General features: G+C 44.0%; 1 protein-coding gene across 2 annotated transcripts; it reads right to left on the bottom strand.

The window, feature by feature from the left end:
- Positions 1-7,522: 7,522 nt before the first annotated feature.
- On the bottom strand, positions 7,523-51,276 carry LOC137305759 (probable ATP-dependent RNA helicase DDX17). 2 transcript variants are annotated; one of them, XM_067974708.1, is made up of 13 exons: positions 51,125-51,273; positions 48,982-49,150; positions 46,169-46,265; positions 44,754-44,887; positions 37,988-38,053; positions 36,408-36,549; positions 29,508-29,668; positions 29,103-29,275; positions 28,870-28,980; positions 28,333-28,394; positions 23,772-23,831; positions 15,172-15,405; positions 7,523-11,788 (listed from the first exon to the last, which is right to left on the bottom strand). In XM_067974708.1, the coding sequence occupies exons 1-13, from the start codon at positions 51,169-51,171 to the stop codon at positions 11,139-11,141; spliced, it is 2,106 nt and encodes a 701-aa protein (XP_067830809.1). In that variant the 5' UTR covers positions 51,172-51,273; the 3' UTR covers positions 7,523-11,138. The 2 variants fall into 2 exon arrangements, with proteins under 2 accessions (XP_067830809.1, XP_067830810.1); XM_067974709.1 differs by lacking the exons at positions 7,523-11,788; positions 15,172-15,405 and adding an exon at positions 19,481-23,593 and having other exon boundaries at positions 51,125-51,276.
- Positions 51,277-57,423: the final 6,147 nt, after the last annotated feature.

The raw sequence follows: 57,423 nt of genomic DNA on the forward strand, positions 1-57,423 counted from the left end.
AGGCAGAGAGTCAGCACCCACCACACCAGCCCGCAATGTGTTTCAGAGGCTCACTACTCTGGGAAACAAAGAACCGCCCAACATCCAGTCTACTCATCCTCTTACATAGTTTAAACTCATGTCTCCTGGACCTCCCCAACCTGTTACACTCCAATAATCTATCAATAGGGACACTATTCAACCCTTTAATTATTTTATAGACGTCTATCAGGTCACCTCAAAGTCTACGCTGCTCTGAAGTAAATAGACCAAGGTCCTTGAACCTATCTGAGTAGCTGAGGTTCTTTAAGCTAGGAGTTATTCTTGTAGCTCTCCTCTGGACCTTTTCCAAGGCCATTATGTCACCCACCATGTGGGAGGACCAACACTGGGCTCAGTACTCCAGATGCGGTCTGACCAGCGAACTGTATATCGTCAAAATGGCATCTTTTGATTTATACTGAATGGTTCAATTAATACAACCCAATACCTTGTTAGCTTCAGCTACTTTCTCTACATTGAACGTTTAGTGATCTGTGCATAATAATACTAAGACCTTTCTCTCTCTCTCAACCTCTTTCAGTATTGTTCCCTGCAAATGATATGTGTATCCTGTGTTGGCCCTACCGACATGACACTACATTTATCTAAATTAAACACCTTTTGTCAATGTGTGGCCCACTCCCCCAGCACATCTGAATGTTTTCGGATTTAATTGCATGCCTCTACTGTCTTAACCCTTGCACAGATTTTGGTGCCATCTGCGTACTTACTCACCACGCTCCCAACACCACTGTCCAGGTCATTAATAAAAAACCATGAAGAGTACAGGCCCAGGATCGATCCCCGGGGGACACCACTAGTAACATGTCTCCAAGCCTAACCACGTTCGTTAACTACATGTTGATGGGGATGGGAGTGTCACCGAGTGCCGGTGTCCCAGTGTCAATGTCTCAGTCCCGACAGTGGTGTCTCGGTCTCTCAGTATCAGTGTCCTGGTGTCAATGTCCCAGTGTCAGTGTTGGTGTACCGGTGCCGGCTTCATGATGCTGACGCCCCGGTGCTGGTGTCACAGAGCCATTGTTGGTGTGTCTGTGCCAGTGAATGTCAGTGTCCCAGTGTCGGTGAGTGTCCTGTGTGCAACTCGAGAGAAAGATAACTTAATCTGGTATCAGGCGAGCCTATTTACTCCACTTCTTTGAAGTAACAGAAAGGGTAGACAAGGGTAATGTAGTAGATGTAATATATTTGAACAGGGGTACGGTAGCATAGTGGTTATGTTGCTGGACTAGTAATCTAGAGGCCTGGACTAATAATCCGGAGTCATGAGTTCAAATCCTGCCATAGCAGCTTGGGAATTTAAATTCAATATATTAAATAAAATCTGGGATTAAAATATTAGTATCAGTAATGGTGGCCGTGAAATTACTGGATTGTCGTAAAAACCCATCTGGTTCACTAATGCCCTTTAGGGAAGGAAACCTGCCGTCCTTACCTGGTCTGGCCTATATGTGACTCCAGACCCAAAGCAATGTGGTTGATTCTGAAATGGCCTAGCAAACCACTCAGTTGTAAAATCTCGCAAAAAAAAGTCTTAAGAATAAAACCAGATGGATCAGTAGGCACCAGACATGACAAAGGCAAACCAAGCCCAGTCGACCTGGCAGAGTCCTCCTCTCTAACATCTGGGGACTTGTGCCAAAATTGGGAGAGCTGTCCCTCAGATTAGTCAAGCAATAGCCATACCCACAGAATCATACCTTTCAGCTAACGTCCCAGACTCTTCCATCACCATCCCTGGGTATGTCCTGTCCCACCGGCAGGACAGACCAACCAGAGGTGGCAGTACAGTGATATACAGTCAGGAGGGAGTGGCCCTGGGAGTCCTCAACATTGACTCTGGACCTCATGGCATCAGGTCAAACATGGGCAAGGAAACCTCCTGCTGATTACCACCTACCGCCCTCCCTCAGCTGATGAATCAGTCCTCCTCCATGTTGAGCACCACTTGGATGAAGCACTGAGGGTAGCAAGGGCACAGAATGTACTCTGGGTGGGGGACTTCAATGTCCATCACCAAGAGTGGCTCGGTAGCACCACTACTGACCGAGCTGGCCGAGTCCTGAAGGACATAGCTGGCAGGCTGGGCCTGCGACAGGTGGTGAGCGAACCAACATGAGGGAAGAAACTACTTGACCTCGTCCTCACCAATGTACTTGTCGCAAATGCATCTGTCCATGACAGTATTGGTAGGAGTGACCACCGCACAGTCCTCGTGGAGACGAAGTCCCGTCTTCGCACTGAGGACACCATCCAACGTGTTGTGCGGCACTAACACAGTGCTACTTAGGATAGATTCAGAACAGATCTAGCAGCTCAAAACTGGGCATCCATGATGCGCTGTGGGCCATCAGCAGCAGCAGAATTGTATTCCAGCACAATCTGTAACCTCATGGCCCGGCATATTCCTCACTCTACCATTACCAACAAGCCAGGGGATCAACCCTGGTTCAATGAGGAGTGTAGAAGAGCATGCCAGGAGCAGCACCAGGCTGTACCTAAAAATGAGGTGCCAACCTGGTGAAGCTACAACTCAGGACATGCGTAATAAACAGCGGAAGCAACATGCTATAGACAGAGCTAAGCGATTCCACAACCAATGGATCAGATCAAAGCTCTGCAGTCCTGCCACATCCAGTCGTGAATGGTGGTGGACAATTAAACAACAAATGGGAGGAGGAGGCTCTGCAAACATCCCCATCCCGGAGTCCAGCACGTAAGTGCAAAAGAGAAGGCTGAAGTTTCAGCCAGAAGTGCCGAGTGGATGATCCATCTCGGCCTCCTCCCAATATCCCCAACATCACAGAAGTCAGTCTTCAGCCAATTTAATTCACTCCATGTGATATCATGAAACGGCTGAGTTCACTGGATACAGCAAAGGCTATGGGCCCCGACAACATCCCGGCTGTAGTGCTGAAGACTTTTGCTCCAGAACTAGCTGCGCCTCTAGCCAAGCTGTTCCAGTACAGCTACAACACTGGCATCAACCCGACAATGTGGAAAATTGCCCAGGTATGTCCTGTCCACAAAAGGCAGGACAAATCCAATCAGCAAAGCGATGGAAGGTGTCGTCGACAGTGCCATCAAGTGGCACTTACTCACCAATAACCTGCTCACCGATACTCAGTTTGGGTTCCGCCAGGACCACTCGGCTCCTTGCGGAATTACAGCCTTGGTCCAAACATGGACAAAAGAGCTGAATTCCAGAGGTGAGGTGAGAGTGACGGCCCTTGACGTCAAGGCAGGATTTGAGTGAGTGTGGCACCAAGGAGCCCTAGTAAAATTGAAGTCAAAGGGAATCAAGGGGAAAACTCTCCAGCAGCTGGAGCCATACCTAACACAAAGGAAGATGGTAGTGGTTGTTGGAGGCCTATCATCACAGCCCCAGGGCATTGCTGCAGGAGTTCCTCGGGTCAGTGTCCTAGGCCCAACCATCTTCAGCTGCTTCATCAAGACCTTCCCTCCATCATAAGGTCAGAAATGGGGATGTTCACTGATGATTGCAGTGTTCAGTTCCATTCGCATCTCCTCAAATAATGAAGCAGTCTGAGCCTGCATGCAGCAAGACCTGGACAACATCCAGGCTTGGGCTCATAAGTGGCAAGTAACATTCGTGCCAGACAAGTGCCAGGCAATGACCATCTCCAACAAGAGAGAGTCTAACCACCTCCCCATGACATTCAATGGCATTACCATCACCAAAACCCCCACCATCAACATCCTGGGGGGGTCACCATTGACCAGAAACTTAACCGGACCAGCCATATAAATACTGTGGCTACAAGAGCAGGTCAGAGGCTGGGTATTCTGCGGCGAGTGACTCACCTCCTGACTCCCCAAAGCCTTTCCATCATCTACAAGACACAAGTCAGGAGTGTGATGGAATACTCTCCACTTGCCTGGATGAGTGCAGCTCCAACAACACTCAAGAAGCTCGACACCATCCAGGACAAAGCAGCTGGCTTGATTGGCACCCCATCCACCATCCTAAACATTCATTCCCTTCTCCACCGGCACACAGTGGCTGCAGTGTGTACCATCCACAGGATGCACTGCAGCAACTTGCCAAGGCTTCTTCAACAGCACATCCCAAACCCGCGACCTCTACCATCTAGGACAAGAGCAGCAGGTACATGGGAACACCACCACCTGCACGTTCCCCTCCAAGTCACACACCATCCCGACTTGGAAATGTATCGCCGTTCCTTCATCGTCGCTGAGTCAAAATCCTGTAACTCCCTTCTTAACAGCACTGTGGGAGAACCTTCACCACACGGACTGCAGCGGTTCAAGAAGGCGGCTCACCACCACCTTCTCAAGGGCAATAAATGCCGGCCTCGCCAGTGACGCCCACATCCCATGAACGAATAAAAAAAATTTGGATTGTCAAAAGGCCTTCGATAAGATACCGCGTAGTAAACACTCATGACTATGGTCAGAGCATGTGGAGTCAGGGGACGAGTAGCAGAATGGATAGCAAGCTGGCTGCAAAACAGAAAACAGAGAGTAGGGGTTAAATGTCGTTACTCAGACTGGCAAAAGGTGGGCAGTGGTGTTCACGAGGATCGGTGCTGGCACCACTGTTGTTCACTATTTACATAAATGATTTGGACTCGGGAATCGAAGTACAATTTCAAAATTTGAGGATGACACCAAATTGGGGGATATAGTTAATACTGAGGAGGACCGCGACAAAATACAGGAAGACTAATAAACTTGCAGAATGGGTGCGTAATTGGCAAATGAATTTCAATATAGATAAGTGTGAGGTTTATTTTGGTAGGAAGAATAAGGGGGCCACATACTATTTGGATAATAAAGTCTAAATGGGGTAGAGGAGCAGAAAGATCTAGGGGTACAGATACACAAATCACAAAGTAGCAAGGCAAATTAATAAGGCCATAAAAAAAAGCAAAGCACTGGGGTTCATTTCTAGAGGGATAGAATTGAAAAGCAGAGAAGTTATGTTAAACTTGTATAGAACCTTGGTTAGACCACACTTGGAGTACTGTGAACAATTCTGGACTCCATGTTATAAAAAGGATATAGAGGCACTGGAGAAGGTGCAAAAAAGATTTACAAGGATGACACCAGAGGTCATAGGTTATAACTATAAGCAAATATTGAACAGGCTGAGGCTCTTTTCTCGAGAAAAAAAGACTGAGGGGTGACCTGTTAGAGGTCTTTAAGATTATGAAAGGATTTGATAGGGTAGATGTAGAGAAGATGTTTTCACTTGTGGCAGAGACCAGAACTAGGGGCCATAAATATAAGATAGTCACTAATAAATCCAATAGGGAATTCAGGAGAAACTTCTTTACCCAGAGAATGGTTAGAACATGGAACTCACTACCACAAGTAGTTGAGGTGAATAGCATAAGATACATTTAAGGGGAAGCTGGATAAACATATGGGAGACAGGAATAGGATATGCTTTTAGGGTTAGATGAAATAGGGATGGAGGAGGCACATGTGCAGCATAAACACCAGCATAGACCTGATGGGCTGAATTAGGCTGTTTATGTGCAATGCTATGTAATTTAATGAGATGTAATGGTGTCAGTTCATAGGAGGTGTGGGCCAAGTACGAAGGTGTCAGGTGAAGCCCTTTTAAAATTGTCCACTGGTTTCCTGGTCCTTGGTATTCCTTGGAATGAAACCGCTCATTCTGTGGTCATTGACCCCGAAAATGCCACAATTTCCATTTCCTGGGTGTCGTCTAGGTCACTAAAAGCCACAGGTAAAATAAACTTGCATTTATATAGCACCTTTCACGAGCTCAGGACGTCTCAAAGCACTTTACAGCAAATCAAGTACTTTTGAAATGTCATGATGTGGAGATGCCGGTGATGGACTGGGGTGGACAAATGTCAGGTGAAGTGAAGAGTTACATAAAGGCACAGCATATATAGTCAGAGAACAATGCCTGGTGATTACAGATAACCTTTCTAACTGCCCTTTATCACACCTCGGCAGAGATAATCACAGCAATCAAACGAGTCAATGGTGTTAAAACAGGTTCAACCATTGACTCCTTGGATTGCTGTGATTATCTCTCTGCGAGGTGTATAAAGGGCAGTTAGAAAGATTATCTGTAATCACCAGGTATTGTTCTCTGACATGCTGTGCCTTTATGTAACTCTTCACTTCACCTGACAAAGGAGTAAAGCTCCAAAAGCTTGTGATTTCAAATAAAGCTGTTGGACTATAACCTGGTGTTGTGCGACTCCTTACTTTTGAAATGTCGTCACTGTTGTAATGTAGCAGCCAATTTATGCATAGCAAGCTCCCAAAAACAGCAATAAGATAATGGCCTGATCATGTGTTTTGGTGATAATGGTTGAGGGATAAATATTGTCCAGGACACCAGGGAGAACTCCCAGCTCTTCTTCGAAATAGTGCCATGGGATCTTTTACATCCACCTGAAGACTCCCTCAGTACTGCATGAGGAATAAGGAGTTGCTCATCCAAAACTCTGCTGCCCATGTCCTATCCCACACCAGGTCCCTCTCACTGTTCGCCTTGTTGGCTCCTGATTGTCCAAAGCCTCCGGTTTAAAATTCTCACCCTCGTGTTTAAGTCCCTTCGTGGTCTCGCCCTTCCCAATCTCTAACCTCAAGCCATACAATCCTCAACGAACTCTCAGTTCCTGAGTTTGGCCTTTTGTGCATTCCCACCTTTGCCAGCCGTGCCTTCAACAATGTATGTCCTACACTCTGGAATTTCCTCCATAAACCTCTCTGCCTCCCCTCCTTAAAACCCACTTCAGTGACCAAGCCCTTCTAACATTTCCTTCTATGGTTGTGTCCATTTTTGTCTGATCAGGACTGTGAAGCTTCTTGGGATGCTTTTCTACATTAAAGGCACTATATAAATACAAATTATTGTTCTACCTGTAAAGCTCCAAACATTGCAAAAAAAAAGGGGTCCCAGAGATCCCAGAGGTTTGCTGCCCCCCCCCCACAAAGATTTTTGATGTTGATTTGTACCAATCACCCAGAGTGCCCAAGAATTGGGCAGGACTGACTGCCAGTTGTGCACTGATCTGAAACAATTCAACTTGAGCCCTCTCATAGGTTGAAGTCATCAATCCCAACTGTGCCAAATGGAAGTTTTAAATCAGTTACACTTAAAGTTGCTGAACAGCTGTAGTGGTATACAAGATGCTGCAAAATATGCTCCAAACATTGAAGATGTGCCGTATGGTGGAAAGGGACGGGGGAACTCTCATGCCTTCATATGCAAGAATGAGAGGCAATAAAAACAATTGTGACCTGACCTTCAGGCACAATTTGCCTAAAGAGTCACTGCCACTCATGACTCCTTCTCCTCCTACGGGATGACAGCAATTCCTTTAGGCTTAGCTTTACAATTCTTAAACGCAATCGTCTGCTGATCTAGTTTCCCACCTAGCTTGAGTTAAGGACAGCCTACAGGTGGGGACTATTGACAGAGGTCACTACAGGAAAAAGCAGCCATTCCTTTGGTAAATATCTCTTTATTACTGGAATTGCAAAATACAAGAAAACCAGTACAGTATCAAAATAGCACATTAATAAGACTGACACTGGGTACCAACTTCACAAGGTGAAACCTTTCACATAAAGGAAGAATTACAAGACTTGCCTAGATTGCTGTGATGCTTCACCAGCTGCAGGAGACAAAGTTTAAGAGCAGTCATAGGTTGGGACTCAATAAACCCTACATTTAGACGTTTTAGACAGGCTAACAGTACGTAATGAGTTTCACTAGCTCAGAGCAAATTGTCAATAACATGGAGGCTATTTTGTAGCACTGTTGAGTCCTGCAATTATGGAAAAAAAACACTTCAGAATACCTAAAGCTTTTGAATATAGAAAAATGTGAAAGCCACAAAGTTGTCCAATGGTCGTCACTACCCCTCGAATCTGCTTGCTCTGTCGCCCAGCTGTTTCTTTTCGACTGTCTCTGGGTGTAATGTCATCAATTCATATATCCCATTAGGCACAATTACACAGCCATCCAATAACTGAAAAAATTACCACTGAGGATGGGAGCTTTGGGTGTCAGGTAATCTCAACGGATGCAATGTCAGATTTCAACAGCTCTGCAACCAGGCTGCACACAATTACATCCATAATGTTGCATTAAATGATCTGGATGAGGCCGAACTCAAAAGATACTGGTGTTATGAAAAGGGTTCTGCCTTTAGCTTGGTTGGAAAAGATAACAGTAATTGACATCCAGGAGGTGAAGGAGGGAAAAAACAAGTTTGACGAGATCACACAAGTTCACTGTGCGTGCGACCCCACAATTGCTTCAAAGGACCGGCAATTAACGAGCGGGAATCATTTTACCCTCATGTTGACAACCTGCTCTGGGAGGAAAGACTATAGCCAAGCTGCCCGAAAACATGCCTTTAAAATGCTGCTGACATCATGACTGCTCCACTTTTCATACACATTGGCAGGCTGTGCAACATTCAAAGTAGGGATGCTGGCAATAAAATTACTTACAAATTACCCTCACTGCCCCTCCCTCTGCTTCATTATTCCCCAAAACAAAAATTTCAACACGGAGCTGCCTCTTTAATGCAAGTAATAAAGATTGCTGCTCCACCAGCCAGTGCTAAGAGTAAAGTTTACAAAGCTGAAGCGCCTGCATGTTCCACAGTTTGTCAATGTGTTGGTAACCTGCTGATGCCACCAGTAGGCAAAAGGCACATTTCAGGAACTAAATTTCATCTTCCCTGTCAGGACAGTCACACTGGCAAATATTCTAACAGCAATCTGTATCAACACGTTTACAACATGCATCGCAATATCGAAACAAAACAAAACAGATTCACAGTAAGCAAAGGGCAGAGTTCAAGTCTTATTAACAGGAATGACTTCACTGATCAATGCAGAGCAATGCACGCACTTAAGAGACGGTAAAAGTCATTCAATTTACATGAAAACAGCTTGGCTACAGAACATAGCATTACAGCTGATGGTAACTGGAACGAATTCCCCTTTTCAGGTCAAAAATTTAGGTTGGTCTCGTCTTTCTATTAAAACTTCAAAACTTGTGTATCTCATTAATTGTGTGTTTTAAGATGATAGGAAGTTTGGACCTACGAGGGAAACCTAGGAAAGCAGTCTTGGAGCTTTGCCACACAATCTGAAAGCTGTTACAATCCTACTTCTAACAGAACCTCCAAAAGACGGTGGTTTAAAAATTTAAAATTAGCCGCAATATATTCCATACAATGCCTCAAAAAAAATGGACTTTTTTGTTAAATATGAGTTCATCTATGAAACACCTACCTTTAACGATACATCCAGCACTCAAATGTTTGAAAAAAAACTACCAGTAGCACGAATGCCTAGCAATACAAAAAAACTGGCCAATCATTAAATAAGAGGGAAAATGGTCAAATTAACCTGAACATCAATATAACAGGAACAACCCACTGCTACTATGTATGGAAACTGTGGCCTGAAGTATCAGATTGCTCCCAACAATGCTGCAACTTCTTGTCACCTGTTGGTTAGTCTATTAGCACCTGGTGAAGTATTGCTCTCCACTTTGATCTCTAGCAATATTCCTCTTGGGTAATGGAGGGAGAGAGAGTAACAAGCTGGTGACCATAAGAGAATAGTTGAGTAACAGCTCCAATACTTGTTTGTCAACAATTTAAAACCATCAGAAATCAATTTTATTTTAGAATATACTTCAACAGAACCTGAGTTAAACACTGACATGAGTCAGGCCTCATTGCTTGCACCATGGGACATTACTGCAACATGACTGTTCATTTCTTAAAGGCAATTGGGGATAACCCAAGCACCCTTGTGCTAATTTAGACAGATTGAGTTGGGAGGTGGGGAAGGGGGAGAGAGTCCATTCACTGTCGCTTTTTTGGAATCTCTTTTGACTAGTTTTACTGAGAAGCTGTTCCAGTTCTCCATTCTATGGGTTGTCCCAAATGTGTGTCAATTTAATTAGACCGTACTTTTCATGAAACCACAAAAATTATCCAATAACATGGGAGCCAAAACGTGGCTCTATGTTTGAGTGCGGACAGAATCTGCATTATCCAGCCTGGAATTCACAGGCATCACCATTACTCACCTCAACTAATCCAAGCTGAGAACCATCTCATAACTTCGGGGTCAGCACCCAATTAATCACAGACTTCATCTTTTGACCCCCCCACCCCCACCAATAATGTTTGGGATTACTCAGAGGCAGACCAATCTGACAGCCAAGCAGGCACTAGTGCTGAAGCCTGTGCTCAGTATTCAGTGTAAAGTTACAAATATAGACTCCAAAGGCTTTTGTGAATTTTAGTCTCTCACAGGTCTCCAAGAGCAGCTATTATACACGCGTTGAGCTTAAACACAATTAAAAAGTTCCCTCTGTAAGAGACCCAAAATAAAAGTAAAAGTGGCATCAAGTAGAAAAGATTTTTGATGGTTTGTATAGTTGTTTCAAAAATTGAAAATTATTTGACTCAACTTTTTTCTCTAGTCACATCATAACCAGTTATCTAATTTCCATTGGAAACTGCTGCAATCACGGGGAGTGAAAGGGCCAAGTCTGAATTTCTGGGTTCAGGTTACAGCTGAATTATGGGACTAGTAGACTTCCTGATAAAATTACACTACAAGAACATAGACACAAAACCTACCTTTTTAAAAGATACACTCGATAATGGAACAAACTGGTTTTAAAAATATTCTGGAGAGTGGTTGAACCAAGGGCACTAGAGGAGCTCAAACACTCAACAGAAAATAGCCAGCGACCAAGGTTCAAGCACTGCTCCAATGATCTGCCACCATTTCACTGAGTGATCAATAGGTTGGCTCTGTGCCATGATTGTACAGACCTACATCAGTAAGATTTACGGTAGGCTTCAGTAAAGTTTTGACAGATCAGCCCGCGTTCGTCACGTGGATCGGAGCCAGAAAGTTTGCTTCTTGCCTCGCACACTATTGTAGTAATAAAGTCAAGGTGGATGCAATTGTATAATTTACTTATCCTTTTTAAACTTTACTCTTCAGTAGAAAATGGAGTTGTTGCCTAGATCTTTATAAACGGGGAAATAAAGTGTAAATTTTACAAAAAAGTGAAATTATTTTCGGTTTGCTCCCTGTGAAGGGGGAGGAGGTGGGGGAGGAGGTGCGTACTGATAGCCCCCCTGGGACATGTAACCCAACAATGAGCTGCTCTGTTGATACGTTTGAGACATCAGTGGCTGTGGCTGTTGCCCCATCCCGTTCTGCCTGTACTGTGCTGAGGACTGTGGGGGCCGCCCTGCACTGCCAGAGGAGGAACCACTATAGTTATTTGAGCCGTAAGCGACACCTTGGGCACCACTGCTGTACACGGAGCCTCCGTAACTGCTCCCCGCAGTCTGACTTTGGTAACTACCCGGTTTTCCAAACCCAGTTTGAGATGCAGCCCCGTATGCGCTTTGGTTAGTGCTCCCGTACAGCCCACTTTGGGTAAAGTTTGGGTATTGGATTGATTGCTGCCCATACAAGGGGCTCCCATAACTGTTAGACTGTGGAGATCGGAAACTCTGCTTACTCAATGGACCTGCACTATCTCGGGAATCTCTCTGCCCCCCGAACCTGCCCCCACCATCTCCCCTGTCTCTGCGGTCCCCATCAAGGTCTCTAAAACCAGCACGGTCTCCGGCACGGCTACGGCCTCTGTCTCGATCGTCTCTGTACATGGTGTTGGGGTTGGAACCACTGGGCCGGTAACGGGATCGGCCTCCTAGTGGGGCAAAAAACAAGTTTAGTGAAGGACACCGGAATTAAATCGTAGTGCCGCACAACACACTCACATGGGTTACATCACCCTTACACATCACTGTAATTATTGATAAAGTGTCAGAAACATAGAATCATAGAATGGTTACAGCACAGGAGGCCATTCGGCCCATCAAACCTGATGCTCTTTGTAAGACCAATCCAGCTAGACCCATTATCCTGCTCGTCCCCGTAGACCTGTAAATTTTTTCCCTTCAAGTATTTATCCAATTCCTTTTTGAAAGCCACGATTAAATCTGCTTCCACCACCCTTTCAGGCAGCGCATTCCAGATCATAACTACTTGCTGCATAAAAAAGTTATACCTCATGTCGCCTTTGGTTCTTTTGCCAATCACCTTAAATCCGTGTCCTCTGGTTCTCGACCCTTCCACCAATGGGAACAGTTTCTCTTTCTTTACTTTATCTAAACCTTTCATGATTCTCAACGCTTCTATTAAATCTCCTCTTAACCTTCCCTGCACTAAAGAGAACAACCCCAGCATCTCCAGTCTATCCACGTAAATGAAGTACCTCATCCCTGGAACTATTCTAGTAAATCTTTTCTGCACCCTCTCTAAGGCCTTAAGATCCTTCCTAAGGTGCAGTGCCCAGAATTGGACACAATACTCCTGTTGTGGCTGAACCAGCATTGAAGGCTCTGAACCATAAAAGTTTACAGCACAGGAAGTTATTCTGTACATCCTATCTGTGCTCTTTGCTAGAGCAATACAAAACTAATTCCACTGCCGTGCTCTTGCTCCAAAGTCCTGTACCAACCCAAAACTAATCCCACTGCCCCACTCTCACCTCACGGCCCTGTACCAACCCAAAACTAATCCCACTGCCCCACTCTCACCTCACGGCCCTGTACCAACCCAAAACTAATCCCACTGCCCCACTCTCACCTCACGGCCCTGTACCAACCCAAAACTAATCCCACTGCCCCACTCTCACCTCACGGCCCTGTACCAACCCAAAACTAATCCCACTGCCCCACTCTCACCTCACGGCCCTGTATCAATCCAAAACTAATCCCACTGCCCCACTCTCACCTCACGGCCCTGTATCAATCCAAAACTGTCCCTACTTCTAAAACCCAAAAATGGCGTTGGGCCTTTTTTATAGATTCATCTACCTGCACTCGCACTTTCAGGGAATTAAGTATTTGAACCCCATAGTCTCTCTCTCTCTCTCTCTCTCCATCCACACATCAGCATCTTTCCATTGAATGTATATTCCTAATTGCACTCCCCCCCAAAATGTATTACCTCACTTAGAATCATCAAATTATACAGCAAAGGAGGCCATTCGGCCCACTGTGCCTGTGCCAGCTCTTTGAAAGAGCTATCCAATTAGTCCCACTCCCCTGCTCTTTCTTCCTTTTCAAGTATGTATTCAATTCCCTTTTGAAAGTTATTATTGAATCTGTTTCCATCACTCTTTCAGGCAGTGTATTCCAGATCATAAAAACTCGCTACACAAATTTTTTTCTCATCTCCCCTCTGGTTCTTTTGCAAATTACCGTAAATCAGTGTCCTTTGGTTACCGACCCTCCTGCCAGTGGAAGCAGTTTCTCCCTATCAAAACCCCTCATAATTTTGAACATCTTAACTAAATCTCCCCATTACCTTCTCTGCTCTACAGAACAATCCCAGCTTCTCTAACCTCTCCACATAACTGATGTCCTTCATATCTGGTACCATTCTAATAAATCTCCTCTGCACCCTCTCCAAGGCCTTGACATACTTCCTAAAGTGTGATGCCCAGAATTGGACACAATACTCTAGCTGATTTATAAAGGTTTAGCATAACTTCCTTGCCTGCCATCTGTCTGCCCATTCCACTAAACTGCTCACATCTGCCTGAAGTCTTTGACAGCAGTCTTTGTTTGTTTCTCCAAACCCCCTTCATTTGTTTTGTTGTCAAATCATTTATGTACCACGAACGCAAGTGGACCCAGCAACGACCCTGGAGTATATCACTTCCAACCATTCGCCAATCCAACCAACACCCATTTACCCTAACCCTTTGTTTTGTGCCCATCAACAAACTTTCTACCTATGTCACTACATTTCCTCTTATACCATATGTCTAAGTTTTTCTAACAAGCCTCTTGCGACACTTTCTGAAAATCTACATACACATCGACTGCATTCCCTTTATCAATCCAATCAATCAGTCGCTTCATCCAAAAACTTTCAATTTGTCAAACATGACTTGCTTTTAGCCAATGTAAGCCATGCATTTCTGAATCTAATTTTTTCTCCATGCTAGATTGTAAGAGTTTGCTCACAACTGATGTTTAGACCATAGAGGTCTACAGTTAAGCAGCTTATCCTTTCATTCCCCCCTTCAACAAATGTGTTGCATCAGCTACTCTCCAGTCCCACAGCACATTTTGCATATTTGATAATTGAGAAATTGTGGCCAGTCTCTCTCCTCTCTGATTCCTTTCAATAAACTACGATTAAGGTCCAGTTTCAGTTTAGTTTTAATCTATTCATCCACATAATTCCCTTTTTGCCATATAGGAATACGTTAATTTTGTTTTCTATTCAAATGATATGTGACAATTTCCCACTGCTGATCAGTTTACCTACTTACTGACTTTTTTGTCCAGTTAATTTGGGCCAGATCCCTTACCTCACTTAACACCTTTATGAAAGAGGATAAAGTCCTGGGGCCCACACACGGGGGCAATGGAGGAAAGTGGCCCACACACAGGGGCACTGGGGGAAGTGGCCAACAAAATTGCTCATGATGTTTAGAGAATTATTAGAATTTGGAATTTTACCGAGCATTGGAGAGAAGGGAACATAACTTTCAAAAAAGGACACAAGGACGGTGCTGGGCAGTGAGCCTGACGTCTGTCATGCTGGAGGCTCTCCTGAAAAAGGGTATAGAGGAGTAGTGAAATCAGGACAAGTCAGCACAGCTTCATGGGAGAGGAGATCATGTTTGATGAACCTGTTAGGAGGCATCAGAGCTGGTGGATAAAGGGAACTGCCAAGGATATTTTTTTTTCATAGACTTCAGCAAGGCTGTTGCTTTAGTGCCATGCAGGAGGTTGGTCCATAAGGCAGAAGAGAATGGAATAGTTGGGCAGTTATTAAAACCTGATTATTGATGATTCTAAAATGGAGTTACCAATAAATTTTCTAAGTATATACATATTTGCTCTCGCTCTACACATGCCTCAGCAGTGACACACCTGTAAGGGGCGGAGTTACTGATCTCAGCCTCACATGGAGAGGTGCACTAGTGTCTCAGGGATAATCTATGAACAAGGTTTGGTCCAATGAAGTTGCCCATCAATAGAATAGCAAATAAATAAAGAATTCAGTTACCTCTTCCACCTCCTCTCCCATGATCAACAAGTTGTAGGAGTTTTGGGTTAATGGCCTGGTTGGCCTCCTCCAGCACTTTGATCAGCTCCCTAGCCTGTTTCACGTTGCCTGGTGTGAAGAAGGTGTAGGCTGTGCCTTTATTAGTGCTGCGTGCTGTACGGCCAATGCGATGCACGTAGTCCTCGGAGGAATTGGGGTAGTCGTAATTGATGACAAATTTGATGTCTTCCACGTCTGTAAAAGCAGAATTGCAGTGTGGTGTGGAGAGGTGGGGAATGTGCCAAATTGAAGCAGCACAAACAGCACACCACAACAGCCAGGCAGAAAGAGAATAGTTAGAACAAGATTCCAGTACAGGCACCATTACAGTCCATGCTACTGTACTGCAGCGGATCCTCATCACATGCAGAGTGTTTAAACCCACACCATGCTTTGAAGCAACAACTTCACATACCAAGCAGAACACTCTGAACACAAACGTATAAAACAGCTTTACTGAACCAACTTCAGTGTTCATAGCTCTCTCAGAAGAGCAGACTCACTACTCTACAAATTGGAAAAACACCTGGAATTCCCTAACTACTTTGTCCCAGAACAGAGACCATTTGCCTCAGTTTGGTAAGCACTGCTCTCCTTTGGTTAAGTTATGGGTTTAGAGGCTATGGATTTGGACAAGTCAGACATCCCTATTTCTGACCAATTAAAATACTTTCAGCACCATCACTATCTTTACCTCAGTAAGGAGACCGCAGATAATTCTGGCTGAACTAGGAAAGGCCCTAACAGGTTAGCAACAAATTAGGATATGGTTCTACATCAACAGAAACTGCTATCTTTTGAACATTTAAAAATGGAGAATATCTGTTCATTCCCTTCAGGTCGTGATCACTACACAATTTCTATTTTAAAGTTTCAAGCAGCAGTTCTAACAAAACCGTTAAAAAGCAGCTTCACAAATCTCTAGTCACAGCAGTGACTGATCCTTTAAGACAGACGGGAGCAGGTCAGTTCCACAACAACAGATGGAACACAGCCACCACTACACCTACCTCAACCTGCTTCTGATGTTGGGGTGAAGGCTGTTATGATTTTACCACTTTGCATCCCACTCTCCTATATGAAGTGCCCTCTAGGCACAAGAGGGCAAACCAATAAAATGACAGAACTTGTATGGCAGGATGCATCTCATAGCTGATACTTGCTGGAACTGATTGCCTTAGATTTCAGCTGTGATCATGAGATTGCCCTGCTCAACACAGCATTACCTCGATTCCCTCAAATCTCCATTTTGAATCTGACAGGTCACAGGCTTCAGAACAAAATCCTAACCTGCCATTAACAACCACCACCTCCAACCAAAACAATCCCAACTTTAAAAATTGACTATAACCTAACACCTTGCAGGAAGAATGCATGGACAAGACAGGGTTTCTTCACTCTGCCTAGGTCAAATGCACTCAGATTTTAACCTTGAAAAACCAAATTGCTGGGCAGAAAATGGATTAGACAAACTTGCACACTTACTGTATTACCCCACACCAGCTTATTACTGTCTAAGAAGTTTTTTTTAAAAAAAAGATTAAAGGAGCACTCCTTAAGATAAGGTCTCCCTGTCATTTAGCAATAAAGAACAAAGTAAGCAAAATCCAAATGTCACATCACGTACGGCACATAGAACCCCCACCCCCACCATATTGAGTACAGTATGTTTACCCTGCTACCATGAACACAGTAATCAGGGAGGGCAAGGTTTCAACCAATGTTTGTTTGAACACTCACAATGAAGCTCGAGTTACTACTACTCTGAATAAACTCAAACAAGAACATATCAATCTTCATAAAGGGCCCCAAGTAGAGTTAGATAGGCAGAAAATAACAGGTGGTATTTAGCTCTTAATGTAGCAGATCTGTGAAGGAATGCTCCTTTAAGTCTCCAATTCCTAATGTTGCAGTAATATGAATCGTTGCAAACAGTTGTTCATTATGCTCTTCAGGGCTAGAAATTACCATAGAATTACTGGTCTATGATCACTACATACCATTCTGGTACCCAGGGATGCTGGCACAAAGCCAACTACCTGACCAGAACTGGAACTTTTGAATCTGGATTCAGTCTCAGATTCTATTGGGATATTCTGAATACAGTAGCCACATGTAAGAAATCCAATATCCAATCTTCTCACACAAATGTAATTCTTTGTCCAGGTTATAAAACTGTTAATATAAAGATCAGCAAGGATCATAATGAATGTTTTTGAATGAGTAATACTAGAGATGGCAAGGTTCTCAAGATCTCAATAAACTGGGACATTATTTCAATTGTAAATGTTTTTCTAATGCAATATAAACCTTGGACTCTCAAAGTGGGCAGGTACCATGTCCAGAAAACTGGCTATGTGCAATTGCTGATTACTACAAGCTCCTGTTGCAGACCAGAAAGGTTGTGACTGGATATGTGACATGATAGAACCACCCCTTGCGCAGGCCATTATACTGTCCGCCCCTTGCGCAGGCCATTATACTGTGCGCCCCTTGCTCAGGCCATTATACTGTGCGCCCCTTGCTCAGGCCATTATACTGTGCGCCCCTTGCTCAGGCCATTATACTGTCCGCCCCTTGCTCAGGCCATTATACTGTCCGCCCCTTGCTCAGGCCATTATACTGTCCGCCCCTTGCTCAGGCCATTATACTGTCCGCCCCTTGCTCAGGCCATTATACTGTCCGCCCCTTGCTCAGGCCATTATACTGTGCGCCCCTTGCTCAGGCCATTATACTGTCCGCCCCTTGCTCAGGCCATTATACTGTCCGCCCCTTGCTCAGGCCATTATACTGTCCGCCCCTTGCTCAGGCCATTATACTGTCCGCCCCTTGCTCAGGCCATTATACTGTGCGCCCCTTGCTCAGGCCATTATACTGTCCGCCCCTTGCTCAGGCCATTATACTGTCCGCCCCTTGCTCAGGCCATTATACTGTCCGCCCCTTGCTCAGGCCATTATACTGTCCGCCCCTTGCTCAGGCCATTATACTGTCCGCCCCTTGCTCAGGCCATTATACTGTCCGCCCCTTGCTCAGGCCATTATACTGTGCGCCCCTTGCTCAGGCCATTATACTGTGCGCCCCTTGCTCAGGCCATTATACTGTGCGCCCCTTGCTCAGGCCATTATACTGTGCGCCCCTTGCTCAGGCCATTATACTGTGCGCCCCTTGCTCAGGCCATTATACTGTGCGCCCCTTGCTCAGGCCATTATACTGTGCGCCCCTTGCTCAGGCCATTATACTGTGCGCCCCTTGCTCAGGCCATTATACTGTGCGCCCCTTGCTCAGGCCATTATACTGTGCGCCCCTTGCTCAGGCCATTATACTGTGCGCCCCTTGCTCAGGCCATTATACTGTGCGCCCCTTGCTCAGGCCATTATACTGTGCGCCCCTTGCTCAGGCCATTATACTGTGCGCCCCTTGCTCAGGCCATTATACTGTCCGCCCCTTGCTCAGGCCATTATACTGTCCGCCCCTTGCTCAGGCCATTATACTGTCCGCCCCTTGCTCAGGCCATTATATTGTCCGCCCCTTGCTCAGGCCATTATACTGTCCGCCCCTTGCTCAGGCCTTTATACTGTCCGCCCCTTGCTCAGGCCATTAGATTGTCCGCCCCTTGCTCAGATCATTAGATTGTCCACCCCTTGCTCAGATCATTAGATTGTCCACCCCTTGCTCAGATCATTAGATTGTCCAAGCCTTGATCAGGCCACTACATTGGCCATCGCTAGAATCCATTCTGGTACCTGTGGATGTGGGCACAAGGCTGATTAGCTGAGCATATCTAGGACTGAGTTACGTTTGGCTCTGGAAAGAGCGAAGTATTTTTCAGTCTACAATGTCTTTGATTTGATGATGAAGCCTTCTGAAGGGAGACCAGCCTGAGGATTTGTTATGAGAATATCCGATTGCTACAATACTCTTTATTGCACCCATGGAGTCTCAATGGTTAGAAAGGGTAATAGAAAATCAAACTATAAACCCTTACATGTACCAGTAACTGCATGATAACTTTTAACCTTACCGATAATTCCACATCTAAGACATAATTTAAACTGTCATTTCAACTTTTTAAAAAAAAATCTGCATTTTAAAAGATGATGATATCCAGAATAAAATACAGATTTCCTCCCTCCTGTATTGAGTAGTATTTACCAGTCCGATGCACACTCCCTCCATCGTACTGCCGCAGCCAATCCCGTTTCTCTGGTTCTGGCGGTCTCCTTTCGACCTCCGCCCTGCGACACGGGACCAGTGGAGCTGGGAGAGCATGCATCGAGCATTCCCTTGTAGCGAGAAGTCCCACACGCTGGGATGGATGGCTGAACACTTCTCTGTAGCCCGACTTTCATGTAGCACCAGAGGACCGCAGTTTGTCATTAAACAAGGTCCTCCAACCCACTCTCCAGAAACAAGACAACTCCCAGCCCATGCTGCATCTACTGCCCAGACTCTCTTTTAAACATTTCAAATTATTTTTCTTTAGAATTTACTGACAAACTATTTTTGAAGTCTGTTTCTCATTACAAGAATGGGCTCAAGTTTCACTGTGCTTTCTCTTCACCTTTCTTATTTGAAATTGGATTGTTACTATACTGAACTACTCACCCCAATAGACAGTCAGAGGTAAACAAGAGATAAACAGATATGAAAAGTGAACATGAAAAATGAAAAACAAATTCTCATATTACAGCACATATCATCAAATAGAGATGGACACAGACAAACAGGTAATGTACACCAGAGATATACATCTCAAGTAGCCAGGTTTGACCTGCATCCCATTCTAAAGGACAAACCCATTTATTACTGCAGTGAAGCTAAAAGCTTACACCATCGCCTTGTGACCTACTATGCAAAGTTGATGCTGACAAGACTGCACACATCCTCTTCAGATGTTACAAACTCGCAGGTTACACTGCAGCTGCCTGGGTCTCGGAGAGCTGCACCAAGGAGGCTGCATTACATCACTCACTTTTGGCTTCAGGTAACCACAAACCAGCATTTTTCATAGTTAAAATTTGTTTCTGTAGGCTTGGAGCACCAAGATCTACAAAAACAGGCAACATAAAGCAACTCCCTTAGCAATCTTGAAGGCAAGTTCACTGGCATCCCTTTAATGACCAAACACCAGTGAGCTGCCTGTAACTATACACCAGCTACACTGCAGATCAAACAGAAAAGAGAAAAAAAAACTGAGTGACCCTGCACAACAGGGCCTGGATAATTGCTGGTGCTCCGCTGCCAGCTCTTTGGCAGTAACCTAGCTTTGACATGATCCTAGCAGGCTATCAGCTCCTGTGATATACAGGGAGCTCTGCTGGTTGACTCCTTGTGTTCTGCAGATTACTAATATTCAATAATCTATGGGGAGCAGATTTTTTTTTTCAGCAGCCTATTATCTTGGTAAACAAAAAGCTATCAGATTGTGGCATGATAGTGCCATGATAGTGTCAGTATAAGAATTGTTGCAGGTTTGTAAAGCAGTGCAAGAGGCTTGTGCACTGTCTATATCAGTCAGATGGCACACTTCCTACTGGTAGGCCCAAGAGACACCTCGGATATTGAAGCTGTGGAGATCTACTGTGGAGTATCTCCTGCAATTCTTTCCCAGCTGGCAATACAAAGGACAGGAGAAGTTATGTTAAGGAATAGGGACAGGAAAACAAAGCGTGTAGCATAAAAACTCGGAGTTTCTTCAAATACCATAAAATATTATTTTGATTAAGTTTTAATATGACCCTACAATTATCTCAGTGTTCAGCACAGACAGCAGATTTTAAACTCAGAGCCCATTATTAACGGCAGACTGGGAAAAATATTAAGATATGCAGCTGTCTGTGGGGATTTAATCAAAACGTGCGGTAGCCATTTTGGTTCTCTTAGTACTAGAGCTTTCCTACAGAGAAAGTTTTCTATACACCATGAAATTTCCAGCACCTAACATGCACCTTCAGGATGGCCCCTGCACAATACTGCCCGCTGCCTTTCCACAGTTCTCCTATGTCTCAGAACAAATTTTTCCCAGCCTGATAGAATCAATAGGTAACAAGAAACAGACTGTGACCTACGTGAAATAGTTTTCAGTTTTGTATCAAATTCTAACAATGTCTAGGCAAGATGCAGAAAGCAGCGATCTAATCGTTCCTACCTCAAAACCTTTTTGCAACCCGCTTTTCGGGCAGCGAAACCTCAGACAGGCCCAAGTTGTAACCGGACAAGCCCCGACATGACGTCCTGTGAAGGTGAGGGAGATACTTGGCATGCTTGGCAGTAGGGGTTTCACAATAGTTGAGAGTAAACTGTTTGCACCACGTTACTCCACTTCTCATCAGAAACCATTCCCCGGGGATTGCAATAGAGCCACAAATCCACCACAATATTCCAGACGGATCAGTTGGCTACACTTGTTGCTGACCAGCGGGGATCAAGTAGTTTCTTTTGCAGTCCGTACTAAGAATGAGCAAACTGTTCCAACTGGAGTTTCCCCATTAAGGGACATTTATTTTGTAATAGTGACACTTGACTATACTTCTAACCCCTCATGTAAAGAGACCGAGAACATACGCAGCATTAATTCCTATTTAACTGCCAGTGCCCGTTAAAGGGGAGGTTACTTCGGAACAGTCTGTCCATCTCAGTCTGAAACAGTGGGCCAGTAACGGTCAGTCCATGCATGGTCTTCCCATCTACATCAGCGGCTAGAAAGATTTGTTTCTAGCTCCGAGACACTTAACAGTTTGATTGCAGAACTGGCCTGCTGTGTAAATGCAGTGCTCGGTGTGAAACCCCTAATCAGCAGACATTTCCACACGCCCCTTAGTTTCAGCAGTAAACCAATTATCGAGTGAGTCAGATTTGGATAATACAAAGGGAAATGTCAGATTTCAACAGGGAATTTTGGTTCTGCTTTCAATTTTCTGATCTTGGAATTGGCTTTTGTGCTGGTTTTCAATGAACAGGGTTTCAGATAAAGCCACTTTTGTCAGTAAAATACTGAAATTATACTGAATTCCAGCTGAGTTAGAAAACTGAAGAGACGGATTGCTAAACTGGCTCTTTTAGACCAGGCTAGGGATACATGGGATTAAATTGTATCCATCCCAAAGAAAACAAATCTATTCCTAACCTGTTTCAAGCCCACCAGCCATCGGAGTGCCCACAAGCTTGCCTCGTTCTACATTCAACGCCAGTTTACATTATTCTCTTTCAAATGCGAGCTCTTTAAGCAGAAGTGCTTCTATGGAAGTCAGTAAGGGGTACTTCTATATGTGTACAATTATGTAGCACATTAGTAGTTTCTACTGCCTCTTGTTGCCAAACTAATGCAGTATCAGACTGCCAGGAATACAGGTGCAGTACCCGTACAACACAACTACCATTCTTATTGATACTGGTGTAAAATGGTACCCCAGAAGTTAAGGCTCCCCTGCTCCTGCACCAGTAACATGCAACTGTGGGGTCCAAACCTCTAACAGGTACCCCCATGCAATCTTTCACATACATTACACCGAACGATTGCTTCTGTGTGGATCATAATGATTAGTGAAACCCCATCAAAAACTCTAGTGTAATTGAGGGCAGCAGCTGATGTTTCTGTAATTGAAATCCAATTTCAAAGAGTGAATAAATAAAGCAATCCAACAGATTAAGTGTTCCATTTCTAGAAGGAATTCTGGATTCATGCAACAGATTTTACACCAGCTATTAGACAGCCTCGTGGTTAAGTGTATTAAATCTAGTGACCTCCCAGAAGTACACTGTACACTCAATACATAGTTCCATTATTGGAATATCTCTTAGCCAGCAAGGGGCAACATTTGAAATTTATTCAAAAATCTTAACTAAATGAAAGTTCATGCTGTGCACACAGCCATAATTTCAGCTGGACCCCATTGTACACCATCTCACTCAGATGGGGAAAATTACCTGGAACCCTAACAGTATCCTGGTCAATAGGTGAACTAAGGCAGTATAGAGACTGATTGCCTCATTGCTAGGCTATGCTGGTTTTGATGGGCATTTCTAAAGCCCCCTAAAGTATTCTCTCCGATAAGATGGCTTGGAGCAGGGCTTGAACCCCACACGGCCAAGACAAGCTGGATATTCAGTCAGTTGGGAAAAACATTATCTGAAGACCCTATTTATTTAACGAACCAGTCCGCTGCAGAGGTTGAACCCGACACTGCCAGGGCGAGCTGGATAACGGCAGACGGGGTAAACATTATCCGAAGACCCCAAATTTTGGACAGCCAGCCCAGTGCATAGGGGTTAAGACCCCACACGGTAAGGCTAAGCTTGGTTTATGTAGGTGGCGGTAGATGGATATCTCCTCTCCCTCTTGGTGCTCGTTTTGTCATGCCTAGGCCTTGCCGCAGGCCTGTACCTTAATACAAAAACAAAGAGACATTTTAAAAAACAAAAATAAGTCACTTATTTAAAAAACTCAAGATGGTGGGGAAATCACGCTTCGTCACTTTAACTATAAGCTCTCCTCTTTCAATTTATGAAATTTCAGAGCTTGCTCTGCAAAATATTTTCCTGCAAACAAGTCGAGTACAAACCTAGACCGCGAGAAGCAACGTCAGTTGCAATAAGGATGGGAGCCTTTCCCGATCGGAATTCTGTAGAAAGAGGAGAAAAGCAATTCATTAAAAAAAAACATGGAACCAGACTGCTTTCTCTTCCCATCCCCTCAATATACAGGGCACCTCAACTCAATTCATTTAATGCATAAATTATTTATGAGGGATTGAAAGAAAAGCCAAACATATCATTAAACAGGTTCCCAAATGTAACTCAAACAATGATGCAGATTTTCCATCAGCATACGACTGAATATTTGGTGGGAAACTCTAGCCCCAAAAAGGATAAGCTGTGAACTGAGACAAGGAGTTGAATCAATTGAAACAATGTGAGAACGTCATAGATTAGCTCTGGTACACTCAAAAGGAAAATGCAGATAGCTCCAGTGAGATGGGCAACAGGAATATGTGGATGGCGTAGTAATATAGTATGTGTGCTGAAAGGAACCAAGCAGATTGGACACATCCGGTCAGTAAGCTCAGCTAACTGGTTAATATATCCAAAACAACACATTGCTGGCATGACAACCACAAATGATGAATGAGGTTTGATGGAATGGTGCTTATAGCTATTGTATAAAACGTTAATGAAAAAAAGTTAGCCAACATGAATATTAAATAAGAGGTAAGAGCACAGCTAAAGGAGTATAAGAGATAAGAGCACAACCGAAAGACAGGTTGCAAATAACAGAGAGATCCAAACATTTTTAGTTACGTGTTTTGAAAGATCAGATAGGTCCTTAAAGGGTAAGTCCGCAGGTTAGAGAGGAAAAGGAAATGGTATTGTGTTAAATATTCTTCAAATCGGGTTTCACAAATGAGGACGGGCACATTCCAGGCAGTCATTCGCTCTGGCTCAGGACTCAACACAAGGAGACATCAGTAAAGGAGGGGTTATGAATAAAATGTGTTGATTGTCTACAAGATGCCAGGTCCAGATGAGATCCTAGAATCCCAAAACATGGGAGGAAGTAGGCGAGGCTCGAGTAAATACCGGAGAATATCGAGATCATCAACAATGGAGTGAGAGAGAAAGCCTGCAATTAGAAACCAGTTAGCCAGTGTCTGTAGTGAGGAAAATGCTGCAGAGCATTATAAAGGATGCCATCAACACTCACCTAAAAGGACACAGAGGCCACTAGCAGGAGACAGCACAAATTTAGAAACAGTACGTCATGCATGCTTCATTAACCTGCCAAAGTTCGTTGAGAAGGTACCTGAACTAGTAGATGGAGGCTAATTAGTGAATAGAATTAACTTGGATTTACAAAAGCTCAGGAATTAGTAAATAGCAGGATTGGAAACTGGCCTGCACCAGGAAGCAGGTGGATATTAATAAGAAAAATTGCAGACAGGGGCAACAAACAAGAGTATGCAATGAAAGGGTCACCCTCAAAGGTGGAAGGGAAGGATCAAGGAGTGATTATTAATCGATCATTGATAGTATCAGTTCATGTGAAGCAGTCACCAACCAGCTAATTAAATACTAGGATCCATCTTTAAGGGCACCCAAGTGCAGAGAGGGCTTTCTAACTTTGTATGAATCCCTGGTGAAAAGGCATATGGAATATTGCGTTCAGGTGCGGTCCTCCCACGTTTAAAAAGAAAAATATTGATGTACTGGAGAGGGCCCAGATGTTGAGGACAATTCCAGGACATGGAAATCTAAGTTAGAATCATAGAAAGTTTATAGCAAGGAAGGAGACCATTCGGCCCACTGAGTCCGTGCCAGCTCTATGCAAGAGCAATCCAGCTAGTCCCACTCTCCTGCCCTATCCCCATAGCCCTGCAAATTTTTTACTTTCAAGTACTTATCCTGTTTCTTGTTGAAGGCCATGATTGAATCTACCTCTACCACCCCCTCGAGCAGTGCATTCCAGATCCTAACCACTCGCTGTGTTAACAAGTTTTTCCTCATGTCACCTTTGGTTCTTTTGCCAATCACTTAAATCTATGACCAATGGTTCTTGATCCTTCTGCCAATGGGAACAATTTCTCTCTATCTACTCTGTCTAGACCCTTCATAATTTTGAATCCCTCTATCAAATCTCCTCGCAACCGTCTCTGTTCCAAGGAGAACAACCCCAGCTTCCCCAGTCTATCCATGTAACTAAAGTCTCTCATCTCTGGAATCATTCTAGTAAATCTCTTCTGCACCCTCTCTAAGGCCTTCACATCTTCACTAAAGTGCGGTGCCCAGAACTGGACACAATACCAGAGTTTTATAAAAGTTCATCATGACTTACTTGCTTTTATACTCTATGCCTCTATTTATAAAGCCGAGGAGCCTGTATGCTTTTTTAACCACTTTCTCAACCTGCCCTGCCATCTTCAACGATTTGTGCACATATACCCACAGATCTCTCTGTTCCTGTGCCCTTTAGCTTATATTGCCTCTCCTCATTCTTCCTACCGAAACATATTACCTCGCATTTTTCTGCGTTAAATTTCATCTGCCATGTGTCCGCCCATTCCACCAGCCTGTCTATATCCTCTTGAAGTCTATCACTATCCTCCTCACTGTTGACTATACTTCCAAGTTTTGTGTCATCTGCAAATTTTGAAATTGTGCCCTGTGCACCCAAGTCCAAGTCATTAATATATATCAAGAAAATGGTCCTAGTACCGATCCCTGGGGAACACCACTGTACACCTCCCCTCAAGTCCAAAAAACAACCGTTCACCTTTAACAAATCCATGCTGGCTTTCCCTAATCAATCCACACTTGTCCAAGTGACTGCTAATTCCGTCCTGGATTATCATTTCTAAAAGTTTCCCCACCACCGAGGTTAAACTGACTGGCCTATTGTTGCTGGGTTTATCCTAACACTCTTTTTTGAACAAGGGTGTAACATTCACAATTCTCCAGTCCTCTGGCACCACCCCTGTATCTAAGGATGTTTGGAAGATTATGGCCAGTACCTCCGCAAATTCCACCCTTACTTCCCTCAGCAACCTAGGATGCATCCCATCCAGACTGGGTGACTTATCTACTTTAAGTACAGCCAGCCTTTCTCGTACCTCCTCTTTATCAATTTTAAGCCCATCCAGTATCTCAACTACATCTTCCTTTGCTGAGCATTTTCTTCCTTGGTAAAGACAGATGCCAAGTGCTCATTTAATACCTCGGCCATCCCTCTGCCTCCAAGAGTGGATCTCCTTTTTGGTCCCTAATCTGCCCCACCCCCCCTTACTACCCTTTTATTGTTTACGTGCCTATAGAAGCCTTTTGGATTCCCTTTTATGTTGGCCGCCAGTCTATTCTCATACTCTATCTTTGTCCCCTTTATTTCCTTTTTCACTTCCCCTCTGAACTTTCTATATTCAGCCTGGTTCTCACTTGTGTTATCAACCTGACATCTGTCATATGCCCCTTTTTTCTGCTTCATCTTATTTTCTATCTCTTTTGTCATCCAGGGAGCTCTGGCTTTAGTTGCCCAACCTTTCTCCCTCGTGGGAATGTGCCTAGACTGTACACGAATTATCTCCTCTTTAAAGGCTGCCCTCTGTTCAATTACAGTTTTGCCTGCCGATCTTTGATTCCAATTTATCCAGGCCAGGTCTGTTCTCATCCCACTGAAATTGGCCCTCCAATTAAGTATTTTTACTTTAGATGGTCTGTGTCCTTTTCCATAGCTATTCTAAACCTTACGACACCGTTCCCTAAATGTTCCCCCACTAACAAATCCAATGCCTTCTTTCTCGTTGGGCTAGAAATGTATTGATCAAGAAAGTTCTCCTGAACATACTCCAAAAATTCCTCCCCCTCTTTGCCCCTTATATTACTGTATAGCTATAGTTAAAAGAAAGAGATTCACAGAATTCATTGTTTTAATTGGAGAAAGCTTTAAGGGAAAACATGAGCCAGGTCTTCAAAATGCAGTGAGACAGGGATGATGCAGATGCACGCAGGCTATTTGAGCAAATCTGGCCCCTTTAGTTCTGTGAAGTTAAACCTGTGAGTGAGTCTAGAGGGTCATGAAGTAGAATTACAATCACAACCAGGCTGTCAATTAACTTCTTCAAAAACTATCTGGGAGCAGGACTGGATTGAAATATCCCATGGAACACAGCAGTTCCTGTGCTGCTGGGATTGAGGGAAGGAATCTTGCCTGTGAATGGCAGAAAACCAGGATTTTATGAGGTTGCTGAATGCACTTTAAGTTCTGCTTGGTACCTTTTGGGGACCAGAGAATATTTACACAGGACCTCAGGAGATTAAATAGGAATTGAGTCCACAATAGGGTAGACCTATATGGTCCATGGAAGGAATGGGCTTGCTGTTCCTCCATGCTTTTTGTTCTTACAATAGTCATTATGAAGACCCCTTTGGTCTCCAGGTACTGGCCAGTGAATTAGGCTGGATTCTGGAGGGTGGGATGAACTACAACAAATTTGAAAGCCACAATAAGTTCAAGTATTGTAGTTCATTTAATGATTAAACATAACTCAGTAATACTCAAATGGACACTAACTACATTTTGTTAACCACATATATCTTGCCACTAGGCACCAACATAGGAAAGATACCCATTCTTACCATTTAGGACCCAGTCTCTCTCCGGCTGACTTTTATCTCCATGAATGCACATTGCTGGCCAGCTGCAGGAATGAAGAAAAACATTGACGTTCACAGCCATTGTGTTGTGCTCTAAATAACACGCTGAAGTACCAAACCCTCCAAATGTAGAACACGAGATCACCACCCCCACCAGAGGGAGAGGTTAACAAGGACTGCTGCCCCACCACCAGTCCATGTCTCCTTCAGAAAACAGACCTGCATTTGTCCTGATGGTCTCCCTGGCACAAGTGCCATTCCTAGTCTGGAGAGCATGAGGGTCGGCTGCTCATGGGCCTCTGTTACCAGTCACCAGAAAGTGCACAAACATCCCTCCCTCCCTCCCTGTGGCGTACTTGTGTTATGGTGCATAGCTGAGATCAGTAACTGAGTAGGAAATTACTTGAATTCATGCTCTCGTACTCTGGGGAACCAACATGCCAAGAAATTGAGTTTCTATTTGACATTTATAAAGTGCTTCCTCCCAGACTGTAAGGGCTGGAGTACAACAATGCCTACCCGTCTCTCCTCATCCTGCGGGTCAGATCGTCACAACGACGTTTGGTCTCTACAAAGATGATGGTCTTATTTTCTTTCTCTGCCATAATTTCCTCCATCAGGTGGAGCAGTCTGCAATTAAACAGATACAATACAGACATCAATCAGTGTCAGAGTTCCTGGGTCTCACACAGCGAGCCCAAGTACCTGGGTGAAGTTACAAATCACTTCATTATAGCAAGTGTGGCACTCACTTCAGGTCCTTCTCAGTCTCCTGACACACGTCAACGATTTGGAGGATATTGTGGTTGGCGCTCAGCTCCAGGGCTCCAACATTAATCTGGATGTAATCTCGCAGGAAGTCCTCTGCTAGCTGCCGCACCTCTTTTGGCCAAGTGGCACTCCACATCAGAGTCTGTCTGTCCGGCTGAAAGAAAGAGGCAAAGCTTTAGGGTTTCTACCATGGATCCACTGTACAAAGTGCCATTTCCAATTATCTTGGTATCCCAGTCTATGAACACTGTTGATATTACATTCCACTGTGCCAGAATGAGGAGCGTTTAGGCTCAAGTACCTGAACTGGCAGCTGTTTTAACAACAGCACATTGCTTTAGAGACACAATCATTTCAACGATGCTTTTAATTTCCACCATTCTTACCCGGATCTGCTCCACGATTTTCCGGATCTGAGGCTCAAAGCCCATATCCAGCATGCGGTCAGCCTCATCCAGCACCAGGTAAGTACAGCGACGAAGATTAGTCTTCCCAGCTTCCAGAAAGTCAATTAGACGGCCTGGAGTTGCAATGCAGACTTCCACTCCTAAAACATGGTACAAGGTTACAATACAGCATAGAAAGTACAGGACCAGAATAAACCACTGATTTATCAGCCAGTCCCAATGTTAAAAACAATACCATTCTTGTTTTCTCTACCCAGTCTGCCATTTTTGTTCACTCCTATTTTATCAAATCCTGCATACTCTCTAAATTATATACTTCTCTTTTAATTGAGCACAATTGGTGTAGTATTGTGACCACGTACAGGTGTTAAGTGGGGTACTCAGGGGTCAGTGTCCAATGGGGAAGGCACTGAATGGGGTGCCCAGGAGTCAGTGTCTGACAGGGGAGAGGGAGAAATGTGTTGAGTGGAGTGCCCAGGGGTCAGTGTCTGACTTTGGGTGGGAGGGTGAAAAAGAGAGTGGATTGCCCATATTTGGGCCCATATGATTTCATATCTACATAAACAACTTGGATACAGAAACAAATTGCAAGCTGATTAAATTTGCAGGTGACATTAAAATGGGGAAAGTTGTAGGTACAGAGAATGGAGTTAATATTTACAGAAGGCTATCTAACTTTCATGCAGTTGAGTAAACAAATGCTGAATAGAATCTTATAAATACTTATAAGTGTAAAGTATTCCATGCTGGGTAAACATGTGGCACGGGTTTACAGTGAAGTGATTAAAATGAGCACAGGGAGACTGCAAATGGACCTTGCAGTAACATTAGCCTCATTTCTACACAAAAAGGGTGGTAGAAGTTTGGAACTCTCTTCCGCAAACGGCAATCGATACTAGCTCAATTGCTAAATTTAAATCTGAGATAGCTAGCTTTTTGGCAATCAAAGGTATTAAGGGATATAGAATCATAGAAGTTACAACATGGAACCAGGCCCTTCGGCCCAACATGTCCATGTCGCCCAGTTTATACCACTAAGCTAGTCCCAATTGCCTGCACTTGGCCCATATCCCTCTATACCCATCTTACCCATGTAACTGTCCAAATGCTTTTTAAAAGACAAAATTGTACCCGCCTCTACTACTGCCTCTGGCAGCTCGTTCCAGACACTCACCACCCTTTGAGTGAAAAAATTGCCCCTCTGGACCCTTTTGCATCTCTCCCCTCTCACCTTAAATCTATGCCCCCTCGTTATAGACTCCCCTACCTTTGGGAAAAGATTTTGACTATCTACCTTATCTATGCCCCTCATTATTTTATAGACTTCTATAAGATCACCCCTAAACCTCCTACTCTCCAGGGAAAAAAGTCCCAGTCTATCCAACCTCTCCCTATAAGTCAAACCATCAAGTCCCGGTAGCATCCTAGTAAATCTTTTCTGCACTCTTTCTAGTTTAAGAATATCCTTTCTATAATAGGGTGACCAGAACTGTACACAGTATTCCAAGTGTGGCCTCACCAATGCCCTGGACATCCCCACTCCTGCATTCAATGTTCTGACCAATGAAACCAAGCATGCCGAATGCCTTTTTCACCACCCTATCCACCTGTGACTCCACTTTCAAGGAGCTATGAACCTGTACTCCTAGATCTCTTTGTTCTATAACTCTCCCCAACGCCCTACCATTAACGGAGTAGGTCCTGGCCCGATTCGATCTACCAAAATGCATCACCTCACATTTATCTAAATTAAACTCCATCTGCCATTCATCGGCCCACTGGCCCAATTTATCAAGATCCCGTTGCAATCCTAGATAACCTTCTTCACTGTCCACAATGCCACCAATCTTGGTGTCATCTGCAAACTTACTAACCATGCCTCCTAAATTCTCATCCAAATCATTAATATAAATAACAAATAACAGCGGACCCAGCACCGATCCCTGAGGCACACCGCTGGACACAGGCATCCAGTTTGAAAAACAACCCTCGACAACCACCCTCTGTCTTCTGTCGTCAAGCCAATTTTGTATCCAATTGGCTACCTCACCTTGGATCCCATGAGATTTAACCTTATGTAACAACCTACCATGCGGTACCTTGTCAAAGGCTTTGCTGAAGTCCATGTAGACCACGTCTACTGCACAGCCCTCATCTATCTTCTTGGTCACCCCTTCAAAAAACTCAATCAAATTCGTGAGACATCATTTTCCTCTCACAAAACCATGCTGACTGTTCCTAATCAGTCCCTGCCTCTCCAAATGCCTGTAGATCCTGTCCCTCAGAATACCCTCTAACAACTTACCCACTACAGATGTCAGGCTCACCGGTCTGTAGTTCCCAGGCTTTTCCCTGCCGCCCTTCTTAAACAAAGGCACAACATTTGCTACCCTCCAATCTTCAGGCACCTCACCTGTAGCGGTGGATGATTCAAATATCTCTGCTAGGGGACCCGCAATTTCCTCCCTAACCTCCCATAACGTCCTGGGATACATTTCATCAGGTCCCGGAGATTTATCTACCTTGATGCGCGTTAAGACTTCCAGCACCTCCCTCTCTGTAATATGTACACTCCTCAAGACATCACTATTTATTTCCCCAAGTTCCCTAACATCCATGCCTTTCTCAACCGTAAATACCGATGTGAAATATTCATTCAGGATCTCACCCATCTCTTGTGGTTCCGCACATAGATGACCTTGTTGATCCTTAAGAGGCCCTACTCTCTCCCTAGTTACTCTTTTGCCCTTTATGTATTTGTAGAAGCTCTTTGGATTCTCCTTTGCCTTATCTGCCAAAGCAATCTCATGTCCCCTTTTTGCCCTCCTGATTTCTCTCTTAACTCTACTCCGGCAATCTCTATACTCTTCAAGGGATCCACTTGATCCCAGCTGTCTATGCATGTCATTTGCCTCCTTCTTCTTTCTGACTAAGGCCTCAATCTCCCGAGTCATCCAAGGTTCCCTACTTCTACCAGCCTTGCCCTTCACTTTATAAGGAATGTGCTTACCCTGAACCCTGGTTAACACACTTTTGAAAGCCTCCCACTTACCAGACGTCCCTTTGCCTGCCAACAGAGTCTCCAAATCAACTTCTGAAAGTTCCTGTCTAATACCATCAAAATTGGCCTTTCCCCAATTTAGAATTTTAACTTTTGGGCCAGACCTATCCTTCTCCATAGCTATCTTAAAACTAATGGAATTATGATCACTGGTCCCGAAGTGATCCCTCACTAACACTTCGGTCACCTGCCCTTCCTTATTTCCCAAGAGGTCGTCAAGTTTTGCCCCCCTCTCTAGTCGGGCCATCCACATACTGAATGAGAAATTCCTCCTGAATACACAACAAATTTCTCTCCATCCAAGCCCCTAATGCTATGGCTGTCCCAGTCAATGTTGGGAAAGTTAAAGTCCCCTACTATTACCACCCTATTTTTCTTGCAGCTGTCTGTAATCTCCTTACATATTTGCTCCTCAATTTCCCGTTGACTATTTGGGGGTCTGTAGTACAATCCTATCAAAGTGATCTCTCCCTTCTTATTTTTCAGTTCTACCCATATCGACTCAGCGGGCGAACCCTCGGATATATCCCCTCTCACTACTGCCGTGATGTTCTCCCTAATCAAGAACGCAACTCCCCCTCCTCTCTTACCTCCTGCTCTATCTTTCCTATAGCATCTGTACCCTGGAACATTGAGTTGCCAGTCCTGGCCCTCCCTTAGCCATGTTTCAGTAATAGCTATAACATCCCAGTCCCATGTACCCATCCATGCCCTGAGTTCATCTGCCTTGCCCATCAGACTTCTTGCATTGAAATAAATGCAGTTTAATCTAGACTTCCCTTGGTCTTTGCCCTGCTTTCTCAGACCATCTGTCCGGTCATGTTCTGTACACTCTCCCTTACTGCCTTTTGTTTCTGTCACTTTATTTCCCACTGACTTCCTGCATCGGTTCCCATCCCCCTGCCATATTAGTTTAAAACCTCCCCATATTAGTTTAAAACCTCCCCATGGGCCAAAGGCGGGTATATGGAGTTAGATCACAGACCAGCCATGATCTTATCAAATGGCGGAGCAGGCACTGAATGGCCTACTCCTGTTCCTATGTTCCTATGTACACAAATCTTTGAAGGTGGCAGGACAAGTTGAGAAGAATGTTAAAAAGGCATATGGGGACCTGGGCTTTATTAATAGAGGCATAGAGTACAAAAGCAAGGAAGTTATGCTAAACCTTTATAAAACACTGGTTCGGGCTCAGCTGGAGTATTGTGTTCAATTCTGGGAACCACACTTTAGGAAAGATGTCAAGACCTTGGAGAGGGTGCAGAAGAGATTTACTAGAATGGTACCAGGGATGAAGGACTTCAGTTATAAGGAGAGACTGGAGAAGCTGGGGTTGTTCTCCTTAGAACAGAGAAGGTTAAGAGGAGATTTTATAGAGGTGTTCAAAATCATAAACTGTTTTGACAAAGGAGAAACTGTTTCCAGTGGCAGAAGGGTCAGTAACCAGAGGACACAGATTTAAGGTGATCGGCAAAAGAGCCAGAGGCGACATGAGGAAACATTTTTTTTTAAACGCAGCGAGTTGTAATGTTCTGGAATGCACTGCCTGCAAGGATGGTGGAAGCAGATTCAGTGGTAACTTTCAAAAGGGAATTGGATAAATACTTTAAGGGAAAAAATTTACAGAGCTAAGAGGAAAGAGCAGGGGAATGGGACTAATTGTGCAGCTCTTTCAAAGAGCCGGCACAGGCACACTGGGCCAAATGGCTTCCGTCTGTGCTGTATCTGCTATGCTACTGTGATTACTGCCAATGTTATGAAGCATTAAAAAAGCAAAAAATATAATGTGATACATAGCCTGGACAGTAGAGTACCTGTCGGAGACATTAAAATGCACTGGGCAGCTCACAATGGAATACTGTGTACGATTCTGGTCATAAGGCTTCAGGAGCGACATACTTATATTGGAAGATACAGGAAAAAGCAACAAGGATGATCCCAAATGTAAAGGGGATGAGCTATGAGGAAAAATTCTAGAAGCTTGAAGTCTGCAAGAGCAGAGACACGCTTAAGGAAAGCCTCCTCGAGACATATAAAGTAATAAATGGTGTGAAGAGATACAGGTAACCCCAAAATATTTCTTCAAGATAAGTCAGGCTGGTAGAAAAAAAAAGGACTTAACATTTAAATTTAACTATTATAAAAGTACCATACGGTACAGCATAGGTGATCATTTGGCCCATCGCGCCTGTGCTGGCTCTTTGAAAGAGCTATTCAATTAGTTCCGCTCCCCTGCTCTTTCCCATAGCCATGTAAAGTTTTTCAAGTATTTATCCAATTCTGCATTGAAAGTTACTATTGAATCTGTTTCCACCATCCTTTCAGGCAGTGCATTCCAGATCATAACAACTCGCTGTGTAAAAAAATGTTTCCTCATGTCGCCTCTGGCTCTTTTACTGATCATCTTAAATCTGTCCCCTCTGGTTACCAACCTTTCTGCCACTAGAAACAGTTTCTCCTCATTTACTCTATCAAAACCGTTCATGATTTTGAACACCTATCAAATCTCCCCTTAACCTTCTCTGTTCTAAGGAGAACAACCCCAGCTTCTCCACATAACTGAAGTCCCTCATCCCTGGTACCATTCTAGTAAATCTCTTCGACACCCTCTCACAGGCCTTGACATCCTTCCTGAAGTGTGGTGCCCAGAATTGAACACAATTCTCCAGCTACGGCCAAACCAGTGTTTTTATAAAGGTTTAGCATAACTTCCTTGCTTTTGTACTCCATGCCTTTATTAATAAAACGCAGAACCCCATATGCTTTTTTAACAGCCTTCTCAACTTTTCCTGCCACCTTCAAAGATCTGTGTACATACACCTTCAGGTCTGTGTTTCTGCACCCCCTTTAAAATTGTACCATTTAGTTTATATTGCCTCTCATACCAAAATGTATCACTTCACACTTCTCTGCATTAAATTTCATCTGCCATGTGTCTGCCCATTTCAGCAGTCTGTTTATGTCCTCCTGAAGTCTGTTACTATCCTCCACATTGTTACTACATTTCCAAGTTTTGTGTCATCTGCAAGCTTTGAAATTATGCCCTGTATAGCCAGGTCATTAATATATATCAAAAAGATCAGTGGTCCTAATACCGAACCACTGTATACTTCCCTCCAGTCTGAAAAGCACAAAGGGCAATAAATGTGTAGAATAACCGACCAGGTAAAATGTCAAAGTCAGTTAGAGTTCAAAATGCAATTGGGGTAGCACTGGGCGAGGGGAGGCACTGGAACCCAGGGAGGTTCGTTTTGGGCCAGCAATACTCTCAATACATCGCTGGCCTGTACAGGTGGGCTGCTAATGACCAGAATGCAGAGGCACCAGGCAATACGGTATTCCTGATGCCTCCAATGGCATAATTGGCGCACTGTTCACCTTACAGGTTGCAGGCTATTGTACCGTGATGTGTCCTCACCTGGCATTCACACATGTTGCATTGCAGCTGGGGTGTAACAATCAGGAACAGGCACTCTCTCCAATTTTCCCTTCCATAACTCGGACGCCGAACAGATTACAACACTTCTACTGCCATCCCAGCTGAACTCAACAAACAGTGCAGATCTGGGATGGAACCTGGGATCTTCCTTGTCTGTACGGCTCAGCTACTCACTGCGTATATCCACTAAGCCAAGAGAGAATCCTGGAAATTTTCTAGCTCCAAAAATACATATTTTCTGCAAAGCTATCATTTCGCACAAAGCTGAATTAGTAAAATTTGAAAAAGCATGAGCAGCCATGCAGTCTCCTTTGCAAAATCAACATATCGGGGAGGCTTCAATATCTATACAGATGGATTCTGTCACAGTCCCGCATACCTCTCTCCAAGTCCCGGATCTGAGGGCCTTTAGGTGCACCTCCATAAATACAGGTGCTCTTTATCCGTGAAGATTTTCCATAATCTTCTGCAACCAGCTGCACCTGCTGTGCCAGCTCTCGTGTCGGTGCTAGTACCAAGCACTGAGGAAGGAGAAATCCAGCAATCAGAACATGAAAACAGAAAGGCTTAAACCAGGATCATTTAACTGGATTTCAAGTGTAAATGAAAATCTCTTAAAAACTACACGTGAAGCCCCCCATTACCCCTTTATAGTGTTGTGTCCTTTTTCCATGCCACGTGTCATTCCCTGACTAAGACGATTAACAGGCTTCCCATCACTCTGCAACCAGCTATTAGGAGGTATGCAGGACTGATGTGAGAAGCACCTACAGTGCTCCTCTCCTCTTCAATGACACAGATGAGATCCAATCACAAAACTAATCCTACCCCCCATAGTCCTGGATCTTCCTCTGCTTCAAATAGTTATCTAATTTTCACTCAAAAGATTCAAACGTCTGTGCTTCAAATACTTCCTGTGGCAAAGCATTCCCGGCTCCAACAACCTGCAGCATTAGTTCTCTTGGTGACAATTTTAAACCGGTGACCCCCTTGTCAGACTCCCCACCCAGAAGAAAGAGTCTTTTTATATTTTCAAAACTCTTCATAATTTTAAAAATAGCTATTAATTCTCCCCTTAAACTTCTCTCCCCACTATCTATATTCCTCATGATTTTCGTTCATATTGTTTCAGTTTAGTTTTAATCTATTTATTCACGTAACTCTATTCTTTGATACAGCCCTTTCTTAAGAACGAGACAAAGCACATCCTCAAGTGCTACCATTGTCGTTGCTCATTTCAGCCAGATCCCCTAGCAGATGTAGGTGCTTGCCCAGGCAGCAACATACAGACTCATTAAAATCTTTATCTACAATGACTACTCATTCAACTTACAATCTCTTGCACCAATTTCAAAGCTTAATTTCTTTCCTGTCACATACAAAGATTAGGAAATCCACTAAGACTATATCAAAAGATTTCCATTTATATAGCACCTTACAAGGCACAAACATTTTAAGGTGCTTCACGAGAATTTCTTTGAAATTAAGTGGCTGTTATGTAGACGAATGTGACAGCCATTTTGAGTTAAACAAGATCCCATGAAAAGCCATCAGAATGACCAGTAAACCTGCTTTCAGTGGTGTTGGTTGAAGGAGGAATGTCAGGCTGCACAGCAGGAGAACGCTCTGTCAAAGGATCTTTAATGTCCACCTGAACAGGTAGGTGGGGGTCTCGGATTAATATCTCGTTGAAAGGACCACACCTCCAACGTGCAGCAGCCCGAGGACTGTACTGGAATGTCAACCTGGATTATACACTCAAGTGCTGGAGTGGGGCTTGAACCCACAATCTGCTGATTCAGATAGGGGTGCTACCATTTAACCCAAGCCAAGATATGGTTCCTTACAGTCTTGCAATAAATAACCACCATCCAAACTATAAAATGTTGCCATGAGAAACAACCGATGAACTTAAATAACTCCAAAGTGTACTTTAAAGATTTAAAGTAGAGCACTTACAATGGGGCCATCGCCACGCTCCAGGAATGGCTGGTGGTTGATGTGCACAATGGCTGGCAGTAAGTACTGGAAAACAAACACTCCGTTACAAATCTTTCCACCATCCAATCATTCTATACATTTACTCATTGAACCGTTATAAATTCTCACAATCTAACTATATAGTTGAATAATAAAATTCCTGATACCATACTTTCCCAAGTCACTACTGTGCACCAAAACTCGAGTTCAGGGATCCTCAAGCATGGAGTGTACAGATTAGAAAAAATGAAACCCACATTCAAACCAGGCCACATTATATCATATATCTAGCAGTGCTGCCAGCACTACCTATAATTTTATTAAAAACACATTGCACGCTAAGTTTGTAATATATATTGACACTTTTAGCATCTAGAAAAATGAATCCTACATTGCAACTTCGACCGAGTGTGGCACCAAGGAGCCCTAGTAAAACTGAAGTCAACTCTCCCATGCCTGGAGTCATGCGTGACACAAAAGAAGGTGGTTGTAGTTGGAGGCAAATCATCTCAGTCTCAGGACATTGCTGCAGGAGTTCCCCAGGGCAAGATCCGAGGCTCAACCATCTTCAGCTGCTTCATCAATGACCTTTCCTCCATCATAAAGGTCAGAAGTGGGGCAGTTTGCTGACGATTGCAGTGTTCAGCAATTCCTCAGATAACGAAGCAGTCCGTGCCCACATGCAGCAAGACCTGGATCACATCCAGGCTTGGGCTGATAAGTGGCAAGTAACATTCATGCCACACAAGTGCCAGGCAATGACCAGCTCCAGCAAGAGAGGGCCTAACCACCTTCCCATAACATTCAATGGCATTACCATCGCCAAATCCCACATCATCAACATCCTGGGAGTCGCCATTGAACAGAAACTCAACTGCACCACTCACACTAATGCCGTGGCTACTAGGGGTCAGAGGCTGGGTATTCTGCAGTGGGTGGCTCACCTCCCGACTCCACCATCTTAGGCACAAGTCAAGCTTCTTTGGAAGCACCTCCTAATCCCATGACCTCCACCACCTGGAAGGACAAGGGCAGCAGATGCATGGGAACACCATCACCTCCAAATTCCCCTCCAAGTCACATGCCATCCTGATTTGAACATTTATCACCGTTCCTTTGTCGTCATTGGGTCAAAATTCTGGAACTTCCTACCCAACAGCATTGTGGGAGCACCTTCACCACACGGACTGCAGCGGTTCAAGAAGAACAGATCGAAGACCTTGCATTTACATAGCACCTTTCATGACCTCAGGGCGTCCCAAAGCACTTTACAGCCAATGAAGTACTTTTTGAAGTGTAGTCACTGTTGTAATGTAGGAAACGTGGCAGACAATTTGTACACAGCAAGATCCCACAAACAGCAATATGATAATGACCAGATAATCTGTTTTAGTGATGTTGGTTGAGGGATAAGTATCGGCCAGGACACTGGGGAGAACTCCTCCGTTCTTCTTCGAAATTGTGCAACGGGATCTTTTACATCCACCTGAGGGGGCAGAAGGGCTTTGGTTTAACTTCTCATCTGAAAGATAGCACTTCCGACAGTGCAGCTCTCCCTCAGTGCTGCACTGAAGTATCAGCCTAGATTTTTTGCTCAAGTCTCTGGAATGGGTCTTGACCCCACAACTTTCTGATTCAGAGGTGAGTACACTACCAACTGAACCACGGTTAACACCGTGGGCCTTCTCAACTAACAAACAGCCAGCCTTGCTAGCGGCACCCACATCCCGATAATTAATTTTTATAAAACGAGGTAGACAGGAAGAGGGAATAATGATTACAAGTTCCAGATGAAACTATGAACTCACCTAGGTGGGAACTTAGGACAAGGTCTGAGAACAGCCACATTAAATCAGAAACATTACAGCTAATCAATCATGAGAGCCTGGGTTTACTACCGTGTTTAGCAACAACCTGGTGGGAGGGGGGGGAATAAGGGGAAAGAGAGGACCCACCATAAGACAGATACTTTACATCGTGCCATCCCCCCATTCATCATTCTTCAATGACTGTTTGTGGGATTCACTTACCCAAATGTGAAAGTTCACATCCTTCGGGTCGACCATCAGAATCTCTTGGATGCACACTCAAGTTATACGCAACAACACTATGTGGAATTTTCCCATGAAGTTCAAGGTGTTTCCTTAGGTCCAGCATTATTCTAAAGGCTCAATCTTTTTGAGAACAAAGTACGGAGTAAAACTTCAGCCTGTTTACTCTAAATGAACAAGCAGGAAGAGTTGCTCTTTCAAGGCCAAAGATTCCTAGATAGGAGCAAGCTCAGAAAGCTGTGACACAACTTGGAGGAATTCCCAGTGAAGTATAGGCAGTAATTTCTCTGAACCAATTCAGAGAACAAGCCCAACTTGTCTCTCAAATGTCAGATGCGGTCCCAAATTGGAGATGATGTTATGAAGAGAGACTAGAGAAGCTGGGATTGTTCTCCTTAGAATAGAGAAGGTTAAGGGGAGATTTAATAGAGGTGTTCACAATTATGAGGGGTTTTGATAGAGTAGATAGGGAGAAACTGTTCCCACTGGCAGAAGGGTCAGTAACCAGAGGACACAGGTTTAAGATAATTGGCAAAAGAACGAGGGGGAAATGAGAATTTTCTTTTTTACGCAGCCAGTTGTTGATTTGGAATGCTCTGCCTGAAAGGGTGGTGGAAGCAGATTCTTTCAAAAGGAAATTAGATATACACTTGAAAAGGAAAAATTTGCAAGGCTATGGGGAAAGAGCTCATGGATAGCTCTTCAAAGAACCAACACAGGAACGATGGGCCGAATGGCCTTCTTCTGTGCTTTATGATTCTCTCAATATTGGGTGCTGGAAGAAAAAGAATCATGATGGTGAAACCCTGTTGGGACATGGAGGTGGAAACAAAGAGCATGTTTTCTGGCCAGCTCCTGCTCTTCTCCATCTTGATATTTTAGCTTCTGTGTGGATGCCTGACCATTTATATAAGGACTGCTGAGTTTACCAAAAGATCTTGAAGTTCTCCAGGTTTGTCTCCACTTGCTACCAAAATGTTTCCACAGAAAAAATGAATCTCAAAGCTTTATCTCCATATCCACGATGAAATCTCCAATCCCGAGCTAGCCTCCGGAGGAAGATTCCCCTGGCCAGAATGCACTCACCTGTCTAGACCATCGACTGTCAACTGCTGCGGGACTTTTGTCGTCCACGACACTATTCGGATTAGTCAGGAGTTCCTGATTTTATCCAGAATACACTTAATCCAAAGGGCCTGGAAAGCCACAATATTTATGTGGAATGTTTTTAATCACACACTGTTCACCCCTGCAACATATCCAACTGCTTGGGTTCTGATGGACTTTTCTTATCATAGTAGGTACAGCACAGGAGGAGGCCATTCAGCCCATCTTGCCTGTGCCGGCCCTTTGAAAGAACTATCCAATTCCCATATCAAAGTCCCATTTCCCTGCTCTTTCCCCATAGCCCTGTAATTTTTTCTCCCTTCAATTATTGATCCAATTCCCTTTTGAAAGTTACCATTGAATCTGCTTCCACCACTGTTTCAGGCAGTGCATTTCAGATCATAACAACTCGCTGCGTAAAAAAAAATGTTTCTTCATGTCACCTCTGGCTCTTTTGCTGATCGTCGTAAATCTGTGTCCTTTGGTTACTGACCCTTCTGCCACTGCAAACAGTTTCTCTTTATTTACTCTATCAAAACCCTTCACGATTTTAACACTCTATCAAATATCCCCATCACCTTCTCTGTTCTGAGAACAACCCCAGCTTCTCCAGTCTCTCCACATAACTGAAGTCCCTCATCCCTGGTACCATTCTAGTAAATCTCTTCTGCACCCTCTCTAAGGCCTTGACATCCATTCTAAATTGTGGTGACCAGAATTGAACACAATAGCCCAGCTGTGGCCTAACCAGTGTTTAATAAAGGTTTAGCGTAACTTCCTTGCTTTTGTACTCCATGGCTCTATTAATAAACCACGGATCCCACATGCTTTTTTAACAGCCTTCTCAACTTGTCCTGCCACCTTCAAAGATTTGTGTTCATACACCCCCAGGTCTCTCTGTTCCTGCACTCCCTTTAAAATTGTACCATTTAGTTTATATTGCCTCTCCTCATTCTTCCTACCAAAATGTATTACGTCACATTTCACCTGCCATGTGTCTGTCCATTTCACCAGTCTGTTATTAACCTCCACATTGTTTACTACATTTCCAAATTTCATGTCATCTACAAGCTTTGAAGTTATACCCTGTATACCCAAGTCCAGGTCATTAACGTATATCAAACAGATCAGTGGTCTTAATAATGACCCCTGGGACACACCACTGTATACTTCCTCCAGTCTGAAGAACAACCGTTCACCACTACTCTCTGCTTTCTGTCCTTTAGCCATGCCCGTATGATGTTTTAGATTGCACAAGGACTCTCATTTTGAATAGATAACTGGTTTTACTTCATCTGTATGTAGAACATCACAGCGGAACCACAACAGGTGCAGTGTACAGGCTTCTTCCTCTGTAACAAGAACTTTCATGAAACCTAGCTGGAGCTGAGAAAAATTAACCACTGTCACCAAAATCCCCAGCAGGAGGTAGTGGGAAAGTGAAAATAATAGATAAATCCACCAGATATAGTCCTACCGATGGCAGTGTTCTCGAGAGCGTGAAGGATATGTTCGAGACTACATCATAGAAACAGGAGGAGGCCATTCAGCCCCTTGACCCTGTTCCGCCATTCAATTAGATCATGTCTGGTCTGTATCTTAACTCCATCTACCCACCTTGGTTCTGTAACCCTTAATACCCCTGCCTAAAAAAAAATCTATCAATCTCAGCTTTTTAAAGGGAGTTCCAGATTTCCACTACCCATTTTGTGAAGAAGTGCTTCCTGACATTACCCCTGATTGTCATCTTGTTCTGGATTTCCCCATCAGAGGAAATAATTTCTCTATATCTATCCTATCAAATCCTTTAATTATCTTAAACACCTCAATTAGATCACCCCATAATCTTCTATATTCAAGGGAAAATTCAAGCCTAGTCTATACAATCTCTCCTCATACTTTAACTGTTTTATCATTCTGGTGAATCTGTGCTGCACCCCCTCCAAGGCCAATATATCCTTCCTGAGGTGCAGTGCCCAGAACTTAATGCAGTATCTCCAGATGGGTCTAACCAGAGCTCTGTACAGCAGTAACATAACTTCCACCCCTTTGTATCCCAACCCTCTTGAGATAAAGACCAACATTCCATTAGCCTTTTTAATTATTTTCTGTATCTGTCTACTAGCTTTTAGTGATTTCTGTACTTGGACCCCATAATCTCTCTGCTCCTCCACAGTTCCGAGCTTCTCACCAATTAGAAAATACTCTGTAATGACCAACAAACCACTGCTCCATGCTCCAAGAATGTGATGACATCAGAACCCTGGTCACTTTATTTGTAGCAAAACACTCTGCCAAAAGACCAAAACACATCACTAGCTGGCTTCACAATTTCACAGCAAAAGTTGTACAAGGGTATTAAGACACCCAAGGACTTCACTTCAAATTAAGGCAGAACATGCCTGAGTCAGCGTTTTCAGACTGATCTACTTGCAGCCAACAATGAGCTGGACTCAGCGGTCTCTCCACATTGACTATTGAGTGAAGTTATTCTAACAGGATCATTCTCCACCTGCAAAAAGAACGTACGTGCATTTATACAGCACCTTTCATGGTTGTTTTATAGGCAGCCGCAGCAGCCAGTTTGTGCACAGCGAAGTCCCACAAATAGCACTGACCACCGGTTAATCGATTTTTGGTGATGTTGATTGAAGGATAAATGTCAGCCAGAACTTCCCTGCTTGTCGTTGAATAGTACCACAAGATCTTTTAAGTCCACTTAGAAGGAAGACAGAGCCTCGGTTTAACATCTCACCTGAAAGATGGTACCTTTGATACTACAGTACTCCTTCAGTACACACTGAAGTGTCAGGCTAGATCCAATTGGAGATAGATTTTGCCCAATGCGACAGTGTTCATTGTTGACTGCTCCAAACTGTGCATTAGCATAAATGGGCACCAAGTGTACAGTTTCTATTAGCCTGGCTGATCAACTTCTGAAGTGAATGTATGCTTTCTGAAACCAGAAGTCTGTATATATTTAATTGTAAACAATTTTACAACACCAAGTTATAGTCCAACAATTTTTATTTGAAATCTACAAGCTTTCGGAGGCTTCCTCCTTCCTCAGATTTACCTGAGGAAGGAGGAAGCCTCTGAAAGCTTGTAGATTTCAAATAAAAATTGTTGGACTATAACTTGGTGTTGTAAAATTGTTTACAATTGTCAACCCCAGTCCATCACCGGCATCTCCACATCATGTATATATTTAAGGTTATGTAAAAATTCAGGAACCCATTACAAACTTTTCAAACTGAACATATAAACTGAAGATCTGAAGATCCAGAGTACAAAAACATCTTCCTGGGTGTGCCAGTAATATACTTGGTGACAAGAGGAAAAGAACGAGGTCTTTTATGCAGCTAGTGATGTTCAAAGAAAGGCCATGTACCTGTGTGCCTACTAACCCAAAGAAAGAGTCTCCAAGTGGCTGCCCACTCCTGGATGGCAGTCTATGTGAAGGCTGAACAACTTTAAAAGAATACAACTTTTAGAGGTGTAATTTAAACCGGCAATAACTAACTGATCCAATAATCATCAAATGGTAATATTTTATACAAAAGGGAGCAAAGTTGCAAAGTACTTACAGCGAGAGTTTTGCCAGATCCAGTCTGTGCAATTCCAACCATATCGCGTCCACTGAGCGCCACAGGAAAGCCCTGGCACTGGATTGGTGTCGGCTCCACAAAATTCAGCGAACACAGAACATCCATCACGTAGGCTGGGAAATGAACAACAAAACAGTCACATTGGGCATCTAAAATCACAAAAACTGCAGATGCTGGAAACCAAACCCTCAGCATCTGTGGAGATAGCAGCTCAGTTAGTATTTACTGAGTACATCCTTCATCAGAACTGGAAGATATTACAGATGAACTGCATTTAAAAAGGAACAGAACAAGGGAAAAGGGGGCTGTGGGCCATACAAGGGAGTGGCAGTGTGACCTGCAAAATGTTCTCATGTCTCCTATTAAAATCACTTCAGACATTTAACCACCTCCTGTTTTCCATTTAAGTACATTACAGGTCACACTAGTTCTTTGGAGAGTGCATGTTTGCATGTATATTTATCTTCCCTTCCCTTTGTTCTGTTCCCTTCTAAACACTGTTCACTTATAATTTCTTCCAGTTCTGATGAAGGTCAACACACAAACTCCTCTGGTCTCTCTGGATGCCTACTAAATGTTGCCCCCACTTTCGGTTTTTGTATTTGAAATCACCAGTTGTTACTCGATCAACCCCCTAACAGGTAGCTTTGACTGAGAAATTCCCTAACTGTCGCTACCAGTCCCATACAACATTACAGTCCACGGCTGATTGAATAAACGCCTCACTTTTCCCACACTTTGTTTTAAGAAATATGTACAACCCCAAATAGATAAAACATATCTGTTCCCAGCCCTCTGGTAATGCACTCTCATCCTGACTCAGTGCTGACAGCAGCCACTAAGTATTCCCACCATCGATGGCAACCGCAAATGTGAATTGTACTGCAGACCTGGAGTTTCATCAAGCTTGAAAGCTCTGCACCCACTAAACAAACTAAGCCAATGTGATGCTACTTTGTGCCATAAGAACATAGGTCCGTGGAACTGGCCCCATGTCAATGCTCAAGACAAGTTTGCAGATATGCACAAAGCACGGAGACATTTAAAAAAAACTCCAAGGAGCCTTGGCTTACAATGGTTTAGGGTGTTAAATGGGAGACTGGTGCAAAGGTCAATTGAGCCCCACTCTTGCAGGATCAGAGCTTAATTACAGAAGTGCCTTGCAACTGCTCTATGACGCCATACTAAGGTGACTTTTCCTCTGATTTCTTAAAAAACCAGAGTAAGCTCAGGAACCCATTGCAGAGTGAGGGAAACTAGATTCCAAGTGATGCAACATAATAGCCAAAAGGCTACTGCACCAAATTTACAGAAGTTGCAAAGATTGAACTCCAGCAAGCCCCTTCTATATAAGCTGGCGAGGTGAATCGTCATCAGATGTGGCTGACACTCACAAGGGAAACTGGCTTGGTGAAACTGGAACACTGGTTTCGGACAGTCGGTTCCTTTTGTTGTAATCTCTTTCTTTCGACAGAAGTCCTCTGTATCGTACTGCCAAGAGAGTCAAAAAGCAGTTTCAATTAAAACAGTTCAACAAGTCACCTAAGGTCCTGGTAGATGGAGAGAAATGAAGAACCCCTAGCTTTCAGTACTTCTGCTATTCCCTCAATGCTCAGATCAAATAGGTTTCTAAGTTTACTAATTTTCGGTTAGGTTCACAAATAATCAAAACTAGCTGAAATTGCTTATAAGCACCCGAGTGACATTTTTTAAACACATTCACGTGTGACGGCTCATGTAAGTCTTCAACTTCTTCCAAACACATAGAACACAATGTGCTCAATAGCTAACAATGATACAAATCAACAATTGCAACACTTCAACTTCCTCCTCCCTCCTTGAATAACCAGCTTCCCACTCCACTTCCTCAGGGGTTAGAAGCCAGAACTCCACTTTCCCACAACCCAGTCCCTCAGGATCCTTAACACAATGAGTGGAATGTGCAGTAGAGAGATCGGGAGAGACCCGAGTGATCTGTTACGATTCTGCGTCTTCCTCTACTGAAAATGGCTAGGATGTCCTGGTCAACCTTTCTCTCTCACCAAAACAAACAGATTATCTGGATATTTATCACACTACTATTTATGGGACCTGGCTGCGTGCAAGTTGGCTGCCATGTTTGCCCATGTAACAGCAGTGATGTCCCAAGGACGTGATAGGCACTGTATAACTGCAAGTTCTTTATTTCTTTTTAAAAGACAAAATGCGTGCATAACATAATGGAACAATTTGGCAAGTACTGCACGAAAAGCTGATTTGTTGCTTGTGTTGATAGATGGAAACATGGGAAGATAGATGGATACAGGGAAACATCTCCTGTAGCTCATGAATTGTGAACTGCATTGCGCTCAGTCACAGCTGCGAATTAAAAGCACTGCCAGTAACAATGTTCCAACATTCCTCATCTAAGATTCCTGATCTAAGATTCCATGTGGAACAAGACAGTTTACATCTAACTATACATCTTTCATTAAAAATATTCCATAGGGCACGCACTTGTCCACAAACCTTATTCACACTGTGATGAGTTTTTATCAGAATTTTCTGTTAACATTTCCCATTGTAAACTGGTACGTCAGGATTTCCCATTTAATTATTGTGTTAACTGCCACAATGTAGGAGCAGGCGCCTACCACCAGGTGGCAATGGAGCAAATTGATGATGTTTCTTTCTCAATCCCATTGCTATTTTATTTTTCTACACATAAGTTAGCTTAATTTTTTCCACAACATTTAAAATATTTAACTTTTAAAGTATATTTAAAAAAAAAACTTTTCACACCTTTCCAAGCCTCCCTCTCCTGTTTATAGTTGCATGAGTTCACCCCCCACTAACCGGCCCCAGCCGACCTGAAGCACTGTTGGTCACCGAAGGTCAGAGGCCTACTGCACAAAAGACAGCAGCGGAGTGGGCCAGGCTGGGGAAATGCACAGCAGGAAGACCCAAGCCATCAAAACACACCAGGGGTACCAGAAAAGATATCCGAGTGTGTGGAGGAAGCTACGGGCGGGTGAGAGATTGGCATAGATTCGTGATGCATATAGGAAGAGGGCAGGGATAAGAGTCCAACAGCAACAAAGGGGTACAGGGTGATAGAAAGGACAAGGGGGGAGGGGAGAAATAGATAAACCAGGTGCTATTTCACCTGTGTACTATGGTTTTGTAGGTGGCTAGTCATTTTACACTTTCTAGCACTATTGCCGAATGAACACTGGGCACGTTTGAATTTTAAACCTTTTAACTTGTTGAGCACACATCTAGAATTCACTGTCACAACGTAATCCACCAAGGATCAGTATAGCCCCCGTTTGCCTACTAATAATTATACTTCAAAAGCAATTAATTGGCTGTGAAGCACTTTGGGGCATCTGGAGGACATTAAAGGTGCTATATAAATGCAAGTTTGTTCTTTTTAGGGGCAGTTTAACATAACCCACCACCCACTGAGGCACAGTACCCCAACATAACCCATCACCCAGAGGCACAGTACCTTAACATAACCCACCACCCACTGAGGCACAGCATCCCAACATAACCCACCACCCACTGAGGGACAATACCCCAACATAAGCCATCACCCAGAGGCACAGTACCCTAACATAACCCATCACCCACTGAGTCACAGTACCCGAACGTAACCCACAATCACAGTACCCCAACATAACCCACCACCCATCAAGCACAGTACCCTAATATAACCCCCAATCACAGTAACCCAACATAACCCCCAATTACAGAACCCCAACATAACCCTCAATTACAGAACCCCAACATAACCCCCAATCACAGTAACCCAATATAACCCACCATCCAGAGGCACAGTACCCTAACATAACCCACCACCCACTGAGGCACAATACCCTAACATAACCCACCACTCACTGAGGCACAGTACCCTAACATAACCCACCACTCACTGAGGCACAATACCCTAACATAACCCACCACTCACTGAGGCACAGTACCCTAACATAACCCACCACTCACTGAGGCACAGTACCCTAACATAACCCACCACTCACTGAGGCACAGTACCCTAACATAACCCACCACTCACTGAGGCACAGTACCCCAACATAACCCACCACCCACTGAGGCACAATACCCTAACGTAACCCACTAAGTTTCGGGAATACAGCTGTCCACTGTTAACTTGGAAGCCTTTTATAAAGACATGCAGCGGAGTTTGCTGAACAAGGGTACCCACCGGGCTTAATCTAACCACTTCAGGGTGTTCCACATAGAAGTTCTTCTCAAATTTCGGCAGCTCCTCCATGTCCCACTTCTTCTTCCTGAGACGCTCTCCGGGCTGTCCGAATTTCTTCCCAAGTGGTGGGCCTCCACGATTAGGACCTCCACCAAACCGTGGGCCGTTGCTGGTGAAAGGTCAGGTCTCAGTCAGAAAGAGGCATACTGCAGCCCAGAGGGCAGGTAGTCACACAGACCCCACGTCAATATGTGCCATAAGGCTTCATCATCAGTGGAGCAGCTGACACTGACGGCTGCTGCTATTAAATCCCGACGGGTGGGATCAGCATTGATGCAGACTCTGTCACCACACTACGAAGCCCCAGTCCTACCCTGCCCAGGGGTCTGCGAGCGTTTGATGTGCCCACTGCCAGCTGTGACTGGCGTAAATATGATTAGGCAGAGTCAACACGATCTTATGAAAGGGAAATTGTGTTTGACAAATTTAGAGTTTTTTGAGGGTGTAACTAGCTGGGTAGATAAAGGGGAACCAATGGATGTAGCATATTTGGATTTTCAAAAGGCATTCAATAAGGTGCCACACAAGAGGTTGTTACACAGGATGGGGGTAATATCTTAGCGTGAATTGAGGATTGGTTAATGGACAGAAAACAGAGAGTAGGAATGATTGGGTCATTTTTAGGTTGGCAGGTTGTAACTAGTGGGGTGCCGCAAGGATCAGTGCTTGGGCCTCAGCTTTTTATAACCTATATTAATGACTCAGATGAAGGGACCGAGTGTAATGTATCCAAGTTTGCTGACAATACAGCTAGGTGGAAAAGTAAGCTGTGAGGAGGACACAAAGAGTCTGCAAATGGATATAGACAGGTTAAGTGAGCGGGCAAGAAAGTGGCAGATGGAGTATAATGTGGGGAAATGTGAGGTTATTCACGTTGGTAGAAAAAATAGAAAAACAGAGTATTTTTTAAATGGTGAGAAACTATTAAATGTTGGTGTTCAGAGAGATTTGGGTGTCCTTATCCACGAAACGTAGAAAGTTAACATGTAGGTACAGCAAGCAATTAAGAAGGCAAATGGTATATTGGCCTTTATTACAAAGTGTTTGGAGTGTAAGAGTAAGGAAACCTTGCTACAATTGTACAGGGCTTTGGTGCGACCTCACCTGGAGTACTGTGTACAGTTTTGGTCTCCTTACCTAAGGAAGGATATACTTACATTAGAGGTGCTGCAACAAAGGTTCACTAGATTAATTCCTGGGATGAGATGGTTGTCCTGTGAGGAGAGATTGAGTAGAATGGGCCGATACTCTATGGAGTTTAGAAGAATGAGAGGTGATCTCATTGAAACAGATAAGATTCTGAGGGGGCTTGACAGGGTAGATGCTGAGAGGCTGTTTCCCCTGGCTGGAGAGTCTAGAACTAGGGGACATTGTCACAGGATAAGGGGTCGGACATTTAGGACTGAGATGAAGAATTTCTTCACTCAGATGGTAATGAATCTTTGGAATTCTCTACCCCAGAGTTGTTGAGAATATTCATGGCTGAGATTGATATATTGCTGGACTCTAGGGGAATGAGGGATGTGGGGATCGGGCGGGAAAGTGGAGCTGAGGTTGACGATCAGCCGTGATCTGATTGAATGGCGGAGCAGGCTCGAGGGGCTCTTCCTAGTTCTTGTTATGTAAATACCCGGATGGGGGAGGGACCATTACGCTGCCGCATAGTGATTGACAGCTGCCCCGACCAATCGGAAAGAGCCCGGGGTACAAACGGACAGCAGAACTACCCAATTAAACGGCGAGTAGCCATCCCACCGCACCAATCAGAGCGCGCAAATGACGGAAGGCGGGCACCACTTCTTCGGCCGATAATGGTGACCGGCACTAACCGGAATAAGCTGGTTGGGCCCGGGCCCGGCGCACCCCCGTCCCAGGCCCGGCGCACCCCTGTACCAACGGACCCTGCCGGCACTCCACAGACACGGAGCTGGGAGCGCCCAGCGGCGAAAGGTCCCGTGCCTCTGCCTAGGCCTCCGGCCTGGGTCGGAGCGAGGCCGGGTCCGCTCCACTCCCACTTTAAACTGTTTATTTCCCCGAGCCGGCTCCTCGGTGGGCCGGCAGGGAGTCCCAGTCATCGTCCTACCTTCCCCGGTCTCTGCCGCGTTCACGGTCTCCGCCGAAGCCTCTCATTTTCAGGCAATCCTTCTGGTCGGAAAACAAAGAAGCCGCAGTGCGCGTCTGGCGATCAACAGCAGCCTGGCGGAACAGCGCTCCCTCCCTCCGGATTCACTACCGGAACAGCCGCCCCTCCCTCCGGAAACATTGCCGGAACAGCGCTCCCTCCCGCCGGATACACTGCCGGAACAGCCGCCCCTCCCTCCGGAACAGCTCTCCCTCCCGCCGGAATCAATGCCGGAACAGCCGCTCCTCCCGCCGAATTCCAGTCCACCCAGCAACAGTGACGCCGGCCTACGTTTGGACGTCACACCGGTCTGGCAAGGATGGTCAGCCCTGAAACGGCTGCACCAATCAGCGCAGAGTGACGCCAGTATACATGTTTTAAATTAGACCTGGGGCCTAGAAACCAAGGCCTTGTGCTGCAGCATCAGTGCCTGAAGAGCCGCTTCGCCATCACTGGATTTATTAAACTTTATTATGATTTAATCCCAACTTGTGAAGTTTTAGTTTTGAACAAAGTATATGACAATACCTTGTGTATATTAAAAACCTCCCTTTCCTCTTCAAAGGCCTTGAACAGAGATCATCGACTCACATAGAATTTACAGCGCAGAAACAGGCCATTCAGCCCAACTGGTCCATGCCGGCATTTATGCTCCACAAGAGCCTCCTCCCTCCCTAATCTAACCTTATCAGTATATCCTTCTATTCCTTTCTCCCTCATGTTTATCCAGCTTCCCCTAATATCTATATTAGTCACCTCAACTCCTTGTGGTAGCGAGTTCCACGTTCTAACTACTCTGGGCAGAGAAGTTTTTCCTGAATTGCCTATTGGATTTATTAGTGACTATTTTATATTTATGACCTCTAGTTTTGGACTCTCCCACAAGTCCCATTCCCACATCCTTTCTATATCTATCCTATCAAATCTTCTCATTATCTTAAAGACCTCAATCAGGTCACCCCATAGCCTTCAAGAGTCCCAGCCTGTTCAGCCTCTCCTGATAAGGATATCCTTAGTTCTGGTATCATCCTTGTGAATCTTTCTTGCACCCTCTCCAATGCCTCTATATTTTTATAACATGGAGACCAGAACTATGCACAGTACTCCAAGTATCGTCTAACCAAGGTTCTATACAAGATAACATAATTTATTTGCTTTTCAATTCTATTCCTCTAGGAATGAACCCCAGTGCTCAATTTGCCTTTTTTATGTCCTTATTAACCTGCGTCGCTACTTTTAGTGATGTGTACCTGTACCACCAGATCCCTTTGCTCCTCTATCCTCCATCCCGTTTAGACCCATTATCCAAACTCTTATGTCAACCTTTAAGTATTGAAATCAGTCAGCTGACATCTCCAATACCTGCCAGGGGTCAGGGACCTGCCTGAGGGTCCCAGCGGTGTCCAGGGACTAAATCCACGGCCCACTCTTGGTTTTAAAACAGTTGCAGAAGCAAAAGAATTACGGCCCGGCGGTGGGTAAATTCTACAGCTTATCTCAGGAGTATTAATTCACCAGGGCCAGTCAGCATAGCTTTGAGGGGAAGAGATCATGCTTGACAAACCTAGTCATAGAGTCATAGAGTTATACAGCACGGCCCTTCGTGTCCGCGCCGGCCATCAAGCTCAGTCTAATCTAATCCCATATTCCAGCATTTGGTCCGTAGCCTTGTATGCTATGGCATTTCAAGTGCTCATCCAAATGCTTCTTGAATGTTGTGAGGGTTCCTGCCTCCACAACCCTTTCAGGCAGTGAGTTCCAGACTCCAACCACCCTCTGGGTGAAAAAGTTCTTTCTCAAATCCCCTCTAAACCTCCCGCCTTTTACCTTGAATCTATGTCCCCTTGTTATAGAACCCTCAACGAAGGGAAAAAGCTCCTTAGTATCCATCCTATCTGTGCCCCTCATAATTTTGTACACCTCAATCATGTCCCCCCTCAGCCTCCTCTGCTCCAAGGAAAACAAACCCAATCTTCCCAGTCTCTCTTCATAGCTGAAGCGCTCCAGCCCTGGTAACATCCTGGTGAATCTCCTCTGCACCCTCTCCAAAGCGATCACATCCTTCCTGTAGTGTGGCGACCAGAACTGCACACAGTACTCCAGCTGTGGCCTAACCAGTGTTTTATACAGCTCCATCATAACCTCCTTGCTCTTATATTCTATGCCTCGGCTAATAAAGGCAAGTATCCCATATGCCTTCTTTACCACCTTATCTACCTGTTCCGCCGCCTTCAGGGATCTGTGAACTTGCACACCAAGATCCCTCTGACCCTCTGTCTTGTCTAGGGTCCTCCCATTCATTGTGTATTCCCTTGCCTTGTTAGTCCCTCCAAAGTGCATCACCTTGCACTTTTCCGGGTTAAATTCCATTTGCCACTGTTCCACCCATCTGACCAACCCATCTATATCGTCCTGCAGACTGAGGCTATCCTCCTCGCTATTTACCACCCTACCAATTTTTGTATCATCAGCAAACTTACTGATCATACCTTTTACATTCATATCCAAGTCATTAATGTAGACCACAAACAGCAAGGGCCCCAGCACAGATCCCTGTGGTACCCCACTGGCCACAGGCTTCCAGTCACAAAAACAACCTTCGACCATCACCCTCTGCCTTCTGCCACTAAGCCAGTTTTGTATCCAAAGTGCCAAGGCACCCTGGATTCCATGGGCTCGTACCATCTTGACCAGTCTCCTGTGGGGGACTTTATCGAAGGCCTTACTGAAATCCATGTATACCACATCCACTGCGTTACCCTCATCCACACGCCTAGTCACCCCCTCAAAAAATTCAATCAAATTAGTCAGACATGATCTTCCCTTGACAAAGCCATGTTGACTATCCCTGATTAATCCTTGCTTCTCCAAGTGGAGACTAATTTTGTCCTTCAGAATTTTTTCCAATAATTTTCCTACCACTGATGTTAGGCTCACTGGCCTGTAGTTCCCCGGTTTTTCCCTACTCCCCTTCTTGAATAATGGTACTACAATTATGATCAATGCTTATTAGGAGTTATCAATGCTTGTGCATAAAGGGAACTCCATGGATATTTTTTACCTAGACAACAGCAAGCAGTGCCATGTAGAAGGTTGGTCCATAAGGCAGATAAGCATGGAATAGGTGGGCAGTTACTGAAGTGGATTGGGAGCTAGCTGTAGCAATGGATACAAGAGACTTGAGCAGCGTCAGAGCGGTGGGGTGTGACTAGTGAAATACCCCAAGGATCAGCACTGGGACCTTTATTATCCACATTGTTTATTAATGTTATGGAAGAGGGGATAGAGACAAAACTACCCATAAACACCAGAGAGTTGCAAACAACTAAGAGCAGGCTGATCAGAACAGAGGGATTGGGGAGTCAGGCTGAGAAATGGCAAATGAAATTCAATGTTGACTAGTGCAAAGTGAAGAGACAAGAGAATAAACACTGGAACTATAAACTATATGGTGTTACACTACAGTGGGGGGATTAATATGATCAATTAATCTGTTTTTGGTGATGTTAGAATCATACAGCAGAGAAGGCCAAAATGCATCACTTCTCACTTCTCTGCATTAATTTTCATGTGTCCACCCATTTCACCAGTCTATGTCCTCCTGAACTCTGTTACTATCCTCCACATTGTTTACCATATTTTTGAGTTTTGTGTCATCTGCAAACTTTGAAACGATGCCCCCTATACCCAAGTCCAGATCATTAATATATATCAAAAAGAGCAGTGGTCCGAATACTGACCCCTGGGACACACCACTGTATACTTCCCTCCAGTCTGAAAACAACCGTTCACCACTACTCTCTGCTTTCTGTCTCTTAGAAGGGTAGGTATATACGGATGGAATCAGCTAAAGAATGGGGACAGCATGTATGGTCTGATAGCCTTTTCTCATCCTGGCTGAATAAACGTAGAGACATATGTGATGAGAACAAGTCGTATTGCACTTATACTGTGGCGTGGCAGCAAGCGGTAAGGAACTCAAGTCTTCCTTCATCTTCATAGACTTTTGCCTGAGATGCATAGGTCCTATGGGTTCCAGATAAACCATTTGCAACAGCTTTTAATTGATTTATTTGAATAATCATAGGCTGCAGGACTTTTCTGCTAATGGCCTACTTTGCCCTTTGAGTTTAGAAATAGATGTGATTTTGAAATAGTGAAAAAAGATAATAAAGCACTTCCACACAATAAATAGTTATTTCTACAAATGCACATCATTTTGTGAACAGCAAGATCAGACAACAGCAATGAGCTGACTGACTAGTTAATCTGTACTTGGTGATGGTTGAGGGGGGAATGCTGGCCAAGGCACCAGGAAAAGTCCCTATTCCTCTTCCATGTGATCTTTACTGTCCACATGAATCACTGGAACAGGCAGATATGACCTTGGTTTTCAGGCCTCATGTAAAGGACAGCTCCTTCAGTACAGCACTGGAGCTCAAGTTCCAAAGTGGAATTTGAACCCACAACCTTGTGACTCTTGAGAGTGCTAACACCTAAAGTAAGATGACATGCCATTATTTCTTACATAAAAATTGGGATTACCAAAAGCCCGTTCCTTGTACAGACCTTCTACAATCTGGTCCATTATGGACTCTATCCCAATCTCTTGATGGAACATTCTGCAAATGTTTTCTCCTGATCCTCAAATGAAATCAAACTCCACAGGATCTGTCTCTACAATTCACAGATTGCAGCACCTTAATAGTCATAAAATGTGATTATCTCTGTCCCTATTTATCCCTAGAACCTCCAATCCATTTGTAATGAGATATTTATTCAGTTTATTTTTGAAGGAGTAAGCCAATAATTAATTGCTTTTGCTGGGAGTCTTTTCATCCTGAGGAGTTTAATTTCAGACTTGTTAACTTTGTACTTGTCCGCTTTAGTACCACACACATATGCAAGGATAACCACTTCATAATGCAATCAGTCTTCTTTACATCAATGTTTTGGTTCAAACCCATGAAAGGGGGAAAGTTAGCATTTGTCCAATTGCAACAAAGCCCGAGATCATGCTGCTCAATGAGTTCAGTTGAATACCATGTGTTCAGGGTTCAATTACAAAGGAATGTGCAATTTTGAGCTGGTTTGGGGCACAAGCAAACTCCAAACTGTTTCAAACAAAACAGAAATAACTTGCATTTTATAGCATCTTATCATGTTCTCAGGGCTCCCAAAGCATTTCATACCCAATCAATCATTCTTGAAGAGATCATTGTTGTTATATAGGCAATATAGACAAGAACGGTTTTTTTGAGTCCGTTAATGTAAAATGGCTGGCTGCATGTCAGATGGAGATAACAAATGGATGGGTTTGTTTGGCTCAAAGGCCTTTTCCTGTTCCTAAGATATCTTGCGTTAACTCCACAGGACAGGACGAGGCATCAGTAATTAAGTATAATGGGTGTGCGATGTCACAGGCAATAGAAAACAATGGATATTATGTAAAATTTCAGGGTTTCAGCATCCACGGAAGGAGGATACAATATCTTGTAAGGGATAGAATGCAATATGCCACAGAGTTGAAAAAGATGTATTATTTCTGATTTATATTTTATTTTGTGTATGTTAATAAACACACATTAACAAATTACCCAGCGCTCTGTTTCTCTGTTCAAAAATTTACTATTCATCTTAAGCCACTGTTCAATAAACAAGAGATTCATCAACTGCATATTTTGATAATAGCAATTTGCCCGTGCTCTTTCTTTTGGCTCTGCTTTTGGAAGCATCAGCTGTCAGGAAAGAAAGCTAAGAGCTCAAACCGGCCTTGTCCTCATCTTTCTCTGACTTAAGAGAAATCAAAAGGGTCCCAGACATTACACTGCACTGTATATGCACCATGTGCCTTGGTGACACAGAAAGGTCATAGGGAGCAAGCTGTTCCTGCTGAGAGAAAACAATCCCACAAACAGCAAAAGCAGCATGGCATTTAGAGGACATGCAGGATTCTGGGATCTGTTACATGCTCTCATATACAAGAGCAGCTTTTTTTTTGCTGGAGATCTGTTATCTGTGTGACCATTGTCTAAGCTGAAAAAGAATGCAAGGGAGAGCCCTGTTTAGGGGATAGTGAATTGGAGGTAAGAGATGTACAGAATAGAAGTCTGTGAATGAGCTACAACACTATAATCCAATCAAAGGATTTGAATGAATTTAAAATGATGTTCATGCACTTTGTGATCATCTGAACCCTGAGATAAGGTGTAGCCTTTAATTCACTCACAGCTACTAGTTGTTTTACATTACAGACACCA

Source organism: Heptranchias perlo, chromosome 40, assembly GCF_035084215.1.
Source record: "Heptranchias perlo isolate sHepPer1 chromosome 40, sHepPer1.hap1, whole genome shotgun sequence".
NCBI lineage: Eukaryota > Metazoa > Chordata > Chondrichthyes > Hexanchiformes > Hexanchidae > Heptranchias > Heptranchias perlo.

Excerpts from the sequence above, each read along its gene's own strand:
- LOC137305759 (XM_067974708.1), bottom strand. The coding sequence starts at position 51,171 with ATGAGAGGCTTCGGCGGAGACCGTGAACGCGGCAGAGACCGGGGAAG. Across the intron at positions 38,054-44,753 it reads GATCTGGCAAAACTCTCGCT|TACTTACTGCCAGCCATTGT; the intron begins GTAAGTACTTTG and ends TTTGTTTTCCAG. Across the intron at positions 28,395-28,869 it reads CGCAGGATGAGGAGAGACGG|CTGGCCAGCAATGTGCATTC; the intron begins GTAGGCATTGTT and ends TCATTCCTGCAG.